This window comes from Octopus bimaculoides, chromosome 25 (genome assembly GCF_046866305.1).
Source record: "Octopus bimaculoides isolate indiv1 chromosome 25, ASM4686630v1, whole genome shotgun sequence".
NCBI classification, from domain to species: Eukaryota; Metazoa; Mollusca; class Cephalopoda; order Octopoda; family Octopodidae; genus Octopus; species Octopus bimaculoides.
This window is the reverse complement of record NC_142952.1, coordinates 12,916,043-12,988,131: the sequence shown is the minus strand read 5'-3', so window position 1 is coordinate 12,988,131 and position 72,089 is coordinate 12,916,043. Positions and strand designations below refer to the sequence as shown.

Sequence of the window (72,089 nt, the reverse complement as noted above, 5' to 3'; positions counted from 1 at the left end):
ATTCACTTCAACATTTAAATTTAATTTGCCAAACTATTTTCGTTGCTTTGAGACCCTGACCTGTTCACTGACAAAAGAACAGGTTGTGGTCTCAAAGCGACGAAAATATTTTGGCAAATTAAATTTAAATGTTGAAGTGAATTTAACAGTTTTTGTGTGTTTCTTAAATGGCTTATAAACACCTTCCATGCTGCAATTGTTTTCGTTCCAGCTTACAATCTCAGATCAGGTCACTTGCTATGCAAGTACGTCTTCGTAATATATATATATATATATATATATATATATATATATATATATATATGCATGTATGTCTTTGAGTGTGTTTGTGTATGTCCCCTGCCATTGCTTGACAATTGGTGTTGGTTTGTTTGCGTCCTTATAACATATCCATTCAGCAAAAGAAACCAGTAGAATAAGTTCAAGGGGTCAGTTTGTTTGACTAAAAACCCTTCAAGATGGTATCCCAGCATGACCACAGTCCAAAAAAAGTGGTCGCGATAGTGGTGGTGGTGGTGGTGGGATGGGTAACAATGATGACCTACTTGGATGATCTTGTCAACCAGTTAAACAGGAAGAGGTGAAAATAGGTTTGGGTGTCATTTTTACAACCAGCATTGTCATCATCAATATTACGCACATTCTCACACGCACACACGCTCTCTCTCTCTCTCTCTCCTTCCTTTGTGCTAAAATAAAGCTATTGGTCATATAGGAAAAACCTCCACTTACCTACCACAAACTATAACCATTGTCCTACCATTCACTACAACCACTGTCCTACCATTCACTACAACCACTGTCCTACCATTCACTACAACCACTGTCCTACCATTCACTACAACCACTGTCCTACCATTCACTACAACCACTGTCCTACCATTCACTACAACCACTGTCCTACCATTCACTACAACCACTGTCCTACCACTAACTACAAACACTGTTCTAGCATTACATCCTCACTGGCAACCTGTAACCTCTCACCTCCCACCTTGTTCTGATTCTTTATATTCTGACTTCAAATACTGGTCAGGTCAACTTTACCTTTCAAGTTAATAAAATACAATATTTTTATACTTGGGGATGGTCATCTTTTGCCAGTTAAATACACTCACTATTTATTTGATCTTCACTTTGTCTTTGTTATTATTATTATTATTATTAGATTCTTTATCAAAGTTCTTTCATCACACATCCTGTGACCTCTTCAGTGACTTTCTATCCCATATGTCTCCCCTTGTCCTGCCTATTCCATTTTGACCTTCTGGGATATAAGTCATTGAAGAGGTCACAGGATGTGTGACGAAAGAACTTTAATAAACTAAAAAAAAAAATTTTTTAATTAAAATAATAATAATAATAATAATAAAACTAAAGTGAAGAGCAAATAAATAATGCATGTGTCTAATTGGCAAAAGATGACCATCCCCAAATATAACAATATCTGTTTCAATACACGATTTCATATCAAGAATCTTGCAAAACAAATGCATAGAAATAAAGTACCTTCTCTTCAAAATTGCTGGCCTTGTGTTTCAATTGGAAACAATTATAATAATTAGTATTATCTATCCAGCCATTTTTGGTACCCACCATTCCTGGAAGGGTCATGGAATAGTCCTCTGGTACCTCCTTGACTGGGTCCTATCAGCAACATCCATCATTACACTTTCCTGCTGGATTCTCAGATGTGACCAACTGCTGTGTGGTATTTTCTCTGACCCTTTACAATCTAAGTTCAGATCGACTTTGCCTAAATCAGAAATCATTCTTGTTATTGGTAATAGTGGCGAGCTGGCAGAATCGTTAGCATGCCGGGCAAAATGCTTAGTGGTATTTCGTCTGCCGTTACATTCTGAGTTCAAATTCCACAGAGGTCGGCTTTGCCTTTTATCCTTTCAGGGTCGATAAATTAAGTACCAGTTACACACTGGGGTCGATGTAATCGACTTAATCCCTTTGTCTGTTCTTGTTTGTCCCCTCTATGTTTAGCCCCGTGTGGGCAATAAAGAAATCAGAATCGTTAGCACACCAGGCAAAATGCTTAGTGCATTTCGTCCATCTTTGCATTCTGAGTTCAGTAAGTACCAGTTGAATGCTGGGGTCAATGTAATTGACTTATCCTCCTCCTTGAATTTGCTTGCCTTGTGCCAAAATCTGAAAACATTATTGGTGGTGGTGGTAGTGGTGGTGGTGGTGGTGGTGGTGGTGGCGGTGGCGGTGGTGGCAGTGGTGGAATAGTTTCTTTAGATTAAATTCTCCAGTAGCTGTCACACCCCAGTAAACAGCCAGACATGGAAAAGGAAGTCTGAAACAGGTGCCAGTCAGTGGAGTGGGTTGGCATTTTGTCAGATTGGCTCTGTATAGAAAATACATTGGAAGTGTAAGGTTAATGTTAACCTTGTTAATTAAATATAAGGTTCCCTCAATGTTTGCCTGTTTGCTTCTGTTACGTGTGTATGCACAACACTTTATGTGTTTCTGAATGTGCGATTGTCTGCATTTCTGTATCTTTTGTCTTGTTTCTGTTGTTGGACTGTGGCCATACTGGAGCACTATCTTGAAAGGTTTATTTCAACAGATCATCTCTAGTACTTTTCTTTTTTAAAATCTTGTACTTATTCTATAAGTCTCTTTTACCAAGGATGAAAACAAACACGCACCAATTGTCAAGCAGTGGGGACACACACACACGATGAGCTTCTTTCAGTTTCCATTTACCAGATCCACTCACGTGGCCTTGGTTGGTTCAAGGCTATAGTAGAAGACACTTGCACAAGGTGCTATGCAGTGAGACTGAACCCAGAACCATGTGGTGCCAAACAGGGGGACTGAACCTGGAACCATGTGGTTGGGAAGCAAACTTCTTACCACACAGCCTCACCTGTGCCTTTTCTTCTTTAGTAGGGTATAATTTGAGGCAGATTTGGCTGCTGTTTCTAACAGCCTTAGTGATTATGTATAGACTCACTCATTTCTTGAAGTAGTAGCAGTAACAGCAGCAGTAACAGTTGTCATCCTCATTTTAACATCCACTTTTCCCATTCTTGCATAACTCAGATGAAAGTACTGACCTGTTCCCAAACAAACTAATGTTTCCCCTACCCCTTCAAACAAGAAATGCACAGTGGTCAGAGATATTTTCCCAAAGGATTGCAAATAAATGACACCACTTAAGTGATGGTGATATTTGTTTACAACTAGTACATGATATCAGAACAAGCACACTCACACACACACACACACACAACAGGCTTCCTTCAGCTTCTGTCTACCAAACCCTCTAACAATGCTTTGGTCATGCGTTTGGTCTATAGTAGAAAACATTTACTCAAGGTGTTGTACAATGGGGCCAAGCCTGAACACACATGTTTACTCTGGGTTTTGTGCAGTGGGATTGAACCTGAAATCACATGTCTGTAAAGCAAATATTTTAACCATCCAGCCAGGACACCACCTTCACAATCATTCTATACAGCAGGGACATTTTTAAGTGTTTTGAAAGAATAGGTTTTAATTCTATAACACATCTGTTATAATAAGGACATGTGATCTTCAGTCTTTTCCTAATGGTATCATGTATATCAGATCAGATCAGATCAGATTTGGGGTTAGGAAGCATGCACTGTTGAAGTGTGTTGCTGCATTCACCATTTCTCGGTATATTCCTGGGTCCTCCCAGGTGACCCCTCGAGCAGAGTCCTAGTCAGTTCTCATCTTTGCGATATACCTCCTCATACCATGTGGTGTGTGGTCTGGTCAACCGACATGAGCCATCAACCCGGCGGGATCCTCAATGAAGAAAACACAGTAAGCAGGATCTAACTCAGAAAATCAAGCAACATGGCCAATTAGTTTGAGCTGGCGCTCCCAAATCATACTAGGATGCCTCCCAGATTCTGAGTAGAGTTGTTGGTTGGATTTCATATCTAACTAATGCTAACCCATAATCTTGTGGTATATGTGTTAAGTAAACTAGAAATAGCTACCCCTAACTGGGGTATTATTCTAACTGGTTCTAACTTCATTGCTGCTATCTCATTCATTTATTTACCTTCTATTCAGGGAGCCCCCTCCTAGTTGCTGAGAAAATAAATCCTGTAACCAGTCTTTTTCCCTTGTTTTCTTTTAAGGCAGCACAACATATTGTCTTCAAGATAAATGTCAGAAGATATTGCAAAGCATTACCAATTTTTAGCAAAACAACTTCTTGAAATTTACATGCGTGTGTGTGTGTGTGTGAGAGAGAGAGAGAGTGTGTGTGTGTGTGTGTGTGTGTGTGAGAGAGAGAGAGAGAGAGAGTGTGTGTGTGTTCTGTATTGTGTGTAATATAATTATAAAGAAATGCTTAAAAAATAATAAATTATGCTTCAAATAATGAAGTCAGTGAATACAAATAGACTATTAAAATTCTATTTTGAAAACGTTAAATAATAAATTTGTTTTATACTTTAATATTCTTTCTTGTTGCTCTTATATACATTTATATATATATCTTTTTTTAATCTGCATTTACATGTGCACATTTGGGTGTGTATGCCTCACACTTTCTCTGTGCCTTTGTATGTATGCATCTATCTATCTATTTATATATGTCGTTCTGCCATAATATTTATGAGTGTTCCTCTGTGTGCATGTGTTGTGTGTATGCATGTGTGCATCCATATATACACAAACACACACGTGCACGCACACTTATATTCTTTCTTATTGACTCCTTTGTGGGAAGCTTTTTTTAAAAAATATATAAAAGAAATTCTATTTAAAAACAATAAAACACTAATTTACGATGTAACTTTTATTTTTCTCTAAAATAATTTATGGTTGCTTCAGAAGTATATTTCTGAATTTCCTCTATCTTGTGTTTTAGAGTGAGATACAGACAGATAGAGAAAGAGAGTGTGTGTGTGTCCCCGCAAGTGCATGACTGCAGATAGAGGTATGTGTACATACATATTCTATACATGTATGAATATAAAAACTCATCAAGAGAAAGGAAAAGCTGTGTGTGGAGGCCTGTATATGCATGTAATGTTTGTATATCTATATATATATATATATGTGTCTATACATGCATATAAGTATGTGTGTATGTATTTGTATGTATGTGCAATGTCTGTGTCTCTATTTAAGTGTGTAGATATATATGCATTCTATATACGAATATATATATATGTGTGTGCACGCACACGCACATGTGTCAAATGATGGCTTAACTGGTTGAAACTTTGAAGTCATATATATATATATATATATCTGTGTGTTTGTTTTTATCTTTATTTCCCACCATCGCTTGACAACCAGTGTTGGTGTATTTATGTCCCTGTAAATAGTATTCTACCAAAAGTATTGAGTAATTGTTCAGTTTAATGTAAAATTGTTTTTATTATAACATAAAAACAAACATCATATATATATATATATATATATATATATATATATATATATATATAGAAGTGAGTTTGGAGGGATATATTACCTGAGTGGATACCATATTAGCTCTTGGTTAAGTTCTAGTTAACAGCTAACCACAACAATCAGTATCTAATGTCTATGTCTACCTTTATATATCTTTTATCTTCTACTTGCTTCAGCCATTAGACTGTGGCCATGCTAGGGCACCACCTTGAAGAATTTTTAGTTGAATAAATCAACCCCAATACGTTTTTAAGCCTGGTACTTATTCTATCAGTTTCTTTTGTCAAACTGCAAAGTTACAGGGATGTAAATATACCAACATCAGTTAGATAGATTGTAGTTGTGATTTAAAGGCCAGTCTTGTTGCATTTCAGTGTGTCTTGTTGATTTGAGCTGAGAGTTACATTAAAGATACATGCATCTCTGGAATACTCACCCAACCTAGCTCAGTTGATAGAACAACTGTATACGCCTTGTAGAAACCGACAAAGATCCATATACTTGTGTGTGTGTGTGTGTGTGTGTGTGTGTGTGTGTGCGCACGCATGATGTGTACATGTTTGTGTGTGTGTATGTGTGTTCATTTACTTATGGACTCACATATGAATAATTCACACATAAACTCAGGCATCATACGTCCTGGGACAATGGAATTGATTGACCAAGTCCACTCCTAAATTACCAGCTTTTGCAGCTCCATTACTGCAACAAGCATTACAACACTAACAACAACTAGATTAACATTGTCATCATCATCATCATCATAACACACACAATTACTCCTTTTGTATATTATATATTTCTGCTATGATTTTATTGATGATAATGTGCTGACAAAAAGACATAAAAGTTAAAAATCCACTAAAATTTTTCATACTGACTTTAGTTTATGTTTGTATGTATGTCTGTGTGTGTGTGTATGAATGTGTATATATAAAAGTGTGTGTATGTATGTATGTATCGTATGTATGTATGTGTGTATGCATGCACGATGTACTTACGTACAGAGTGGGTCAAAAGTCACACACAAAATAAGTTGAAAACACTCTGGAATTGTCAAAGACCTGCTTCAATTTTTCTAAAATTACATCAAATAAATAAAATAACGATGAATACTCATATACTTGTACATGATGGACAAAATGAATATTAATAATGTAATATAAATAAAATGTCAAATGGTATGGTGCATGACTTCTGGCTTACCCTGTGTATATATATATATATATATATATATATATATATATATATATATACAGGGTTGGCCAGAAGTCACTCGACAGTAAATCAAAATTCCATAAATATTATCTGTAATTCTGTATTGACTTGAATGGAAAAATGTGTTGCTCAAGAAGGACTTCAGTTTGAACAATTTTCATGATGTTTCATATGTAGATGATTTTTATTAAATTCATTCAGTTGTTAAGCATAAATACATCTTGGAATTAAATGGTTTTGATTTTCTGTCAGGTGACTTTTAGCCATCCTATCTCCCCTTCTTCTTAGCTCTCCTGTGTAATCCCTTCTGTCCAGCATTCGCCATGATAGATCGCTGACCACTACACACATTTTTTTTTCTCTCCGTGTTTCTCTCCTTGTTTATTTCTGTGTTCCTTTCTGTTAAAGAGCTTAGGCTCAAAACGTCAAAGACTTTCTCTATTCCCAAGCGTTATACTAATACATCTGTTTGTTTTCTACACTACCTGTCTTCATCTGTTGTTTTTTTGTGAATTCTCCTTATATATATATATATAGATATAGATATATGTGTGGGTGTGTGTGTGTGTGTGGGTGGGTGTAAAGGACAAGAAAAAGGGGAAAATAATGTGTGTGTGTGTAAATGTTTGTTTTTATGTTATAATAAAAACAATTTTACATTAAATTGCAGGATTACTTAATACATTTGGTACAGTACAAATTTATTATTCTCTAACAAGAATAATATTGACAGTGACTTTGAAGTTTTGGCTTGCTAAGTCATCATCAGACTGTAATTAATGTAAGTTCATTTTGCCTTTATGTAGTCTCTGTTAAGTTAAAAATCTTCTAGAGTTACCTGAGTTCTGTTGAATGATAATTACGTTGTATCATAAGTTGTGGTGGCCATGATATTCTTTTATCCTTTTACTTGTTTCAGTCATTTGACTGTGGCCATGCTGGAGCATTGCTTTAAATGGTTTTAGTCGAATAAATCGACCCCAGGACTTATTCTTTGTAAGCCTAGTACTTATTCTATTGGTCTCTTTGCCAAACTGCTAAGTTACAGGGACATAAGCACACCAGTATCAATTGTCAAGCAGTGGTGGTGAGGGAAACACAAAGACACGCATGAATATATACATGGCGGTGCCCCAGCATGGCCACAGCCTCATGGCTGAATCATATAAAAGAATATATATGACAGGCTTCTTTCAGTTTCCATCTACCAAATCCGCTCACAAGGCTTTGGTCAGCCCAAGGCTATAGTAGAAGACACTTGTCCAAGGTTCTATGTAGTGGGACTGAACCCAGAGCCATGTGGTTGGGCAGCAAGCTTCTTACCACTCAACTACACATGCACCTATGGAGAATTTTTATTGATTAAATTTGGGGAAGTGCTAATTGCTAGAATTTATTCCTACATGTAGTGTGTATTTAAGTGTGTATTTTTATGTGCATCATCTTCGGGTCATAGGTGTTCACAATAGAATGTAGTTAGATTCTCAGACAGAAGATTCCTCACTTGGTGTGGTTGTTGTTGGTTTTATTTATATATTAATGGGATATTTACCTTTTGTTTTGAGAATTTAAAAGTTAAATTTTAGAATTCAGTCTAGTGTTTTGATCTTTGTATTTAGGTGTTACTTGATATGTCAGCTTTTAGGGGTCAACAAAAGAATGTAAGTATGTGGTAAGGATTAGTTAGTCGGCAGGTTGGTATTATTTACAGGTTTTTCACCTGTTTATATTGGGAGGGTGTTGGTCATCCCTTAAATATGTTTTGAAATGCTTTTAACTGAGAAAGGTTTATGTAATGGATGCATTTCCTATTATATATTAGATAATACACAAACCTGAAACATGCATATTAAATGATCTCAAAATATTGCTATTTGGTTTGATTTCATTATTACAACTTATACAACTCAATGCCAGTACAAACTAACCAATCTAGACTCCACTTATGCAGATTCTCCAACAATAATTTGGAGTAGTTTGTTATATTTGACTTGAATAAAAAGATTCTGGTTGTGTGCACCATTTCATAGCATAACATGAAATATTCGTGTGTGTGTATGTGTTATTTCTTTACTGCCCACAAGGGACTAAACATAGTTTACGGGATATAGCCAAAAAAGTTAAAATTCCCTACACTGCTGTCCACTCCACCATTGTAAGGTATCATGAAACAGGAAAAAATAACGACAGAGCTCACTCAAGTCATCCAAAAGTAAGTTCTAAATCACAGGATAAGTTCAAAAGAGTCACCAGTCTTCGAAACAGATGCCAGACAGCAAATGAAATTGTTGCACAACTAAGTGAAGCCAATGAAGCTAACATGTCTCCTACAACATGTTGACTGTAATGAAATCGCCAGCCCAATCCCCTGATTGCAATCCAATCAAAATTGTGTGGAATGACTTGGATCGCAGAGGGAAAAAGTGACAATCAAGGAGTGCAGAAACCCTCTGGACACTCTTACAAGAGGAGAGGCAAAATATTACCACTGAATATTTGCTTTCATTGGTTGAAAGAATGCCCAGAGCATGCTCTGGGCATACATATACGTATATATGCATATATGTATATATATATGTATATGTATATATGTGTGTATATGTATATATGTGTGTATATGTATATATGTGTGTATGTGTATATATGTATGTATATATATATATATGTATGTATATATGTATGTATATATATATATATGTATGTATATATGTATGTATATATATATATATATGTATGTATATATATATGTATGTATATATATATATATGTATGTATATATGTATGTATGTATATATGTATGTATGTATATATGTATGTATATATATGTATGTATATATATGTATGTATATTTATATATATGTATATGTATATATATATGTATGTATATTTATATATATGTATATGTATATATATATGTATGTATATTTATATATATGTATATGTATATATATATGTATGTATATTTATATATATATGTATATGTATGCATATATATATGTATTTATATGTATGTATATGTATGTATGTATATAGGACAAGGAAAAAAGGTAAACATGTATGAACATGAAGTTCAGTCTTATACACACACACACACACACACACACACACACACACACACATTTCTTTATGTTTGCAACAAGTGCAACACACAACTTGTCTTTTAATGTTTTTGAAGGGTAATGTCTTTTATATAATCTTTTTTTTTTCTTCTTCCCTCTCACACATGAAAGAGTGGTGTGTTAGAATTATTTCTTAATTGATTTCTCAGCATATGTACGCATGATGGTTTATGGGTGAAAAACATTTCCTCTCAGTAAAATTAGATAAAGCTGTCTACTCCATCCTGACCGAATGGACAAACAACCTTCTCATTCAAAGAAGAAAGAAAGGATAAAGACAGAGAAGAAGAAAAAGGCACCACTCCTACCACCATCACCAAGCATAAAAGTAAAACATTTCAAGCTATAGATTAGTACAAAATGTTACATAGTGATAACAATATTAAACAGTGTTTTGGTGTGTAGTTACTACAATGGTGGTTGTTAATGGAGGGCCTGTATTCTATTTGTTAGGATTTAGTCTGGGGTTAATGTTCTATATTACATTGGAGATTGTCCTGTATGTAATGCATTGGGCAATGTTGTGGTTGTAGCAATATTTGCCCTATGTTCTCTTGGCTTGTGGGATCACCATTTGAAATGTATTTTGTGTGTGTGTCTGTGTGTGTCTAGAGAGAGTAAGCTTGAGAGAACCCTTCTAACTCTAAGCTATACCCATGATAATGGATGAACTTACTTATTTTATCAACCTTGGATGGATTAAAAGATAAACTGCACTCAAAATATAAAGGTTATTTGACATTGGTAGCATCGTTAGGGCATCCGGCAAAATGACTTGCAGTATTTATTTCAAATTCTAGCATTTCATGTTCAAATCTCACCCTGAATGACTTTGCTTGTTTACTTCCAGATTCAACAGAAAGTGTTCAGGTTAAATTTGACAGTTTGCATAAAATGAAAGGAAAACACAATATGCCATCCAAAAATAAAAGTATTTTTAAAAATTAAAATATATCAACTAGATTATGGCTGGGAGATAACGGTTTACTCAAAGTAGCCACCCTCAGATTCCACAATGGCTTTAAAATGACTCCTGAATCTGGCACATGCATCCTTCCCTGTGTCCCTGGGAAGATCTATAAACACCTTTTTGATCTTGGCCTCCAACTCAGCCTTGGCGTTGCAGGCAGAATAATTACTATGCCCCATGCATAGCAATCCATAGGATTACAATTGGAGGAATTAGAAGGCCAGAAATTGGGGCGGGTGAAGTTGTAGAAATCCTCCAAAAACTATTTCTGGCTCTTTCCAGCAGTATGGCATGGAGCCAAATCCTGCTGCCACACATATGGCCTTTCAGTTCAAATGCACTGCAGCCAGGGTTTGACCACAGTCTCCAGTAGCTTCACATAGCCGTCTCAATTGAGCCTTAGGCTCTCTTCAAAGATGTAGGGTAGCATGACGTCACCTTCACTGGAGAGGCACCCAAAAACCATCACAATTTGGGAGGACTTAGTTTTTATAATAATTGAAATACCACATGGATTGTTGTTCTGAGCAATGCTCATCTAGTCTAGGCAGAAGTTCTTTTCATCTGAGAAGAAACAGATTATCCTCAGCTCAACAGGACGCCTCAGCTTCTTTGCGTTTGTCAAGCGAGTTTCCTTGGCCTTGGTTGTCATTCAGGACTAGCTTCATCATGGTGACTTCAATAATCGTCTCTCTTGCCAAGCAATGGATTCCATTGCTTGGATCTTCCATCCACTTGTCCTGCAATTTCGGATGAATCCAAGTGTTTGGACCCAGTCAGATCACCTGCTGTGTCCCTTCCTGCTAGCTACAGTTCCATAGTCTCCATTGCAGCTGTTCATGTCATGTCTTACAGCCTTTACGGTATTCACAGAGCTTAGAGCAGCAGTCATGGTGTTTGTATTTTGATACCTGGCACAAATCATCTTGATACAGATAACTCTTTTCCAGTATTCAAATGGCTTCCAGTTTTCCATATCAGCTAACTTTTTCTCAACTACAACTTTAATCCTTATGCTCTCCAACACCATTGACTATTTACCAATACTTCAAGGTATTTCAGAAAAATGGAGACATAACAAATCATCAAATGTACCCCAAATACCCAGTACATAAATTACTTGTGTAGAATGAACTGGCAGAGTCATTTGAGCATCAAACAGGTTGCCTTGCAGTAATACATTCTAGATTTTTGCATTCTAAGTTCAAATCCCACTTCAGCCTATTTGGTGGTAAATTTAATCTGTTGCCCAGTCTAACACCACCACTTGATCCTTGGGTGGCTTTTGTGGAATCTGCTCTGTTGAAAGCATGTGGGCCAGATCTCTTGTTTAAGGGTACCTTTCTCATGACAAAAAAACAAACAAACATAAAAATCCATCTTGGCTATCTAAGTTTCCTTCCCAACTACATGGTTTCAGGTTCAATCTCACTGTGTCTTCTACTATAGCCTCAGGCTGACGAAAGCCTTGTGAGTGAATTTGGTAGACAGAAACTGAAAGCCCATTACTAATAATAATAACTACTGGGGGTGGTCAACAAGTTCAATTAAAATTCTTCAAGGCAATGCTCCAGCATGGCTGCAGTCCATTGACTGAAATAAGTAAAAGATAAAAAATAAAAGATGCACAACTCTACTGCAATGTCCAATTGCTAAACGAACTAAAAATCTTAAAGCTACACATGACTGACTTACAAACTTAGGAACTCCACCATCATATCTATCCTGTATCTTTAAACTTTCCATCACCATTTTTCTAATGGAATATTCTCTCTTTTATGTATTGCAAATAATTTTGTAAGTAATCAAGGATTTAGAAAATATTTAGTGAATTAACCAACTTCCTCATTATTAAGCTGGTTTTGGGAACGTAACTTAATGAGTTCTTACCTAAAATTATGATCTTTTGTTGTTTATCTTTCACTTGTTTCAGTTATTTGGCTGCAGCCATGCTGGGGCTCTGCTTTGAAGGGTTTTACTCGAACAAATCAACTCCAGGACCCTTTTTTTTAAACCCTAGTACTTATTCTATCAGTCTCTTTTGCTGAACTATTAAGTTATGGAGATATAAACACACCAGCACTGATTGTCAAGTGCAAGTGATGGTGGTGGGGAACAAGCACTAAGACACATTTGCATAGATATATATATATATATATAATTAAGGGATCAGCAACAGTTGCTTCACCACATACCGAAATTTAGAAATAGCAGCTAAAGTGCTAATTCTACTACTACAATAAGTCTCCAACAGATAGCAATAGTATTGCTATCTTTTGGAGACTTATTTTAGTAGTAGAATTAGCACTTTAACTGCTATTTCTAAATTTCGGTATGTGGTGAAGCAACTGTTGCTGATCCCTTAATTATGTTTATAATTTTAAAAGAACTTTTTTATATAAGTTCTTTACCGATAATGGTTTTTTACATACCAAACTACTTGGTAAAAATTATTAATTATTAATTTATTAATTATTAATTTATTAATAAATTAATAATCCTTTACCCTATATCTGTAATGATATTTATATATATATATATATACATGATGGGCTGCTTTCAGTTTCCATCTACCAAATCCACTCACAGGGCCTTGATCAGCCTGAGGCTATAGTAGAAGACACTTGCACAAGGCACCATGCAGTGGGACTGAACCTGGAGCCATGTGTTTGGGAAGCAAGTTTCTTTTTTTGTTTTGTTTAAAAATAAACATTTTTCAAGCAAGTTTTGTATCACAAAACCAGTGGCAGTGTGAAGCTGGTTAGTATTAACGCGTTGAAAAATATCTGGCCCACAATGAGCCATAGATTGAACAAATAGCTTCTTTCTTATTGTAAACCAAATTTCTTGAAAAGCAATATATTCATATCATTTCATTTCTTTCCTTATCGTTCATCCTTGCATCATTCTCCCCTCCATCACTCACCTCCTCCACCACCCACCCCTCCATCATTCATCTCTCTATCAATCATCTCTCCATCACTCATCTCTCCATCACTCATCTCTTGGAATGTTTGCACAAACTTACTGACTTTAGGAAGTAACCTTACTCAGTCGTGAATTGATTTCCACCATATATATATTTGTATATATATATAATCTTTTACTCTTTTACTTGTTTCAGTCATTTGACTGTGGCCATGCTGGAGCACCGCCTTTAGTCGAGCAAATCGACCCCAGGACTTATTCTTTGCAAGCCTAGTACTTATTGTATCTGTTTCTTTAGCCAAACCACTAAGTTACGGGGATGTAAACACACCAGCATCGGTTGTCAAGCAATGGTGGGGGGACAAACACAGACACACTAACACACACACACACACACACACACACATATATGTATATATACATATATACAACGGACTTCTTTCAGTTTCCGTCTACCAAATCCGCTCACAAGGCTTTGGTCGGCCCAAGTCTATAGTAGAAGACACTTGCCCAAGGTGTCACGCAGTGGGACTGAACCCGGAGCCATGTGGCTGGTAAGCAAGCTACTATGCATATACATATCCATACGACGTCTGATCATTAAGTATCCGGACTGTTGCCATAGTAACGAAGCTAAAGAATGCAGAGTGAAGCCACTTGGTAAAGATTGACCTCAACTTCTGCTGTGCATGTGCACTAAGTTTTAATGTTCTAACTCACTTCCGCTTTTTACTGCAGTGCTTGGAAGAAAGGTGTGTAGCGTGTGATCATCGCATTGATCATGATAGAGAAAGTCGTCATGGTGATACCTGCTCAGAGTCGTATGCAAGGTTGCAGAAAGTGTAGGGAGAGGAGTGTATGAGCCACACACAAGTGTACAAGTGGTTCACACATTTCCAAGATGGCTGCAAAAATGTCGATATTGATGAACGTTCTGGGAGACCCACAACCAGCAGAACTGAGAAAAACATCACAGATGCATGTGCAGCTGTGAGGGGAAATCTTTGCATCACCATCTGTTAGTTATCAGAGGGTGTGCAGATTATTTATGGTTCAGTTCAGTCCATTACCATTAAAGATTTAGGTGAGACACATGTCTGCTAAGTTTGTGTCAAAACTGCTTTCAGCTGACCAAAAAGATACTCTGGTTTCTGTTGCACAGGATCTCCTTGATTGTGTCAAGAATGATAAAAACTTTGCATAGGCCACTGAGCAGGTATCACCAAGCTTTTGGCAAAATTTGTTGCAGATTCTCTGCTCAACTTTCTCTGTCATGGTCAATGTGACGATCACAGGCTACACACCTTCCTTCCAAGTACTGCTGTAAACAGTGGAAGTGAAGTAGAATGATGAAGCTTAGTGTGCATATACAGCAGAGATCAAGGTCAATCTGTGCCAAGCGACTTCACTCTGCGTGCTTTTCCTTTGCTACTATGGCAACAGTCCGGATACTTATTGATCAGAACACACACACACATATACACACACACACACATATACACACACACACACGTGTGTGTGTGTGTGTGCAGGAGTGGCTGTGAGTTAAGTAGCTTGCTTACCAACCACATGGTTCTGGGTTCAGTCCCACTGTGTGGCACCTTGGGCAAGTGTCTTCTACTATAGCCTTGGGCCGACCAAAGCCTTGTGAGTGGCGTTGATAGACGGAAACTGAAAAGAAGCTCATTGTATATACATATATATATGTATATGTTGGTTTGTGCGTCTGTGTTTTCCTATGTATTCATTCCGTTGTCTGTAGTTCATTGTTCTAACGTCCTGTACCCTGATATGCATCTATATACACATGTAGATGTATGTACATATATGTGTGTATACATGCATATATATTCTTTGTATTATTACATCATTGAACGCACACGTCCTTTTTGCAAGTTTGTACTTTATTATTCTGACGTGACTCTATCTTTCTTTCTATCTATCTATCTATCTATCTATCTGTCTGTCTTCCTCTATCTTTCTATCTATCCCTCTATCTATCTAACTATCTTTCTTCTTATTCATCTCCCCCTCTCGCTCCGCTTCCTTCTGTTGTCCTGGCTTCTACTTCACTGCTACACACACATCTCTCTCTTCCTCCTCATTCCACTTCCTCCCTCTACCATCCTCTCTGCTCACGCGTGACCTGTGGTCAACTCTCTTTTCACTCCAGCCACTATGAAGGCGAGACGAACTGTTAGCGTTCTACATCAGATTCACGTTTGGCCATACGGCATTTTAATGTTGTTTTCACTGTCCAATTTTTCCTGTCTTGGTTTGTGTTTGCCACCTTGGAGTCCTCTGTTTAGTAGGTCAATCCACTACTCAGGAAGAGACTATTCTAGAGTATGTTCTGCCTTATCTTTGAAACATCTAGTTAGAATAGAGGCAGCTGACGAAGGAATTATTCGAAGTGGCTATCTATTTTCCTATGTGTTCATTCCGTTGTCTGTAGTTCATTGTTCTAACATCCTGTACCCTGATATGCATCTATATACACATGTAGATGTAAGTATGTACATATATGTGTGTATACATGCATATATATTCTTTGTATTATATATATATACATATGAACATGTATATATGAATAAATATGAATGTATATGTAACATTATCCATCATCATTTTAATGTCCACTTTTCCATGCTGGAATATGAGGTAGATTTTTTTATGGCTGGATGCCCTTCCTGTCACAAACCCTCACCTGTTTCCAAGCAAGGTCATATTTTCCCATGGCTACACTTGTTTTTCACAGAAGACAAGTAACAAAACAACCTCATTTGTTTCTAGACAAGGGCACACACAAACACAGGCATGAACATATATTATATATACACATATTTACAGAGTCCACCAAAACAAATGTATACACACTTAAGGAAAGGAAGAAATCTGTATATTTTTATTCAGTGTTATCACAATTTGATAAAACATCGAAAGAGGTACTTATACATGTTAAATATTTATACAGATTTTTCCTTTCCTGAAGTTAGGAGGTACAAACACTTACACACACATGTGCGCACATGACAGTAACTTCTGCCCACCAAATTCAATCACCAGGCTTCTGTCAGCCTGAAGCTATAGCAGAAAGCACATGCCCAAGGTGCCATGCAGTGGGCCTGAACCTGAAATCATGTGGCTGGGAAGCAAGCTTCCTGTGTATACATTTTTTTGGCAGACTCTGTATGTACACATAGCAGTGTACATAGCAGTTATATTTTATGCTTCTGATTGGTAGATTTTTGGTAGAGAATAATTTGTAAAGGATGTTTCTATATCTACATTTTAATTCTGCAGCAGATGTTTGTTTTTCAGTTTCTGTCTAGCAAATCCACCCACAAGGCTTTGATTAGCTTGGAGTTATATTAAAAAACACACTTCCCAGTGGGATTGAACCCAAGCAAATTTCTTAACCAACACAGCACCTGTACCCAGATTTTGAAAATAATCTTGATCTAAGTTATGTTTAATAAGGTCTTTTTTTTACAAATGTATGCTGCCACTTTTTTTTGTTATTTTGTTGTCTTTTTTTTCCCAATAAAGATCAGAATTTTACTTTGTTTGATTTGTTTGAATTCTTGAATTCTGTTTTATTTGCTCATTAATTTTCCTTTTTTTTTTTCTTTCTTCTTCAGAAATCTATTACTATCTGAAGCAGTTCAACATCCATAACTACCAATTTCTTATAAGCGCTACCTTCAAGACTATTACAGTTGTCAACCAGGAGTATTCCATCTTTCTATGTATCAGGAATTTTCATGAGGATGCTGATTTCTTTGCCACGGTTGTTTCCTAATCTTTCAGTATTCTTTTAATTATACTGCCCAATTCTCACTCACTGAAGAATATGCTCAGTATATTGATATATGAGGCAGAATACCGGCATTATGCATTAAAAAGGTTGTTTTCTAATTTGAAAGACATTCACCGATAACATTGGCACATGTTGTACGCTACAGAAGCGACAACATGGAAACTATTTTGCAGATATCTCTTTCCTGGTTAATTCTTGCTTGCATATTACAATCTTTACTATTGTACATACCCACAGTTGCTGGTTATTCCAACGATACAATATTATTAAAATATGTCCCTGCCTCTAAGACATTCATTCAGTCTCATGGCTTAATGCATATTCCAGTCAAGAGAACTCGGACCAATTTAGAGATATCACCTTTAGGCTCCAACAGAAAAATTGGACGGCTTAAAAAACAAGAGTTAAAAATCTCACAAACATCTGCTGCAGAATTAAAATGTAGATATAGAAACATCCTTTACAAATTATTCTCTACCAAAAATCTACCAATCAGAAGCATAAAATATAACTGCTTTGATACAGTTTCCAACACACGACAACCAATTGATGGTTATTCTCTGCAGTTGCATTTGGGACGTTTTAAGCGGTCTGCTAACAGTTTACGAACTCAAGCCAATAAGAGGGCAAAAAGGAAATCTGCTAAAGAAAAAAATGTTTCCTCTAACAATACTCTATCCACTAACAACAGTCTCCCCAACCCAACTCTTAAAATTACTAAACCAACAAAAACTGCTGCTTCCTCCAGCCATAATCCACGCCGTAAGACAAAAAAACAAACAGAAGCTGCTACTTCCTCAGGCCGTAATCGGCGGCGTAAGACTACAAGACCAACAATAGCTGCTGCTTCTTATGTTCGTAAGCCCCGTTCTAAGATTATACAGCCAACAGCAGCTGCTTCATTAATCTATAATCCACGATCCAAGGTTATAAAGCCAACAACAGCCACCTCGTTAATCCATAATTCTCGATCTAAGAATATAAAGCCAACTGCAGCTGCATCCTTCGTCCATAATCCTCCTGATAAGATAACACCAACATCAGCCACCAGTTTTATTAAAACTACAATGATTACAGATGTTGACACTAAAAGTATTCCTTACAAAACACACCAGCCAACATCTTTCTCTTCATTGCCAAAGATTGTTTCTTCATCAGTTCCATTACCCCAGAGTTCCATCACAGCTTCAAAATCAGAAGCTATTCTTTTGTCTTCCAGTCACAAAACAGCTTCAACTTCTTTGTTTGTTCAACCAACATCATCAGCTTCTCAAAGTAAACCTTCAATGGCAATGGTGACTCCCATTTATAATTCCTTACCATTAAATACATTCACCACTTCCACAAATATTCACCCTGTAACTAGTTCCAAGTTTGAACCTATTGGATTGACTTCACATCTTTTGCATTCTGGTAGCGAAGGGCCTCTTATGACCAAAATGCCAACGCCATTTATAACCTTACAACTGAAGAATGACTCAACTGATACCAACACTCAACCCAAAATTGAAAACTCCCTTTACTTGACCCCAACTGATGCCTCGTCAAATCGATGGTCAAAGAAGAATGTATCACTTCTAAGTAATCAGCTACGCACTGCATCTCTGTCAACTTCAAACATTGTTCTACTGTTGAACAATTCTTTATTGGCTACCTTAGACACCAAACAGAGTTCCTTGGCAGTTCAGACAACCACAGTCCCCAATCCAAATTTATCCTCAAAGACCCTCAAACTTGATTCAACAACAAAAACACTTTCCAGCAATAATTCAAGACCACTGACAAAACCTGTCATTGAAGAAACTACGGTTATGTCTAAATCTCCTCTTTCTCCCACTAACAGTCTATACAAATCTTTTACTCTTCACCCAAATACAGTTTCCAGCAGTCAGTTATACACACTGCTGCAACCAACACCAAATACTGGTTCTAATTCAACTAATTTCAGTCAGACATTTCCAAGTTCTAAATACAAGTTTGTTGTCAGCACAAACGGGGCCTCTGTTGAAAGTAAGGCAACAGCTTCACCCACTGCTGACTGGACTAAAAGCACATTAGAAACCAAATCCAATACCTTTACAACAACAATCGCAACAATATTCAAGCCACTGATTACTTCAACGTCTGACCCTTCTCCTACAAACGTCAGTGTAAAAGAAAGTAAGGGCCCTCAAAACTCTTACATAATTGTCCCAGATTGGAAAGTAGCCAAGCAGGAGTGGAAAGCAGCTTGGCATGTTCACATTTATACTTTTGGTTCTCTGTTTGCTCTTCTTGCCATTTATCTGTTGATCTGTTTACTGCGACTGCGACATACTATACACTTACTAAACAACTATTACTTTGTTGCAGTAAATCTGCTCCTCTTTACATTTTGTCTGCTAAGAGCTCTTTTCTTGCTGGTTGATGGTTACAACTCTGACCACACATACCATTATCTCATAGGATTCCTCTTATTTTACTTGGCATTTCCTTGCCTTACATCAGCATTTGCATTAATCTTTTATGCCTTCCTTAAAACTGCCAAAGTTTATTATTTGTCATCCAAATTCCAGTGTTTGCCCTTATTAATTACTATTATAGTCGTTCATTATCTCCTGCCCATCACTGCTGCAATACTCATCGGACTCTTCCTTACTGTCAAAACTTTTTTGTTTGTCTGCCAAATTTTCTTTGTGCTCTGGGGTCTTTTTCTTTTCTTGGGTTACATATATGTTTACAAAAAATTGCATTTTGCTGCTGAGAAAAGACAAAAACTCCTGCTTCAACTCCGTGAAGCCAAAATCCACATGGACAACTACACAATATACAAGGAACGACTCACCCTCTGCCTTGGTGTAACTGTTGCTCTTTTTAGTTCCATTATTGGTACATTTTGTACATGTCTACAAGTATATTCAGCTCTGTACTTCTTGGGCATTTTCCCAAATGAACTTCCAAGACCATGGCCCTGGTGGGGTTATCAAACTGCTGTTCGCTTCTTTGAATTCTTGTTTTGTATAATAACTACTTATATAAGCACGCTTCCCTTTAAGCATCGTAGCAAATATGGCTGCGACCCTTGGTTTTACTGTTCGTCTTACACATGGTTGTGTCGCAAGGAAAACATGTGGAATTCTCATAAAGACATCAGCTGGACCAACATGGACGAAAACATAAGTAGCATTGGAATTTCAAAAGATACACGGCGCAAAGAAATCAAAGCTGCTGGTTATGAAATAATTCCATTAACAATTTCTCTGAGTCAAGAAGGTGAAAACTTAGCATTGGATGAGCCTGATTCAATGCTTATTGTTCAAAATGGTTTTGTCCGTTTCCGTACTGATGAAGAACTGGAAGAGTTGCGTCAAAGTCCAAGAGTACCAAGAATGCATGCTGTAGCACCAATACCTGTCTCAATTCCCAAAGTTCCCAAAACTCTTCAGTGGAGCAACAGTAACAGCAGTAAGTGCCACCAAAACAATGGCTTTCAGTCAAAGGATGCCCTTCTTGGTAGTGGCTCATCTCCAGAGTGTTTGTCATCATCAACCTCTCCGTCATCATCCCAATTCAATCGCGTGAGTACTGCCGGAAGTGAACTTACATTTAAGGCGCCATCACTGAGTTTGGCCAGCAGCATTGACAAGGAACTGGAGCATTTTTTTCGCCACTCAAGTCACAGGTCTCTTTCTAGCGTCACATCTGCTGATGTGCTAGCAATTAACGAGGACACGTCTAGTGAGAATTCTGTCTTTCAGGCTGATGACAATGCTGACGGCATAGAAACCGGTGACGACCACTCCAAGCGGATACCTTCCTTCTTTCTGACGGAGGAACCTGATGACAGTTTAAACACGACATCCTGTAGTAGGAAGGATAATCTAAATTTAACCAGCTACTCCTTTCATAATTCAAATCCCCAAATCACCAACATTTAAACTTTTTTTCTTTTCATAAAACAACAATAATAATAATAATAAAGCAATGATGATGATGATGGTGATGCACAAATGAAACAAGGTAAAAATAGATCGTTTGAGAAAGAGGAAGGTAATGTTTGTGGTATAGTGACTGAAAAAGAGAGAGTGGTGGTCAGGGGTGGGGAGAAGGAGTTAATGAGAGAAACAAGAAAGAAAGTGGAAAGAAAAGATAAACTATGATGGCTGTGAATAATTTTTTTTTTTTTAAATTCAATGAAAAAGACAGATTACATTATGAAGTTTCATGTATGGTTGAGATTTTCCAATAACTGTTTTTTTTTAAAAATATAATTACATGTGCATGTGTGCGCACACACACACACACTCACTCACTCTTTCATATGTAGATATATATATATATATATATATATATATATATATACATATATGTAATATAAGTAAATGGATTCCCATTGATTTCTATGGGGTTATTCCAGTTGTTTTATCAGTGAAACTACTTATTCACTGAATTATGGTGTTAGTGGCTGAATATTCCACATACATTTGTCCCGTTAATTTAATCCTCAGACAAGATCAGGGTTGCATGACATGTGGCATGACTGACCCCTTTTCAGTTACCAGTCCATTCAGTTCATTTACCAAAGTTTCACACATACAGTCTCCATTATACCCAGTCATCTTATTCACAAGACTAGGGTTGACTTGAGGCCCTGGTAGAAACTTGTGCTGCACAGTGGTATTGAACCTGAAACTTCATGATTGAAAAACAAATTTTTTAATCATTGAACTATGTACACATAAAGAAATCACACATGTGTGTGACCACAGAAGTGCATGTATAGACATGCACTTCCATGTACACATACAGACCTGCATACACTTGCAAACATGCCCACAAATTTATATTGAGGTTATAATTCCCATTTACAAAGCCTTCTATAAACAATGCTTTTTCATTCATCTTGGCATTTATTCTATGTGATGTTATATAGGGTCGCATCCATATATGGTCAGCATCTAAGTATTTTTAGAATTGATGGTCTTAGCCTCTAATTACACAAATGTGTAGGTACATAATGTATGGGTGCCTCTGTGTATGTGTGTGTAGTCAAATCAAATAAACAAACAATAAAATTAACAATAACAAACAACAAGAGGACAAGCATAAGAAATGTAATAGTTTGACGCTTGGTAAAAAGAGAGAGTTTTTGACGTTTTGAGCATAGATCTTCGTCAGAAAGGAAAAAGGGAAATGTCCAAAGAAGGAAAAGAAATCATCAACAGCATGTATATGTGTGTGGGTGGATCTCTATGTGTGTGTATATATATATATATATATATATCCACACACACACACACACACACAGAGGATGTTTGGGCTAAATTTGACAGTTGAACAAAAGGAAGAAAAAAATCAATATTCCATCCAAAAATAAAAGTACTTTTAAGAAATCAAAAAATATCAACTAGATTATGGCTGGGAAATAAGTTTCCTCAAAGTAGCCATCCTCACCTTCAACCATGGCCCTCAAGACGGCTCTGGAAGCTAGTACATGCATTCCTCACTGTGCCCTTGGGAAGATCTTCAAACACCACCTTGATCTTGGCCACCAGCTCAGCCTTGGTGTTGCAGACTGAGCGGATTGGTGTCCCACACAATATTTCATGGGATTACAAATGGAGGAATTAGGTGGTTAGAAATTGGGGCTGGCAAAGTCATAGAAATACTCTAGCAACCACTTCTCACTCTTTCTGGCAGTATGACAAAGAACCAAATCCTGCTGCCACACATATGGTTTTCCAGCAGCAACCTTCACCAGCCAGAGTTTGACCACAGTCTCCAGTAGCTTCATGTAGCTGTCTGAATTGAGCCTTAGACTCTGTTCAAAGATGTAGGGTAGCATGGCATCATCCTCACTGGAAACAGCCAATGACCACCACAGTCTGGGGGAACTTGGTTTTCATGATTGGTACGTCACCTGTTGTTCTGGATGTTGTGCAAATGTTCCAGACAAAAGTTCTTTTCATCTGAGAAGAACTAGATCATCTCTGACTCAACAGGATGGCTCAGCTTGTTCAGGAACTTCTTTGTATCTGTCAAGTGGGTCTCCTTGATCTTGATCGTCAGAATTTTTCCCTTGTACCTCTTGTACAAGTGGTAGTAAAAGTCCTCGTTCAGGGCCATCTTCATGGTAGCGACTCCAGCACTCATCTCCCTCACCAAAGCCCAGAATCCCTTGCTCAGATCTTCCATCACCTTATCCTGTGGTTGTTGGATGAATCCAGGCATGCAAGACACAGAGTCAAAATCCCTGCTATATCCCTACCTGCAGGCCATGGTTTCCATAGTCTTCATTGCAGCTGTTCATGTCATGTTTTACAGCCTTGACAATGTTCACGAGCATGGAGTAGCCTTAATGATGTCAGCATTTAGACACCCAGCATGAATCATCTTGATACAGGCAAACCTTTTTCAATATTCATATGGCTTCCAGTCCTCCATATCAGCCAACTTTTTCTCATGCCCCCCCCCCAACACCATTGACTGCTCACCAATGTATCAAGCTGTTCCAGAAAAAAAGGAGACATTTAAAAAATCATCAAATTTAACCCAAACAGCCTGCTATGTCTGCTTGTATTGTATAAGACACCCAAGTGCTCAATATTCTACTGCAGACAATCTCATAGAACTTAGTGTATACATTTAGTACCTGTAATTACTTCTGTATCTTGCACTGACAATGATGCCCAAACATTTTCTGCAGACTTGCTGTCGAAGCAGTTGAAAAGTAAAAGACATTTTATATATGTATATCTTTTATTTTTTTACCTGTTTCAGTCATTAGACTGTGACCATGCCGGGGCACTGCCTTGAAAGGTTTTTAGCTAAATAAATCACCCTTAGTACTTTTGTTTTTTTAAGCCTTGTACTTTATTCTATTGGTCTCTTTTCCCAAACCGCTAATGTTACAGGGACATGAACACACCATCACTAGTTGCCAAGCAGTGGTGGGACACACACACACACATACACACGATAGACTTCTTTTCAGTTTCTGTCTAGTCTGTCAAATCCACTTACAAGGCATCAATCAGCCTGAGAAAACACATGCCCAAAGTGTCACACAGTGTGTCTGAACTCGGAACCATGTGGTTGGAAAGGAAGCTTCTTACCACACAGCCACACCTGCACCTATATATTATATATATATATATATATATATATATATATATATATATATATATATATATATGATATATACATTAAGTACAGGCATGAGATGTTGGGTTCAGTCCTACTGTATAGCACCTTGGGTAAGTGTCTTCTACTATAGTCCTTGCCAACCAAAGTCTTGTGAGTAAATTTGGTTGACAGAAACTGAATTGAACCCACCATATTTGTGTGTGTGTGTGTGTGTGTGTGTGTGTGTGTGTCCTTGTCTTGATATCAAATGATAGTTGTAAATGATTGTCACTGTCTTACAAACTGGTGTCATTCATTTCCGATATTCTGCAAGAACATACTTTGCCATGAGGAAATATTGCTTTGCTTGGGAATAGGTGAGGGCTTATAACAGGTAGGATGTCCAACCATAGAAAATCTGCTTCAGTAAACTCTGTCCAACCTATGCAAACATGGAAAAGTGGACTTCAAAAGGATGATGCAGTCGTTATATATATATATATATATATATATATAAATTTAGATAATAAGGGTGATAAATTGGATATTAATTTAATTAATACCAATTTAAAACCAGTGGTTTGACCGTAGATGGTCTATCTCTAGCATAAAGGATGTCCACTTTGTGGTCATCCCTTCTCATATGTATTGTATATATATATATATATATATATCATAATGATAATAATAATAATAGTAATAATAATAATAATAAAGGTCGTTTCCAAGTTATATAGACTCAGGACCAGTTTCCTGGTTTCTTTGGTGCATATATCTCCTCCCTCACCCCCCCCCCCCCCGCCAGTCCATCACAGGATTACTCATTTTAATGAGCAGAGTGGACTGGAGCAACATGAAATGAAGTGTTTGGCATTAGGAAGGGCATCCAAGAACCAAGCCAAAACAGGCAAATAGAGCCTGGGCAGTTCTTCAGCTGGCTGGCTCCTCTCAAACCGTTCAACCCATGCCAGCATGGAAAACAGATATTTATTGATGATGATGATGATCATCATCATCATTTAACATCCGTTGTTCATGCTGGCATGGGTTAGATGGTTTGACCAAGGTTGGCAAGCTGGAAGGCTGCACCAGACTCCAGTCTGATTTGACATGGATTCTACGGTTGGATGCCCTTCCTAACGCCAACCACTCCAAGAGTGTAATGGGTACTTTTACATGCCACCAGCACAGGTGCCATTTGTATGACACCGGTATCTGTCACAATTGTGATTGTGTGTGTACTTGGCTTGAAGGGTCTTCTCAAACATGGCATAATGCCAAAGGTCTCGATCATTTGTCATTGTCTCTGTGAGGCCCAACACTCAAAAGGTACTTTTCAAGTGCCACTGGCATTGGCCACTTTGCCTCCATGAGGCTCAAAGCTCAAAAGGTGCTTTTTACATGCCACCATTATATATATATATATATATATATATATATATATATATATATCCTGCAATTATATGATAAGAATTCCACAAAGGGATGTTTAAGCTTTAAGATAGGTGAGGAAAATAACTCGGATGATATCAGTTAATACAAATTTCTTTAAAATAAACACAATACCTTTATGACTGGATCTTGTGTTTGTTAAGGCCAACTGAAGAATGTTACAGACATGTTTTGATCTTGTTAAGTCTCATCTATATATTTATATATTATATAATGAAGTTTTTGAAATCTCAATAATTTATTTTCTGTGATTATTACAATTTTTTTCAGGCTGTTCTCCTCTTTTATAACCTAAATCTAAATATTCACTACTTTGTACATTAAGTAAACAAATTGGAATGTGAGGGTCTAATGTGCTTTGGGTATTGAGCCCTAATTTCTATGGTAAAGCACATCATATAGTATGTGAGTGTGTGTGAGTGCACACACACACAAACATACATATATATAGATAGAGATACATACATACATATACATGTGTGTATGTGTATGCATACACACACACATGCACATGTATAGCTAAGTATGGCTATGCAGTAAGAAGTTTGCTTCCCAACTACATGGTTCCAGGTTCAGTCCCACTGCTTGCCATCTTGGGCAAGTATCTTCTATAGTTCTGCTATAACCTCAGGCCAACCAAAGCTTTGTGAGTTGATTTGGTAGGCAGAAACTGAAAGAAGCCCATCATATATATATATATATTATATGTTTGTTTGTGTCTGTTTATATCCCTATAACTTAGTGGTTCAGCAAAATAGACTGATAGAATAAGTACTGGGGTTGATTCAACCAACTAAAAATTCCTCATGGTAGTGCCCCAGTATGGCTGCAGTCAAATGACTGAAACAAGTAAAAGATAAAAGATATATACAGAATGTTTGTCTGCACAAGATGTTTTCCTTCAACCCTGTTGTATATTTGTTGATGAGTGTATATATGTATGCGTATGTATACCTAGTTGTGTATGTTTATACACACACAAATGTTCAGTGCAATTTTAATATCACCTCCACTCTATTACTTCAAAAGCTGAACCAAACTTTGGTTTATACCTTCACCTTCAGTGGTTCCTAATCTAATCTGTGATAGTTATGGTGGGGTGGTAGTTGTGGTGTGTGTAATGGTGTTGGGGTAGTATGTTAGTGTATATTGATACATATGGGGTAGTGTTGGGCAGCCCTGATCCATTTCCAAAAGTCTCCTTTGAACAACATCATTGACTAATGTAGTCTTAGGTAGACTGTACTCATAACTGGAATTTACTTAATTATAGGTCTATTGATCAGAGCTGTTCCAGAATAAAGGACGCTCCATCTATGACCATTCTGTCTTATTTTCAGACATGGTATAGTATTATTCAATGTGTGCAGCTTTGTTTTATGATGGTGGGGTGTGACTTGAGGGAGATTTGGCTGCTATTTCTAGTAGCTTAAACGACCATTTAGAGGCCTCGCCCATGTTGATGATAGTGGTTGATAAACATTGTCCATGACAGTTCTGCAGAACCTGGAGCTTTAATATGATTGCAATGTTTCTAGGCAGCAAGCTGGCAGAAGCGTTACCACTCCAGGCAAAATGCTTAGAGGAATTTCATCCGTCTTTTCATTCTGAATTCTAATACCATTGAGGTCTACTTTGCCTTTCATCGCTTTCAGGGTTGATAAAATAAATACCAGTTGAACACTGGGGGTCGATGTAATCAACTTACCCTCTCCCCCGAACTTGCTGGCTTTATGCCAAAATTTGGAACTAATACAATTGCAATATTTGACTTTAAAATAAAAATGTGAGAATAGAAATACGCTAATGTCCTAATGTCTGAGATGGAGAAATGGTAAATTCTCTCAGTAATGAAGGGAATTATAAGATTTGTATGGGTTGGCAGTTTTGTTAGCCTTCGTTTACTTCCTTATTCATACGTCTGTATGTGGGTGTGCACACACACTTGTGTGTATGTGTGTGTGTGCACTTGTGTCTGCATATGTGTCTAGAGATATATATATGTATATATATATATATATATATATATATATATATATATATATACACACACACACACACACACACACACACACACACACACATTCATGCTTTTGTTTGTGGGTTAACAAGACAACCAATGGTTTCATGTGAAGAGATCTTCACAATTGTTCAAGCATACCATATGGAAGTATAGATACTCATCTCCATTTTGGATGAGAATATATATATATATATATATATATATATATATATATATATATATATATATATATATGTGTGTGTATGTATATATGTGTGTGTATATATATATATATATATATATTTCTTTTTTGTAATAGTAAATCTCAAAAAACACATATAAAGATATAAATAATGAAATTTAAATGTGGGGTTGAAATTCCCTTTTGGATAGAAACATTGAAGGCTGCCCATTGAATGTGAACCTACATCTTTGACTTTTTCAGTCCAAAAGTGTTTTACAGCCCAGTATTTCCATGCTATTTTTCATAGCGTTATGTGTGTGTTTCAAGATACCTATTCCAAAAAAGAAATATTTCACATTCTCTTGAAAGTTTATAAAATTACTATGACATCAAAAATATACACACATGGAAAATGCACATGCACGCACACATGCACACACCTGTATTTGCTTTATCAAGTAATATATTTATTTGAATGGTACTTTTATTGTAAATATTTAAACACATTCATTTTTGGATTTTGGATGGCTGTTAAGACCACGGAGAAGATGTATCTTACCCCCAAAAATATTGACCATGTTTGCCTGTACTATCATCATCATCATTGTTATTATTATTATTATTATTATTATTAAGGCAATGAATTGGCAGAATTGTTACCATGCCAGGAAAAATGCTTGACAGCATTTCGTCTGTTTGTACGTTCTGAGTTCAAATTCTGCCATGGTTGACTTTACCTTTCACCTTTCAGGGTCAATAAAATATCAGTTGAACTCTGGGGTCAATGTAATCAACTTATCCCCTCTCCTTAACTTGCTGGCCTTGTGCCAAAATTTGAAATCATCATTATTATTATTATTATTATTATTATTATTATTCAAGGTGGTGAGCTGGCAGAATCATTAACATGCTGTACAAAATGCTTAGCAGTATTTCGTTTATCGCTATGTTCTGAGTTCAAATTCCACCGAGGTTGACTTTGCCTTTCATCCTTTCAGGGTCGATAAATTAAGTACCAGTGAAAACACTGGGGGGGGGGGGGGGTTCGATGTTATTGACTAGTCCCCTCCCCACCAAGTTTCAGGCCTTGTGCCTTCAGTAGAAAGGATTATTATTATCATTATTATTGATTTTGATGTGGGAGAAATAGTCAAGGATGCCCTGCATAATTTAGTTCTGTTGTTTTATGTTCTGACGTCAAACCTCACCAGGTTTGACTTTGCTCTGTCTTCTTCTGGAGAAGATAGTCAATAAATAAATAAAAAAAATAACCTAGGGTTAGATTTTGACTCTCCCTTCCCTACAAACCTGAGTGTTGGTATGACAGAAGCAATGTTGAGCAGAACTGTGTGAAACTTATGGTCTCTGGTCTGACATGTCTCTTTTTGTTCCCCCTCAGATCACTGAAGTATTGTACTTGTAATTTACTGACCATGGAACAACCCATCATCATCATCATCATCATCATCATCATCATCATCATCATCGTTTAACGTCCGCTTTCCATGCTAGCATGGGTTGGACGATTCGACTGAGGACTGGTGAAACCGGATGGCAACACCAGGCTCCAATCTGATTTGGCAGAGTTTCTACAGCTGGATGCCCTTCCTAACGCCAACCACTCAGAGAGTGTAGTGGGTGCTTTTACGTGTCACCCGCACGAAAACGGCCACGCTCGAAATGGTGTCTTTTATGTGCCACCCGCACAGGCCAGTCCAGGGGCACTGGCAACGATCTCACTCGAAAATCCTACGGGAGCCAGTCAGGCGGTACTGGCAATGGCCACGCTCAAAATGGTGCATCTCATGTGCCACCTGCACAAGAGCCAGTCCAGGGGCACTGGCAACGATCTTACTTGGCTTGCCGGGTCTTCTCACGCACAGCACATTTCCAAAGGTCTCGGTCATGCATCTCACAAATGGCCAGCATGGACAGGTAGGCATACAACCAGTATGTCAGTACATGCTATGGCCTGATCCAGAGTCGGATCAAAACCAGTTGAATGAAAATGAATTTATTTAAATATTTACATTCTCCACCCCCAATCCCCACCCCCATTAAAAAAAAATCAGCCTTGTGTTTAATCAAAATAAATTGTTGTTATTGAAAGGGTAGTGGATCGAGAGAATTGGTAGAGCAACAGAGAAAATACCTTGCGATATTTAGTTGCATCTCTAAGGCTGCAAGCTGGCAGAATTGTTAGCTAGCACGCCGGACAAAATGCTTAGCAGCATTTCAGTCATCTTTACGTTCTGAGTTCAAATTCCACCGAGGTCAACTTTACTTTTCATCGTTTCAAGGTTGATAGAATAAATACCAGTTGAATACTGGGGTCAATGTTATCAACTAGCTTGCTACCCTGAAACTACTGGCTTTTTGCCAAAATTTGAAACCAACATTAAGTTGCATTTCTTTATGTTTTGAGTTCAAATCCTGGATGTCATCTTTGCCTTTTTTTTTCTCATTTCTTTTTTCATTGTTTTTTTTTCCCCATTTTTCCTTTGCCTTTTTTTTTTCTCATTTCTTTTTTCATTGTTTTTTTTTTCCCATTTTTCCGTTGCCTTTTTTTTTTTCTCATTTCTTTTTTCATTGTTTTTTTTTTCCCATTTTTCCGTTGCCTTTTTTTTTTTCTCATTTCTTTTTTCATTGTTTTTTTTTCCCATTTTTCCTTTGCCTTTTTTTTTTTCTTCATTCCAGGATTAATAAAATAAAGGCACCAGTTAAGTATAGGGGGATTCAATCCAATCAATTATATTCTTCTTCCAAAATGTATGGGCCTTGTGCTTCTGGTTAAAATTATTACTATGGAGACGAACACGAACATCACACAATCTCCATGACATTCTCTTTTCATATTTGGACTTTTTTTTTTGTAAATCCAAGAAGAATATTGGCTAGCAATATAAGAAGGAAATTCTCATGAATGAAAAGTGTAACACGTTTTAGATTTTACTCTCGATTGAGGCCATCTTCAGCTCGTTTCATTTTGATGTTGTGAAAGGCATGAACATCAACACATCCTCTTTTTTTATAATACAAAAACTTCTCCTTTATAGTCATTATTACTACTACTACTACTACTACTATTATAAATACTGATCATATTATTAGTAGTTGTAGTAGTAGTTGCATGTAGCTGTTTTTCACCTGTATCTATTGCATACAGTATGTTACTAGCAACAGGACATTTCTTTTGGAACATCATCCCTCAACCAACCACCCACCTTTCAACTCAACCCACCTAATCCAACCTCCGGAAGAACGGACCTTTTAAACTGATAAAATTATCAAACCTGACAATACATAGACATGAACTGCTAAGATTCCTAATCTCTGAATCTTGCTCATTGTATGACCCCCCACCCCCACCCCACCTCCATTGAAGTGATACATAGTCCAAATACACACAGAAACACACACACACATTTGCATGACTAACAGCGGCTTGCCGTTCATCATAGAGATTTGATATATATATTGAAAAAGAAGGAAGCTTGTAGTCATGTTTTACAGTTATATTTGAATGCTGAAAAATAAATTAAATATTGAAAAAAAAAAAAACTTTTTTAATCAAAAATTTTTGAAACTTAACATATTGATAAAGAAATATATGAAATTAAATAATAAATAAAAATTAATGACACCACTTTTCGGTTTGGTTTGGTTTCTTTTTAAATTATATAGTTTATGTTGTTATCATTATTTATTTGTGTGTTTGTTTTATCTTTCATCGTATGTTATTGTTCACCTTTCCATGTGCTTGCATGGGTTAAATGAAATTTCATGAAGCAGATTTACTCCAGCCAAGATACTCTTCCTGTCACCAATCCTCACCTGTTTCCAAATAAGGTAATCATTTTCCTAGTCTTCCCAACAAAACAGGACAATAGCCAGACATGTTTTAGTGGAAGATTGCAAATTAAAGAATTGACACTGTTTGTATGAGGGTAACATTTATTTACAATTTACACATGATGACAAGGCAATGTGATACTTACATCTCTCTCTCACACACACACGTAATGAGCTTCTTTCAGTTTTCATCTACTAAATCCACACTCAAGGCTTTAGTCAGCCTAAGGCTATAGTGGAGGGCACCTTCTCAAGGTACCATGCACTGAAACTGTGATTAAGAAGCAAACTTCTTACCACACAATATATATATATATATATATATATATATATATATTTGTGACATACTTCTAAAGACAAATTCACTGCAGTTACTGTGGAGAAAAAAAATGTTCTCTTATGGTAAAAAAGGTGTAAAAACATCATATCTGTCCAGTGCTGCCCCCCTGTTAGATTCCCAGACATGTTTCTAGCTCTTTAGGCATTATCAGCTTAAACAAAAACACAGTCAACAACAAATGTGTGTGTGTGTGTGTGTGTACCCCCACACACAGACACATAGATATAGAGGTGCTACTTTGGCGTGTAATCTACAACTTAAAGGGCGATTATATTAGGTTACTTTTTAGTTTAATTTACGTTGTAAAACTCGCGACTGCCAAACTTACCAGTCTTTCCACACCAGAAATTTTTTTTTTTTTCTATTATACTGATTTAAATAACAAAATCCATTGCAATCTTTCTCTGTGTCAAATTTTAGAATTACCTTTTCATTTTATTCAAGATGTCTTCTATGATAAGGTGCATCAGTTAACGGGTAGCGGTACCGAATCAATATGTGATTAGTTCAACATGTGTCGTGAAGTTTGTTCACAAATTGTTTCTACGATTTTTTACAATTGCTCAGAAAACAGTAGAAAAGGAAGAACTTATGCAAATCTTTGACGCTCGGCCTGCAGGACGCTGAAAATACAACAGAGGCAGAATGCTGCAAGGAGACCATGTCCTTGATTCAACTGACGGTGAAGGTAAAGTAGAAAACAACAGAAACCATGTAAGATGCATTGATGGACCCTGGGTCTTTGGATTGAAGAAAGATGTAGATTGCCGACATTTTTATGTAGAAAAAAGAAATCATGAAACACTTGAACCCATAATTCAGAGAGAAGTTGCAGAAAATTTGATTATTCATTCCGACGAATGGCCAGCATATTCCAGTCTAAATCGTCCAAACTTCTACCATTCTACTGTCAACCACCAAAGACATTATGTGATCCAAACACTGGAACCAATACTCAAGCAATTGAAAGAACCTGGTTGGATTCGAAAATTTGTATTTTGAAAAAGATGAGAGAAACCTTCCCAATCTTGCTTTGATTATTTCTGTTGACTACAGGTGAGGAAGGGTGCTGAAAACCTTTTTCTTGCGTTTCTAGCGGATGTTTGTTCAATTCATCGATAAAATTATTCAAATTTGTATTTCATCTTCATCAAATTGCGATTCAATTTATTAATAAATTCTTTTGCACATGCTTAGCATTGTTAACTTTATTTTTTTTTCAAAATACTTACTATGTGAAGTTGGCAAAATTTTACCGTTTTTCCCTTTTTCTTCGGGCTTCCTTCATTTCTCCACCACAACGATGACATGGTGCAAGATTTTTTTCATCATCTAAAAGGCTATTTTTTCGTAAAAATGCAACTGCCTTCGTCTCGTCGCTAATCACATTGTAAAAATCTTTAACCAACATCTTAAGCGCTTCAGAAATTGAAAAGTCAACTAAAAAGTAACTAAAAGTAATCGCCCTTTAAGTTATCGGTCACACACCAAGTTGCAATTTCTATGAAGTTGTTACGAAGATTATAAGGGAGATAAACACAGTTAGGCTTCAGGCATATTTACACGGAGTTTTGTATTGCATGTAAATATCTCTCAATATGTTTATCTACCTATACATATATATATATTTATATATATATATATATATATATATATATATAAGGGCATTACTATAATATAATAACGCCTCACGCTAAGAGGGACTCTAGAAGTCAAACTACTAGAGTCCTTCTTAGCGTGAGGCGTTATTATATTATAGTAATGCCCTTATATAAATTAAATATATTTATAGGCGTGAATTAGCCAAATTTTATCTGCTAGAAATAGCAACCCAAATGCTTTTAAAACAGATACCAATGTTGGATGTTCAAGAACTAAAGGAAGGACAGATTTTAAATACTGGAATCGTCCTGACTCCAGAAAGGTATGATATATCTGTTATGCAAGAGTTGTTTCCCCTTATATTAGATTTTTCAATAGTATTTTGTTTGTGATGAGCGACCAATTCAGACACTTGGTGTTGAATTGATATTTATTTTTATTTTTCTTTCTTTCTTCCCATTAATGTTTGTTTTCTTCGTTTTGGGATTTGAATTTTAGTGTTGTTTTGTATTATATATATCATGTAGGCGTGATTGTGTGGTAAGAAGCTTGTTTCTCAACCACATGGTTTTCGGGTTCAGTCTTACTGCGTGACACCTTAGGCACGTGACTTCTACTATATCTTCGGACCGACCAAAGCCTTGTGAACGGATCTGGTAGACGGAAACGGAAAGAAGCCCATCGTGTGTGTATATATAGTTAGAAGGATAAGTGTCCACATCACGTCGGGTCACCACTTTAGATGGATAGGTTGTATTTTCGGCGTCGGGGTCAACACTTTAGTCCATCTTATGTGACTCCGCTCAGAAGGCTGTAATGTTATTGTGGTAAGAACCCGGTAACGAAACACACGGAATAAAGGTGATAACTTTAAATACGTTTATTGTGGTCACACACACACACACACATACATACATACATACATACAAACCGTGGCACGCAATATCTGCATACCACGGTTTCTGGGTTACTTTGTCTTCATCAGCACAGAATAACTCTGCTATAAACTCTTGTTGAAAATATATAATTTTCAAAGTGACACACAGTCACTGATCTAATAGAAAAATTATTATTTCTGAATCTCTGAATGAGAGACATTCAATAACAGTACCCTTCTAAAGATTATTCGCCAACATAATGTGGTAGTCCTGGTTAGGATGATTATATATATAGTTTTATTACATATATGACACGTATGTATATGATACATCATTATCATCTTCATCCTCACTTTACATCCATTTTCCATGCTGGAATGAATTGAACAGTTTAACCAGAGTTAGTAAAGCTGGGGGAAGCACCAGGTTTCATTGTCTCTTCAGGCATGGTTTCTACAAATGGATGCCTTTCCTACTGCCAACAACTCCACAGAATGTATTGGATGTTTTTAGTGTGGCACCAGCACCAGTATCAAGTCTGCTGTGGTGGACAGGTCTTCTTGTGTACAGCAGTGTGTCACACATTCTGGTCCTTTGTCATCTCCTTTGTAAGGCTCAGCGTTTTGAGATCAGTCCTCAATACATCATCTCTTCCTGGGTCTTCCTGGGTCTTCCTCTCCCACAAGCTCCATCCACTTTAAGTGATTGGCACTTTTGTATGCAACTCTCTTACAAAACCGCATTAAAATACGAGTCCAAGACTGAAGAAAACGCAAACATGAATGAAGAAAAATAAAAGGAGAAAAAGAAAGGAAAAAGAGGAAGAAAAAAAGAAACCATCAATTCAAAACCAAGTGCCTCAATTGGTTCCAGACCAGCACACTTGTGGCATTACCACAGGCAATCATCATCATCATCATCATCATCATCATCATCATCGTTAAACACCTGCTTTCCAGGTTGGCATGGGTTAGACTGTTTGACTGGAACTTGTAATCTGGAGAGCTGCACCAGGCTCCAATCGGATTCGACCAAATTTCTATGGCTGGATGTCCTTCCTAACATCAACCACTCCAATGAGTGTACAGGGTGCCTTTAACATGTCACTAGCATGGGTGCCCATAATGGTCACCAGCACAGGTGCCTTAAATATGTCACCAGCATGGGTGCCTTTGAGGTGTCACCAGCATGGGTTCATTCAACGTGTCTCCATCACAGGTGCCTCTAATGTGTCACCAGCACAGGTGTGCCTTTAACATGGCACTGGCACAGGTGCCTTTTACATGTCACTGACAATGACAAGGCTATTTTATTTCTGAATATTTTTGTTTTTGTTTTAATTTACTCACCCATTCTGATTTTGCTCTTCAAGTCACAGAAGTGGAGTTTGAAAAATTTATGGAAAGATGAAATAAATTCAAATATCTCTAGGTACACCATATAGAATACAAAACCTCTACATGACCATATAACCAGTTAATGATAGCCAAATCTTCCTCAAAAACCAACTTCATCATCCTATTGTACTAAATAAGGGATGTCCCATTGAATATCCAAGTTCTAAATCCCACTAAAGGTTTGAGAATGCCATGGGTGGAAAGCTTTCACTGTGAAAGTTGACCTGGATTCAAGAGCCACTACATACAATTAAAATTTGAAACCATTGTTTTTTGTTGACCTATTGTTGCTGCTGTTATTGTTGTTGTTGTTGTTGTTGTTGTTGTTGTTGCTGTTGCTGTTGCTGCTGTTGCTGTTGCTGCTGCTGCTGCTGCTGCTGCTTGGCTCCAAAAGTACTCAGTACGTAACCATACCATTTCTTTTCCTTTTCTCATCTTTTTTCTAAACATAGTGTATATAGGATTACATTCTCTAATGCGCCAGTATTAGAGTATGATTTGGGGGAGATTTAGTTGTTATTTCTAGCAGACTAAGAAACAACATAGGGACTTTCTTGTAAACTAAACCAGTGAAAGTGAAAGGTCGTAGTTGTGAACTCAGGACATCCTGGGAGATAAAGCACGAATTGTTGATTTGTCATTTAGTAGTCCAACTTCTTATGTGTGACTCACTGATATTCTCATCATAGCTTTTAATTATAAGAATATTCCTAACCTTAATTCAGTAAGATATCTTTAGCCATTATAGTACATAAGAATTTACAATGAATATAATTATGCATCAGTTGTAGGATTCTTTAGAATCAAGGTATTTTAACAATCAGGATGCCAGGAAAGGACCGAAATATTTACACAGATGTATCATATACACACCTCACATATACTTATACATATGTAAACACACATATATATATAGATACACACACATGCACACACTCACAAATGGGTTCATGATCCCATGCTAGTTATAGATCCAACATCAGGATGGTTCCTGGAATTATGTTTACATAAAAGAAGAACACAAAAGGACTGTTTCTGCAGTTTTTCTTTATTGAGGAATAATTTGATTATTGTAATTACATCATTAAAGAAAATCGCTTTCATCGGGTGAATTTCTTGATTTGAATTTACCCGACATAAAGCCTATATAGATACATATATTTGTATCAGCTATTCTCATGCCACTTGATCAGTTATGATGACAAGACTTCCAGTTGATCTGATCAACAGAACAACCTGCTCGTGAAATTAACATGTAAGTGGCTGAGCACTCCACAGACACGTGTACCCTTACCATAGTTCTCGGAGAGATTCAGCGTGACACAGAGTGTGACAAGGCTGACCCTTTGAAATACAGGCACAACAGAAACAGGAAGAAAGATTGAGAGAAAATTATGGTGAAAGAATACAGCAGGGTTCACCACCACCTCCTGCCAGAGCCTCGTGGAGCTTTTAGGTGTTATCATTCAATAAACACTCACAACACCTGGTCTAGGAATCGAAACTGCGATCCTATGACCACGAGTCCACTGCCCTAACCACTGGGCCATTGCGCCTCCACATCAGCTATTACATTACACTTGTAAACTATATTTCTAGTCAAGCAGGCATTTTTAAGCAGACAGACATTTCTATTACAACAGTTATACAATCTAGAAGTTGCCATAATTGACCCTGGGTTAGGTAGAGTATGAGATTCTTATTCTTTGTTTGTTAAATATATGGTGATACTTGTAAAATGGGGTAAGTACTTCTCTGATAAACTGAAGGTACGCATAAGTGGGCTGACAACACCCCTGGCAGAGGCCTCGGATTATGGTCTCACTTGGCTTGCCGGGTCTTCTCACGCACTGCATATTTCCAAAGGTCTCGGTCACAAGTCATTGCCTCGGTGAGGCCTAATGTTTGAAGGCCGTGCTTCACCACCTCATCCCAGGTCTTCCTGGGTCTACCTCTTCCACAGGTTCCCTCAACCGCTAGGGTGTGGCACTTTTTCACACAGCTATCCTCGTCCATTCTCACCACATGACCATACCAGTGCAGTTGTCTCTCTTGCACACCACAACTGATGCTTCTTAGGTTCAACTTTTCTCTCAAGGTACTTACACTCTGTCGAATATGCACACTGATATTACACATCCATCGGAGCATACTAGCTTCGTTTCTTGCGAGCTTACGCATGTCCTCAGCAGTCATGGCCCATGGCCTTTTAATCTGAGTGAGAGGCCCTTTGTCACCTATGTATAAGGAATAGTGTCACCAACAGAGGTGGTAACACTATTCCTTATACAAAAGGATTATATACCAGAGTGACCTTCTAGAACAGTGTGACTCATGATGTGTATATGTGGGTTCTGAAAACTAGAAAGTTGGGGGAAGCAAATTACCATGATTAATATAAAATAATTAATGAAGATGCAAGTTTTTTCTTTCTCATGAATAAAGAATATGAAGGGCAAAATTTTTCACTAGCTTTTTTTGTATGTGACAGAATCAGGGTTCTAGTATTTGTCAGCTTGAGATCAGCTGCCCAAGAAACAAGCTTTAAAGAAAAGTAAGGACACTTCACTTCTAGTGGTGTTACAGTGCATCAGACTCCGGCCCAGAATTTCTAAGTACTCATGCTATACTCGCATATGTACGTGCAGGTATATAGATACATATGCTGGCTGTCCAGTCACAAGCATAGAAGACTATCATTGGTCATTGTTCATGTACAATGCAAGCAATGCCCATGCATGAGGTTATTGCACTAGCAGTCAGCTTCACCCAGGTTTGAGTCTGCAATTTCCACAGTCGCTGTGGCACTGGATAGTTGCTGACTCAACCAGGCATCTGATAGTTGTCTCAGTGGTGATTGCACAACCTACAATTTTAGGTCCAATAAGACTTGCACTGCACTTCACAGACCCTCCTCACACTACCGACATGATACAGAGACAGGCAGGACAAAACATCCGGTGCTAATATGGATTACAGGCTCAAGATTGTGGGAGTGAATTTAAGTGCAAGCAAAAAATCCCAAAAATGTTCAACACCATTCCCTACATATCTGGTTTTATATCAGAGTGACTTATCCAAGAGACATGCTTTAGCAAAAGCTAAGAGGTGCCTCACTCTCAAAGGTCTTTCAACATGTCAGACACCAACCTGGAATTCCTGAGTGTCCGTCTATTGCTAGATACTTGGTGAACCTACACAGAATTCATCCGTCCCTTTGACAGGTTTTGTTTTTAATCCTGCTGGGTTTTTAGGAACCTTCCTCACCAGGCAAGCTTTGTGTTGGGGGTGGATCTAGATTAGTCACCGACGACGGACCTGCAACAGGTTCTGCTGGATTCCATGTTACCAGTAACACTCATGAGAGTAACCTGACACAAGTACCTATGTACTTATACACGTCCGCAGGTACATACCTACACAAGTGCGTGAGTACTTGTGTACGTACATAATACATGCATAATACATACATAACGACAGACAGAGTTTAAATGTGCATTGTAATTGTAGATAAGCTGATAATGTAAACAGTTCTGTCTCATTCCATGTATGATTACATTTATATTAAATGAATGAAAAATAAGAAAAACGGGTCAAAGGACAAATTTTAGACGGTGAATTAGCAGAATCGGTAGAGAATTGGGTAATATGTCTTGCGGTATTTACTTAAGACCTTTTATTTTTTTATTTTAAATCCCACTGTGGTCAACTTAGTATTTCGTCTTTTGTGGAATTGACAGAAGAAGAAGAGAGTATCAGTCAAATTATTAGTGTTGGTTGCGCTAGTTCATCCAAGTGGATCATGAAATTATAATGAAAAATGATACAGAACAGCTTTATGAAAAGGAAAAAAAAACTGAGAAAAGGGAGAGAGGATCCAGATAAGAGTTGGCGGTGAAATGATAAAGTGGAGAAAGACTAAGCAAAATGAGATATTTACAAATGTACTCTATTTATTCAAGGGAGATAAATCTAAATGTCAATTTGTGACGAAGGTATATAAGTCACTGGAACAACAAACACTGTCGGTCTTCTCTCTTTTAATCTGAGCTGTTAGCGCAAACCATTGTAAATTAAAAGCAGTTTCTCTAACAATGTCAGACTCCAGTGAAGAAGATGAAAGCCAGCTTCCCAGTGGAGCTGAATGTAAAGAGAGATGTGATGAATTTGTCAAATTAACGGGGACTGACTCTGCTCTGGCTATGTTCTATTTGCAGAACTGTTCTTGGGATTTGCAGGTAAGTGGGGGGGTATATTATTATTATTATTATTATTATTATTATTGTTGTTGTTGTTGTTACTATGAGATATTTAAAACCACTTGTTTATTGCTGTGCTTTTGTCTTTAGAAGGAAATGTTAAGACGAACACTTTCTCTTTTGCTATTGTTGTTTAAAAAATACAACGGAAACCTCTAGCCATCTAACGAAGTTTGTTGTTCTGAACGCGCTACAAAGCACGTGCGTTATTTAAATGACCTGTCAGATAAAATGAAAATATAAAAAAGTACTTTGACTTGGGACTAAATTGGCAACCCCAAAATTAGCTATTTCTTAAATAATTGCACTGTTTAGAGAACTTTTTTTAGAGACTTGCAAGTGCATATCCTATCATAGTGAGATATTTAAACCCACTTGTTTGTTATTCCGCTGTTAGCTTAACCCATTAGTGCCCAATATGTCATACGGAAAACTTTACCAAAGAAAAATAATTCTAAAAATCTAACCGCTCTACCTTTCATTTCAAAACCTACACCAATAGGTTAATATCTAACAATTTCTCTAGCGATATTTGGCAACTTTGACCTTATAATTTCATTCAACATTTTGCTGCGAACTTTTCCTTCAGTAGTCATTCTTATCTGGTCGAGTGAATTTTATAGACCGTAAGTTTATGTTCTATATTTTTAGTGATATAGAATCCCAAATTTTAATTAAATTTTTAATTCAGCGACTTACGTCTTTTAATTTTAAATGATATTTCAACCAAAATTATTTTGGAAGTTTTAATTTATCAAGTGTTTTTCCCTTGAATATGATAAATCATACACTGGAAATCGGAGTGTTCATTTCGGAATATAGAATTCATATTTCACTTACAGTTGCATTTATTTATTTATTTTTTTGCTCTTTTTTTACTTTATTGTTTTACTGTTAAATATATTCAAGGGTCTATTACTTAACTGCAAAATGAATATATTTTTACATTTAGCTCTAAAAAGTTTATAATTGCATCGTTTCATTTTCAAAACAATTATGCTGAAGAGAAATCTTGATGTCGGGAGGGAAGCAGAAGAAATACTGAACATTATCGAAACAAGTGAGCATTCCGAATTATTCGTAGCTGAAATTCACGATGCACAAGAACTTGAATTTGTTTTGCATGCTCCAAATGATGGTCAAGATTCAGATAAAGATGATGCAGGCAGTGATTGCGAAGAGGCGTCAGCAAATCTTAGAGGTATTGGTCGTGGTATGCTTTCACAAAGCACAGAAATTCGATTGCGAAATCAAGATTATAAAGAGATCTTGGATATAGATAATGAGTTAATTGAACTTTCTGATAGTTTTCACGTTGAAAAAAAGTATAGAAGTGCTCCGAAAATTTCGCGTACATGGGCTCTTAAAGCATTAAAAAAAAGTTCCCAAACATTTCAGTACCAGGTAAACGAATTAGAACCTTCAGTTGTAAAGAACAAGAAAAAAATGAAGGTAAGCCTTGAGGAAATAATGGGACACATATGCAAAGAAACAGTTGAGTATGCATCTCAAAAAGAGATACACAATTTACTTTGTTGAAGATCTTTACAAATATCTTGGAATCCTTTTATTGTCAGAAGTATGTGTTGGGGAGTAGAAATAAATTTGAAAAGATTCACCAATAAATACACTTTAATAACGGCCTGACAATCGATCCTTGTGACACTGAAAAGTTAACAATGGATTGAGACATCTTGTGATTTCCTTGTTTTGAGAAGATTCGCCCAGCTAAATCAGACTATACACAGGCTTGTTCTTTACGTCTATACCCCCTACACACCTCCACACATACAATCTGTCCCTTCCCATCATCCCCCTCAACAACCCATCTTCCAATGCCCTCTTCCCTAACCCATGGGGAAAATGGCTGGCTGCATGCCATCCCTCCACTTTACCTCACATTCCTAACCACACACAATAAGCCTCAGTGCCCTCACATATCAACCATAGACCCCCAACCCCTTGAGCCACTCCTATCACTTGCTACAGTTACCTGTGCCCCCATCTCTAACCATCACACCCTTATGAAACATCACCCCTTCTATCCTCCCAACCCAATCTTCTGTACCACTTATACTCACCCACACCACCTTGTCTTACATCTCCACCATCAGCCCTCTCTCTCTCTCACTCACTTTGTCTGTCTATCTTCCTTTCTGGTTTTGTCTTTTTCTCTCCTTTCTTTTCCAACTGAGGTAGCCAAGTATCTCCTATAGCAAGACACTTATTTCTATCCCTCTATTGTACTTTTTCTTGACCAATACAAATCCACCTCCCTTAGTCAGGAGTTTTGTCTTAGTTTCTACGGTTGGATGCCCTTCCTAATGTCAACCACTTTACAGAGTGTTATGGGTGCTTTTTTTTTTTGTTGTTTTTTTTTTGCACCAGCACCAGTGTGGTCACTAAATAACTTCCTAGAAAAAGACAAAGTCCCTCCGACTAGGGAGGAGTCCTATTGAAGGAAGTGCCAATTGATGACAGATTAAAAGAATATGTAAAGGGTAGAGATTAATGTGTTGCTGTTGAAAACATACTCTCCTCCAGTTGGAGGAGAATGAGAGAGATGATGGTGGGGATGTCATACCCTCAAAGTAGAGTAAGGGGTGGGTGAATAGAGGATTGGACTGGGTAAATGGGTAGAAAAGACAGGGAAAGTTTTATAATGTGAGGAGAGATGGTTATCTGTGAATCCCAGCCCCTCACTGGTTTTCTCCCCATGTTCTTTTTCTCTCTTCCATTCATCGATGACACAGCAAAATTTTTTCACTCAGCATTTGCTATTCATTTACATTACATACCCCTACCAACACAGTTGCATGGCTCAGTGATTTAGAACGTCACTCTTACAATTGTGAGGTTGTGTTGTGTTCTTGAGCAAGACACTTTATTTCACATTGCTCCAGTTCACTCAGCTGTATCAACCTTTGCCTTTCCCTTGGATAACCTTGGTAACTTGGAGTGGGGAGGCTGATATGCATGGGTGACTGCTGGTCTTCCATAAACAACCTTGCTCGGACTTGTCCCTTGGAGGGGAACTTTCTAGATGCAATCCATTTGTCATTCATGACTAAAGGGGGTCTTTTACTAACACAGACTCCTCTTCTGCATAAATTTGTAGCATGTGACTTTGGGGTAAGAAGTTTGCTTCCCAAACACAGGGTTCAGTCCTACAGTGAGTCGATTTCAAAACTGAAAGAATCCTGTTGTGTGTGTGTGGGGGGGGGGGGTATATATACAAAAGAACACCAAATGGGGTTTGCTACATGTTGATTTGCCTAGATTCCATTGAATCCTATATATCTTATCTATCTATCAATCAATTGATCATAAAGACCCTCTTTGGTCATGAATGATCTAGAAAGTTCTCCTCTGAGACACAAGTCTGGGCAAGGTTGTTTACGAAAGACCAGCAGTTGCCCATGCATACCAGTATGGAAGCCAGTCAAGGCGGTGCTGGCATCGGCCATGTTCAGATGGTGCTTTTTATGTGCCACCGGCATGGGGATCACAGCTGCAATTTCCATTTGATTTTGAGGTTGATGTACTTAACTCAATAGGTCTCCCCAAGCATAGCATGTCGCCCTACAATCCAAGGTACTTTTGAGTGGGCTGTTTATGTGACACTGGTATAGGTTACAGCTGTGGACTCACTTTATTTGCCGGGTCTTCTCAGTCACAGCATACCTCCAGAGGTCTCAGTCTTTCATCATTGCCTCTGTGAGGCCCAACATTCAAAGGTCATGCTTTACCACCTCATCCCATGTCTTCCTGGGTCTCCCTCTATCCCGGATTCCTTCAACTGTTTGGGAGTGGCACTTCTTCACACAGCTCTCCTCATCCATCCGTAGTACATGACCATATCAATGCAAACGTCTCTCTTGCACGCCACATCTGATACTTCTTATGTCCAACATTTCTCTCGGGCGCATTTATATATATATATATATATATATATATATATATATATATATATATATATATATATATATATATATATATATATATATGTATATATATATATATGTGTGTGTGTGCAAGTGAGTGGAGAAATGAAAGAAAGTGTCACTCAACACATTGGTTGGAGTTATATTCTTTAATAACATTTTGGTTCGGCTTCACATAACTTCAAGCTTTGTGGGTTCACCAAATGAACCCAACTAGGTTCCACAGACTGTGCATCAAACTGTTATTAAATAAAATGTGTGTGTCTTTGATTTTGTCCCCTGCATCTGCTTCATGATTTGTGCTGGTTTGTTTACATCCAGTGACTCAGTAGTTCAGCAATAACCATCCAACAGAATAAGTATCCAGGCTTAAAAAAAAGAAAAAGGAAAAAAATGAATCTGAGTTTGGCCTCAAGGCAGTGCCCCACCATAGGGACTTTCCAGGGACTGAAACAAGTTAAAGATAGATAAATACCGTTATTGCTCCATCTACTAATTTGGCTCAGTTGTGCCCCAGATGTCACGTAGGCTCACATAATAAGTCATTTCAGTATGAACAGTCTTAACAGATCTTTTTTTACCCTGTCCATTTCTGTTTGGCTGCTTTGCATTTCTTTCAGCCATTTTACAGTCTACAATTTTTTTCTTTGTATTTTTTTAATGAAGAATCAGTTTTCACCTTTTACTTGTTTCAGTCATTGGATGTAGCCATGCCGGGGCACTGCCTTGAAGGGTTTAGTCAAATGAATATCAACCCTAGTACGTAGTTTGTTTGTTGTTGTTTTTTTTAAAAATCTGATCTGTTTTTTTGTATCAGTCTCGTTTACTGACTTGTTAAATTAGGAGGACATGAACAAACCAATTGTCAAGTAGTGGGGCTGCCAGACACAAATACACACACACATACATAAATACACACATACACAAATACACACACATACACAATTACACACACATACACAAATGCACACACATACACAAATGCACACACATATACAAATATGTGTGTATGTATATATAGGCACAGATGTGGCTGTGTGGTAAGAAGCTTGCTTCCCGACCATATGGTTTTAGGTTCAGTCCTGCTGCATGGCACCTTCAGCAAGTGTCTTCTATGATAGCCTCTGAACATAAAGTTGGACAAGATGCCACTAAGCATTTTGCTGGGCATGTTAATGATTCTGCCAGCTCACTGATTTTCATTTCAGAAATATTATAATTAGATATTATAACAGTGCATCTATATGTCTGGACAACAGCTGATGGTACTACTACTACTACTATGACTAAGTGTTGCTACTGTTTGTTTAACAGTTAAACGGCAGAGGGTAGTAATACAAAACTACAGCAGTTGTTGCTCAAATACCTAATAAACCAGGTGTCTTGTATGTAAAGCAATGTTTAAATATGTAGTCTGTTCTCTTAAATATAAACATCTGGTATTAATATTTATGTATCAATATTTACCAATTTTGAGGCAGCGAGCTGGCAGAACAGTTAGCGCATTGGGAAAAATGCTTAGCAGCATTTTGTTGGTCCTTGTGTTTTGAGTTCAAATGCCGCCAGGTTAGACTTTGCCTTTCATCCTTTCAAGGTTGATAAAATAAGTACTAGTTGAGCACTGGAGTCGATCTAATTGACTTAGCCTCTCTCTCAAAATTGCTGGCGTTGTGCCAGAATTTGAAATCAGCTTTTACCAATCTTAAAGCAGCAAGCTGGCAAAATCATTAGCACACCGGGCAAAATGCTTAGCGGCATTTTGTCTGTCTTTATGCTCTGAGTTCAAATTCCTCCAAGATCAACTTTGCTTTTCAGATTCAATAAAATAAGTTGCAATTGAGCACTGGGATTGATCTGATCAGCTTACCCCCTTCCTCCAATTTGCTGGCCTTGTGCTGAAATTTGAAATCAATATTTATTAATTATTTTTACATATATATTATAGTTGCATATGGATGAAGTCCTGGGAACTAAGTGGACTGCTTATTAGGGAAGAGAGTCTCACTGAAACTAAAAGGAAGGGTGCATATTGCGTGTGTGAATATTGTTAGGGTTTGGGGGATGGATAATGAACGTGGAACAGCAGAGGAGACTAGAAAGGGGAGATGAGAAAAGTTCATTGTATGAGCAGCAATATCACTAAGAGAGGAAAACAATGAATCCACAAGAAAGTAATAATAACAGAGCTAGAGATAGATATAAAGAGAACGTGGATGAATTGGCTGAGTCATGTTCTGAGGACGGCATTGGAGGTGGTGGGGCTGATAAAGACACAGTTCATGATGTTCTAGAACTAATCTTTGAAATTTCAGTCACAAGATATTTGCATGATTAATTCAAAACAATGTGAATAGACAAGCATGGCATTTGATAAAGTAATCTCAATCTGTTAAACCAGTGGTTCTTAACCTTTTTACTTCCATGCTTCCTCCTAGCTGAGAATACTGAGTGATGTGAGTTGTTTCGTCACACTGGATGACAAAAAACAGGAGAATCTCTTGATTGAGAATTTGATCTTTGGTGTCTTGAGACAAGTCATCAATCCTTTCCTTGACTGTATTGTTTGATAGTGAAATCTGGGAAAGCTTGTTTGCACTATCTTTCCCCAGAATGAGTTCTGCTGCACGGAGTAGACTTGGTTTTATGAGAGACTTTCCGATGTTATGACTCTTCTTACTCTTTGTAATCATCATGGCAATCTCATAGGAATCCTCAACAACCATTGAAGTTTGTTGCCTAAATGCCCCACTACCGTCCAACTTAGCTTGCTTCAAGGAATGTCTTTTTCTTTCAAAGAATGCCTTGGGCTTGTCTGCAAGAGCAGGATGTGTTGTCCTCAAGTGGAGTTCCAAACATGAGGGTTGCATTCTATTATTGCTCAAAGTTTTGTAACTTATCACACTGGGAGACTTCTGTGTCACCCTTTTAGAGGGACACAAATCTAAATCAAACATATTTGTCAAGATACTTCTGTTTCTTTATACTCATGGATTATTTGATGTGCAGTTGACAACACAAATATGCTAACAAAAGATAAGGCACGTGTCAAGGCCCAAGTTAAAATGCTTGGAGTAAAAAGTTCTGAAAAAATTAAAACAAAAAAATTTGGAATTAAAATTATACGAAAAATTTGTACAATAGAATATTGTATTTATTTGTATGAAAAAATTTTTAAAATCTTTTCTTCACAAAAGAAAAGATTTTGCATAGCTTTCAGTTTTACCTAGTACTTTCTGTAATATTTAAATCTGAATTTTAGTTTAACATTTGGTTTTATATTATAATTTTTTTCCTTAGAAAAAATTTACTATATTTTTAACAAACATTTAACATTAAAAATTTGGGTTTTATTGTTAAAGTTTTTTATTTTTCCAATCTGTGTTTTAATTTTTTTTGAGACTTTATTAAATTGAGCAATAGTAGAACTCACTACATACTTTTTGTTTTATTTCCTATTTTTAAATATATCATACTTTTCATTTTCCTAAAATTTTAAAATTGTTTTCAATTTTTAAAATTAAGTTAATATTTCTTAGTATGTTACTATAATGATTTGATAATGTTTCAGCACGTCTCTTAATTTTTACGAATCACATTATTTGATGTATATGAAAACTGGATCAAACTGGTTTGTAATTTCTTAACTGCAAAAGGTGTTTGTCTTTACAAGATAATGATATCTAAGCTTTATACCAGTGATTCTTAACCCGAGTCTTGTTGTAATGAAGAAAATTACAAAATAAAGACAAATGTTAAAGCTACAATTCAGAATTAGTGAGGGTTTTAAGGTATATGGGGGGTGGGGGTCAATAAGTACAGAAAATGGTAAGCGGTGCTAAGATAGTGGAATAAAAAAAACTAAAGGTATAAGGCAATACTTTTGCATTTTTTCATAAACTTCTCATTATTTGCCAATGCTCTCATCTAGAGAATAACAAATATGATTAGAGAAATTCCTGCTTTTTCTCAAGGGCTTGCACCCCACTTGGAAATTACTGACACCCACTTCCAGGTTAAGAACCAGTGTGCTAAAGTGTAAAGAATTATCTAGTTGTTTTATATTAATTTGCTTGGTTTGTATATTCGAGTGTTGGTTGAAAAGTTCATAGGCTGACTATGAAAGAGTGATGCTAGAGCTGTGATATCTTCCATGCAATAATTTCAACACTTTTTATTAATAAATGCATTGTTTCTTTTTGGGTAAACTGACATTTCACTGTTCAAAGAAGGCTTCAAATGTAACTATGAAAATGGACAAATGTAACTCTTGGACGGATCGGCGGGGAAAGAAGACCCTGTTGAGCTTGTAACTAATGTAACTATGAAAATGGACAAAATTTGGCATTGTGGTGTATTCAAGTTCCTGCAGAAAAAAGGTTTAGCCCTCCAATGACATTCATGTTGACATGGTTGCTACATTAGGGGATGACGCTCCTGCTTAATCAACTGTGCAGAAGTAGGCAGCTGAATTTAAGAGAAGAAGGGAGAGTTTTGAAAATGACCCGTTGTTTGGGTGTCCTTCATCTGCCAGCACACAGGAAAACATCGATTGTGTTCTCCACATGGTGATGGATGACGAGCAAGTGGCTATAAATCAAATAGCCAATGCTATTAGCACATCTCATAAGAGAGTTGAGAATATTCTGCACAATGAACTTGGCATGACAAAAGTTACTGCTCAGTCAGTGTCGTGTCTTCTGACACCTGATCACATCATGGGAAAATCTGACATAGTTTGAGGCAGATCCAGCTGGTATCCTTCAATGTTTCCTATACCAAGATGAGTGTTGGGTGTATCACTTTGAGCCAGCGACAAAGAGACAATCCATGCAGTGGAAACACCCCTCCTCACCTGCTCCAAAGAAAGTCAAGGTTGTTTCATCTACTGGGAAGGTGATGGCCTCAGTTTTTTGGCACACAAAAGGAAATGTGTTAACTATTTTCAAAAGGACCACATTATCAATGGAGAGTACTATACCAGCTTGCCGAAGCAGTTACGAAGGACTATCAAGACAAAAATGCTCGAGACAACTTATGAAAGGGGGTTTTGCTTCATTAACACAATGCTCCAGATTACAAATCCATTGGTTTCAATGGCTGCTGTGCATGACTGTGGTTTTTAAACTGGTTGATCACTCTCCTTACTCTCCAGGTTTTGTCCCATCTGTCTATCATTGTGTTCTCCAACATGAGAAAACACTTGGCTGGGAACCAGTATTACAGTGGTGATAACGTTGTATCTGCTGTTGATGACTTTATTGACCAACAAGATGAAAGCTTCTTCCACCAATGGGATCTAAATGTTGCAACACCGATAGAAGAAGTGTGTGAACTGCAAAGGGGACTGTTTTGAAAATTAAACTTCGTTTGGTCACATTCCATGAGAGAATCTTGGGCAGCCTATGAACTTTTCAGCCGACCTTTGTGTGTGTGTGTGTGTGTGTGTGTGTGTGTCAGCATCATCACTCTTGTCATTTTGCATCCATCTTACATGTTGCAGTGAGTTGGATAATTTAACATGGATCCAATAACTCAGAGGGCTTTGTCATGCTCCAGTGCCTCAGTTTTGGCATTTCTTTCATGGCATCAGCACTAATGAGGTGCTGTTATAACTTGCAAGACTAAAGGGATGGAAGAAAGGTCTGATGCTCCCAAATGAGGACAAGAGGCCAAAGTATGATGAGAGTAACAGTATATATACACTGCAGGGCGCATAGCTCAGTGGTTAGGGTGTCAAGCTCACAATCATGTAGTGAGTTCAATTCCCAGACCAAGCTGTGTTGTGCTCTTGTGGTGATATCCTGACACCCCTGTGAGATAGCAAGTCAACTGTCCTAAACCATATAAAGGTGCATGCGCACTGTCAGTGAAGACAGTTTTTGATTTATATTTGTATTGTTATAACCTTGTTATAAGTCCATGTTATTAAGTGGCATATCCAGTGAGTTTAAAGGACATAAGTGTCGACGAGACACAACAGTTCTTGAGCAAGACACTTTATTTCACGTTGCTCCAGTTCACTCAGCTGTAGAAATGAGTTGCGCAATCACTGGTGCCAAGCTGTATTGGCCCCTTTACCTTTCCCTTGGATAACACTGGTGGCATGAAGAGGGGAGGCTGGTATGGGTGACTGCCAGTCTTCCATAAACAACCTTGCCCGGATTTGTGCCTCAAAGGGTTACTTTCTAGGTGCAATCCCATAGTCATTCATGACCGAAGAGGGTCTTTACCCTTACCCTTTATAAACTGCAGGGACAAATGAATGGAGAAAGGGATTGAGGTCAGCTGTAAAGGATAAAAGGTGTGAGAGAGAGTGGTAAGAGTAATGAGCATCCAGTGCTATGCCCTATAAGGGTGAATATGGGTGGAAGGTGTGAAGGAAGGGAACATGCAAGAGAGAAATAGGTGAGGAATGCAAAACAGAATAATTTTAGAGGCGGGTTTGTGAAGATAGATCAGAGGGGGGGGGGGGGGGATTAGAGAGTGTGAGGAGGTGGAGAAGCTTTAGTAAGAGTATAATGAGAGAAGAGAGAGGTGGATGAAGGGGGGGCTGGATAAATGCATCAAGAGCAGTAAGCAGAAGAGGAGATTTGTGGGATAAAGAATATTTCTTGAAAAGTAGGTAAAAGTTGGCAACGGGAAGAGCACCTGGCTGTAAAATTCTACCTCAAATATATCCTTATCGAATCCATGCTAGCTTGGCAAAGTGAATGTTAAACTAACATGAATGATAGGTGCAGGTGTAGCTAGGTGGTAAGAAGTTTGCTTTCCAACCACATTGTTCTGGGTTCAGTTCCATTATGTGGCACCTTGGGCAAGTGTCTTCTGCTATAGCACCAGGCCAGCCAAAGCCTTGTGAGTGGATTTGGTAGACGGAAACTGAAAGAAGCCCATTGTGTACTTGCAGGCGTTTGTGTCATGTTTGTCCCTCACTACTGCTTGACAACCAATGTTGGTTTACTTGCATCCCCATAACTTTGTGATTTGGCAAAAGAGACCAATAGAAGAAATACCAGGCTTTAAAAAATAAGGAATTGGATCAGTTCGTTTGACTAAACCCTTTGAGGTGGTGCCACAACATGACCACAGTGCAAAAACTGAAACAAGTAAAAGCTATGTGGTAAGAAGCTTGCTTCCTAACCACATGGTTCCTGGTTCAGTCCCATTGCATGGCCAAGTAAAAAAGCAAAAAATGACATGTACATACACAACCACATATACATTATGCATTTTACTTATTTAAAAATGTTTTCAAATGTTCAAATAATTTAATGGAGGTGGTTCCTGTTGTAAATAAAATGAAATTTCAAGATAATCCTATACACCATTCTATCAACTTTAAAATTTCTAATTCTAAATGTTTCATTACACTGTACAACTTTTTTTTTCTTTATCTTTCATCAGTAAGTGCTATTTCTTATTTGCTTCTATCCAGAAATCAAAGGAAATCACTACTATATCCTTCAAACTTTGCTTTTGTGACCTGGACATCAGTATTTTGAAGCTGACCTATTTCCCATTACATTTCAGACAGATTCAGTGCTGAGTTGCTGAAGCAGAAATATCATTATAGCAAATATTCTGCTCAATATCACAGATTTGCTTGTCAGGTGCTTGACCTTAACCACTTAAACATGTCCCTTGGTGGCTGACAATATGTGTGTCTCTGATCACGAGCAGGGGTAGTAGGGAAGTAACATAGCCATGTGTTGAGAGGAATTCTTTGGGGTTAAAATAAATGTAACAGAAGCAAAGTTTGATGGAAATATTAACTATTTTTCATGCTTTCTGGGAGTTAGCAGATAGGAAACAGTTGCTATCCAACAACAAAAATCATGTTACAATTTATAATTATTAATGCTTTCATCTTTCTCCGTAGTGTGCAGTAAACTTTTACTTTGAAAAAAATGGAGGTGAGAATACAAATAAGAACAGCACCAGTGATAGTAAAGAAACACCCAAAAATACACCAAAACACCCTCAAGAAAACAATGCAATTAATTCTTCTAAAAAGAAAAGGAAACGAGTTTCATTAGAGCCTCAAGGTTTGCTGTAAGTGTTAACAATTTGAATAACTTGCTGTTGAAAAAAATTCCATTTTGTTTTCACTTTCATCATCATTTAATGCCTGCTTTTCGTGCCGGCATGAGTTGGACAATTTTGACATGGGGCTTGGCTTCACATCTTGCCCTGCTATTTGACATCATCATATCTTGACGCAAAATGAAACTGTGACCTGTTCACTGACAAAACTTCACAAAAGTGATGCAGCACAAAGTTTTGTCAGTGAACAGGTTGCAGCTTCAAAGTGACGGTGGGGGTAAAAATTTAGATTACAATTTATTTTGTTGTTTTTCATCTACCAATGGACCACGTGGGTGTTACTTCAGCATCATCATTCCATGAAATGTGTTTAATTTGAGAAAAATATTGGAAAAACATCAATACATGTGATAGTGAAAAGGGAAAATGTAACGCTTATATTTACAATGCTTACCTTACTCTCACCCCTAGTGGAGGCAAAAATTTTAACATGTTTGAATGATGATTGGTTAAAAGCAAGAACAACTGTTGTGACATATTTGTTATCAAACGATCATGGAAACCTTCCTTTCAGGTGTTGAATAACATCTCTCCTTCCCATGTTCCCTCCCACGTCCCTTTCCCAGTTTTCAGAGTTGGGACTGTAAATGTAGGCACATTGAAATATAGGTTTAACGAGATTGCAGAGATGCTTGAATGGAGGTGTGTTGCTGTATGTTGCATCCAAGAGGCAAGGTGGAGAGGAGCTTCAGCCAGATTCCTCACACGCAAGACACATGGGTATAAAATCTTCTGGGAAGGTAACAGTGACGGAGTAGGTGGTGTGGGCATACTTCTTGCAGATAAATGGGTGGATAAAGTCATAGAGGTAGTCAGAGTGTGTGATAGTGCTTAAAATCAGGCTAGTCTTGCAGAATAGTATAGCTACAATTATATCTGCCTACCAAATGAACAGAAGGACCACTTTTCTGTGATGCAAATAACCTTTCGATCTACAAGACCAACTTCAGCACACCAGCCAGCCACCTGATAAGCTATCATCAGGTGACTATTCTAGCCAAATGGATTTCATTCTCACCAGTCAGTGGGATGCATGGTTGCTCTTAAATACAAAGACCCTCCCTGGTGAAGAATGTACCCCCCCCCCCCCCCCCAGCATAGACTAGTCATTAGTGACTTCAGTCTCCTGGCCAGAAGGATGCCAAGAAGCAGACCAATCTGGAAAAGAAGGATTTGGAAGCTTAAGGACCCTTTATGTGGTCAGAGATTTAGGGACATCCTAATAGAGAAATTCAATGAGAGGGAGGAGGAGCTACAAACTTTTGACATAGAGGGCAACTGGGAATTCCTGCGAGACAGTTTGCTGAGTGCCACAGACCAAATCTGTTGCTGGTGCCAAGTCCCTTCCAGACCTGGGGTAATGATAGAGTGGAACAATACTGTAGACAGGACTATTAGAGCAAAGAAACCGGCCTGGAAGAGTGGGGGCAACGGTAAACTACCAGATATCCAGAAAGGAAGCTAGGAGTCGGGTATAACTAGCCAGGGGGGAAGCAGAAAAGAAGTAGTTTGCCAATGTTCAGTGACATAAGGATCAAAGACTTGAAGTATTTCAGATTGCTAGACAGTGTTTGAAAGAAAATTGTGATGTCATAAAAGAGAAATGTGTCTACATGGATGATGGTACACTTGTATTTAATGATTCTACAAAGAAAGAGGCTTAGAAATGCCATTATGAAAGACCGCTGAACATGGAGAATGAATGGGAGAAGGAGAGTGCCAAATGTTGACCCAGTTGAGGGACCAGCTATCTGGATTGACAGTATCTTGGTAGATAAAGTAATTAAGAATATGAAGACAGGGAAAGCACCAGGCCCATCAGGAATTACTGCTGAGATGCTTAAAATACCTGGTGGTTTGGATTATGGTCTAGTCACCCATATTGTAAATCAGGTGATTCATGAAGGAGTCATACATAATGACTGGTGTAGCAGCACCATAATCAACTGCTACAAAGGTAAAGGTGATGCCTTAGATAGAAATAATTACAGAGGTATCAAACTGTTGGATCAAACCCGGGTGAAAGTTATGGAGAGGGTCATAGACCAACTAATTAGGGTGAGAGTTAGTCTAGGTGAGATGCAGCTGGATTTTGTGCCAGGTAGAAACACCACTAATGCTATATTTCTGGTAAGGCAGCTGCAGGAGAAATGCCTAGCCAACGATAAACCTCTGAACTTGGCTTTTGTTTACTTGGAGGAAGCTTTTGACAGGGTCCCCAATCCCTTATCTGGTGGTCGGTGCAGAAACTTGGGATAGACAAGTGGTTAGTGAGAGCCATACAAGCCTTGTACAAGGACACTACCAGTAAAGTGAGGGTGGGCAACAAGTACAGCGAAGAATTCAGGATACAAGTAGGGGTTCACCAAGGATTGGTGCTCAGCCCCCTCTTGTTCATGGTCCTCCAGGTAATAACAGAGGAATTGAAGACAGGCTGCCCCTGGGAGCTCCTCTGTGCTAATGACTTTGCTCACATAGCTGAATCACTGCCTAAACTAGAGAAGTTTCAAGTATGGAAGAATGGTCTAGAATCAAAGGGCCTTAGAGATAACCTAGCAAAAACTAAAGTCTTAGTAAGTAGGAAGGAAGACAAATCACAAATCCCTTCAGGTAGATGCCCCTGCTCAATCTGTAGAAAAGGTGTAGGTAGAATCTCCATAAGATTCACCCAGTGTTAGCTTTGGACACATAAAAGGTGCAGCAACATCAGAGGAAGGTTAACAGGGAAGCTAGCTTTTGTATGTGGAAGATGCACTGGTACAATAAATGCTGAAAATGTGCAGAAAATAGACTCCATCAATTGTTATGGATGCAAGCTATAGGTAGTAGATAGCTTTTGTTATCTAGGTGACCAAGTTAGTAGTGGAGGTTGATGCTCCAAGAGCATAGCTATGAGAATAAGATTAGGCTGGGTAAAGTTCAGAGAGCTCCTATCCCTGCTGGCAACAAGGGGCCTCTCTCTCTCTCTCTCTCTCTCTCTCTCTCGGTGAAAGGTAGATTGTTTGATGCCTGTGTTTGATCAGCTGTGCTGCATGGCAGTGAAACATGGGCTATGACTGGTGACATGCTGTGCTTGAGAGGACCCGTCAAGCCAAGTACACTTGGCCATGCTGTGGTATGAAGTTCAAGTAGGTATTATTTCACTTGTTTCGGTCATTTGACTGCAGCCATGCTGGAGCACCGCATTCAGTCAAACAAATCAACCCCAGCAATAATTATTCTTTGTAAGCCTATTACTTATTCCATCAGTCTCTTTGCTGAACTGCCAAGTTACTTTGTTTGCAATTCATTGATTGCTGCACAGCATCAACTTATGCAAGTTTGGTGCATAGTTTATTTTCCAGTAAAGTGCTAATGTGCACCAAACCTGCATATACTGGAGATATGCAGCATTGAATTATTGACAGAAATTCAACTAGAAATAATAGCTTGCTTTATTTATATTTGAGTTACCTCCCTTTATGCCAGTGGCAACTTGGGCGTTTTTCCCCATCATATTGACGAAATTATATTCTTATTTCAGTCATTTGACTGTGGCAATGCTGTAGCACCACTTGAACGGTTTTAGTCGAACAAATCGACCCCAGGACTTTTTAAGCCTAGTGCTTATTCCATGTGTCTTTAGCCAAACTGCTAAGTTACAGGGATCACAACACACCTATACTGGGTGTCAAACGATGATGGTGGAGACAAAAACACACACACACACATACATCTACAACAGGCTTCTTTCGGTTTCTGTCTACCAAATCCATTCACGAGGTTTTGGTCAGCCTAAGGCTATAGTTTAAGACACTTGCCCAAGGTGCCATGCAGTGGGACTGAACCCAGAACCATGTAGTTGGGAAGTGAGCTTCTTACCTCATAGCCACCTGACAAATTACCAGGATTGATGTTCTTTTATTCTGAGTTGTTGACAGTAACATCACTGTTTGTGGTTAAGCTGCAACTGATGATGTTTGTTGACATTTCCTGTCAGTAAACGGTGCACTACTTCTGTGCTTTCGAATTCTTCTGGAATAAAAACCCTTTACTTAAAGAAAGAAAACAGATAATGGTTCGTAACAGGAAGTGCATTTGATCATCAAAATCCTTCCTCAATTTCCTGACAGCTGAGCCATTGCTGACTTAAAAAACCAGATGGATTAAATGAAAGAACAAACATATGTATATAATATGTATGTGTATCTATCTATTTAGCTAGCTATCTATATAACATTATCATCATTTAAAGTCCATTGTCCATGCTGGCGTGGAGGTGGAGTTTCGTCTCTGAAAACCTTCTACTATTCGGCTCCCTACTTTCTTATCACTGTTTCAACATTATCATAATTCCTTTTTTTTTTTTTTTTTTTTTTTTTTTTTTGATGTATCCTCAATCCAGACAAAATGCTGCAATTAGTGAAGATAAACGTATTCGTCTCCTGTCTTGGAACATTGATGGTTTAGACACCAATAATCTGAAGAGAAGAACCAAAGCTGTATGTCAAGTCATTGCCAAGTAATTTTCTTTTTTTAATCATTTTTTTGATGGGTTGGCAGAATGTGTTTCAGATAGGTTTTTCTGTGTTAAACTTTTCAAAAGCCACATTTTTGTTGAAATGCATTGCCTTTATTTCGATTAATTTTTCAAAATAATGAATGTAATGACATAACTTTATTTTCTTTTTTAGCTTGTTTCAGTCATTTGACTGCGGTCATGCTTGGGCACCGCCTTGAAGAATTTTAGTCAAACAAATCAACCCGAGATCTTTTTTAAGCCTAACACTTATTGTATCAGTCTATTTTGCTGAACTACTAAGTTACAGGGACATGAACACACCAACAGTTGTCAAGTGGTAGTGGGAGAGACATACATGGATATGTGGGTGTGTGTATATATATTACAACAAGCTTCTTTCAGTTTCCATCTACCAAATCCACTCACAAGGCTTTAGTCAGCCTGAGGCTATAGTTGCCCAAGGTGCCACACAGTGGGACTGAATCCAGAACCATGTGGTTGGGAAGCAAGCTTCTTACCACACAACCACACTTGCGTCTGTCATTATTAAGCTGAAATTAACATGAAATTTTGATGGGAGGTTATAATTTAGACCACTTTAAGATAGGAAGTTTGTATCTCAGACCCAGAGGCAGACTCAGGTGAGTTGGTATCAAAATGGTTTACATAAATTGAGGGTTTCTGTAAATAGTAAATGCTGTCGCCTTCCTGGCACTTGTGCCGCAGCTTCGCGTCCCTGGTACTTGTGCCAATGACACGTGAAAAGTCAGTCGAGCGAGATCGTTGCCAGTGTCCCTGGACTGGCTCCTGTGTAGGTGGCACGTAAAAGCACCCACTACACTCTCGGAGTGGTTGGCGTTGTGAAGGGCATCCAGCTGTAGAAACTCTGCCAAATCAGATTGGAGCCTGGTGTAGCCATCTGGTTCGCCAGTCCTCAGTCAAATAGTTCAACCCATGCTAGCATGGAAAGCGGACGTTAAACGATGATGATGATGTATATGAATTGTTTGAATAAGATGGTTTTACAATTGGTTGTCTTAAGCACCATGTCTACTCCTCGGTCTTGCATTGAATAGAATTCTTCTAACACATGTGCCTGTGTTAAACTGAACAGACTGTACTCTTTTAATATAGAAATACTATAGGCTGTGAGCTGGCAGAATCGTTAGCATGCCAGGCAAAATGCTTAGCAGCATTTCATCTGTCTCTATGTTCTGAGCTCAAATTCCAAGGTCGGCTTTGTTTTCATCCTTTCGGGGTCAGTAAAATAAGTACTAGTTGGATACTGGGGTTGATGTAATCAACTACTACCCTCTCCTCAAAATTGCTGGCCTTGTTCCAAATTAAAGGATTATAGTGTTTTCTATAAGATATTTAAAACCTTCAGAGCAAAACTAATGGGGTTTTTTTTTTCTTTTTGTAAATGACCAAAAAGTCATGGCTTGGGTCTGTCTTTATTTTGGTAATTCTTTTACTTGCTTCAATCATTTGACTGCGGCCATGCTGCAGCTGTGCCTAAGAGTTTTTAGTTGAAGAAATCAACCCCCAAGACTTATTCTTTGTAAGCCTAGTACTTATTCTGTCAGTCTCTTTTGCTGGACCGCTAAGTTATGGGGACGTAAACACACCAACACCGGTTGTCAAGCAATGGCAGGGGAACAAACACAAATACACATAGATACACACGACGGGCTTCTTTCTGTTTCCATGGTGCCACACAGTGGGACTGAACCTGGAACCATGTGGTTGAGAAGCAAGCATCTTACCATACCGCCATTGCTTGTGTAAGGAATCTATTTGGTGATTTTTTAATTATATTTGTTTTGCATAATTCATAAGATTCAGGTATTTATAATATAAAATTTATAATGGTTGCTGTCATATTTTTTTCAGTGAGAACCCACATGTCATTTTCCTACAGGAAGTTGTGCCAGAATCTCTTGTAGTTTTGAAGAAATATTGTCCTGATTACCGAGTTTCTGCTTCCAGTGATGTTGGCTATTTCACTGTCACGTTATTGAAGGAGTCTGAAGTAAGAACCGAAACTGAAGAAGTCTTCCCATTTTTCTCCAGTGTCATGAGTCGGTGTCTATTATTGACAGAGGTAAGCTAATTAGTGTCTCGTATCTTTTACTTGTTTCAGTTATTAGACTGTAGCCATGCCTTGAAGAATCTTTAGTTGGACAAATTGACCCCAGTACTTTTTTCTGAAGTCTGGTACTTATCTCATTGGTCTCTTTTGCCAAACCACTAAGTTACAGGGATATAAACACACCAACACCACTTGTCAAGTGGTGGTGGGACACACACATATATATGACAGGCTTCTTTCAGTTTCTATCTCTATCTATCCAATCCATTCACAAGGCTTCGGTTGACCTAGTGCTATAGTAGAAGACATTTGTCCAAGGTGCCATGCAGTGAGACTGAACCTGGAGCCATGTGGTTGGGAAGCAAGCTTCTTACCACACAGTGATCATTGCTCCTTTTCTCTTTTTCCTTCCTCTCTAAATAGCATCCTCATTGTGGTGGTTCGAAATTTAAATGTAACAGTCAAAATATTGTCCCACTTTACCAAAATGTATTCTAACAGACTTCTCTGTTGTCCGTTATCTTTGTTCAGTGCATAATTAAAGATGTTCCTGTCTTGTTAATCAACACTCACCTGGAGAGTATGGCTGGCCATGCCAACGAGAGACAACGTCAGCTAAACATTGGTTTCAAGAAAGTTCTGGAAACTGACAAGAAAAGGACAGTGATATTTGGCGGGGATCTGAACCTACGAGAGAAAGAGGTATTTGTTTGCTTTTTAATTCTATTTTATTTCGTCAATAAAATATATATACCGTAAATCCTCGAGTATAGTCCACCCTTAAGTATAATATGCAGGGGATTTTTAGGGGGCTTTACCTCTGAAAAACCTAAACCTTGTGTATAATACGCACCCTTTCTCGAACTTGAGTCAAGGAGGTCTATATAACGTCCTTGGTTTGTAAACATATCTCATTCCAGGGAGAAAAACTAGAGGTAGTCGATAGCTTCCGCTATCTGGGCGACCAAGTTAGTAGTGGGGGTGGGTGCGCTGAAAGTGTAGCTGCTAGAATAAGAATAGCCTGGGCAAAGTTTAGAGAGCTCTTACCCCTGCTGGCGACAAAGGGACTCTCACTCAGAGTAAAAGGCAGACTGTATGACGCATGCGTACGAACAGCCATGCTACATGGCAGTGAAACATGGGCTGTAACTGCTGCGGACATACGTAAGCTCGCAAGGAATGAAGCCAGTATGCTCCGTTGGATGTGTAATGTCAATGTGAATACCCGTCAGAGTGTAAGTATCTTGAGAGAAAAGCTGAACATTAGAAGCATCAGTTGTGGTGTGCAAGAGAGACGATTGCGCTGGTATGGACATGTGGTGAGAATGGATGAGGATAGCTGCGTGAAAAAGTGCCACACCCTAACAGTTGAGGGAACCCGTGGAAGAGGTAGGCCCAGGAAGACCTGGGCTGAGGTGGTGAGGCAAGACCTTCGTACATTGGGCCTCACCGAGGCGATGACTACTGACCGAGACCTTTGGAAATGTGCTGTGCATGAGAAGACCCGGCAAGCCAAGTAAGATCGTTGCCAGTGCCCCTGGACTGGCTCTTGTGCGGGTGGCACATGAAATGCACCATTTTGAGCGTGGCCGTTGCCAGTACCGCCTGACTGGCTCCCGTAGGATTTTCGAGCGAGATCGTTGCCAGTGCCCCTGGACTGGCTTGTGCGGGTGGCACATAAAAGACACCATTTCGAGCGTGGCCGTTTTCGTGCGGGTGACACGTAAAAGCACCCACTACACTCTCTGAGTGGTTGGCGTTAGGAAGGGCATCCAGCTGTAGAAACTCTGCCAAATTAGACTGGAGCCTGGTGTTGCCATCCGGTTTCACCAGTCCTCAGTCAAATCGTCCAACCCATGCTAGCATGGAAAGCGGACGTTAAACGATGATGATGATGATGATGATATGCAAGTTTCATTCAAAAAATTTTTAATTGACATAATGGTAATATGTACTGGTCAGTACAAGTCCAGTATTGGTCAGGAAACCCTATAATATTTCATTTAGGCATAGCGATATTAATAACCTGGTGTTAAAACTCAATGTACATATGCTTTCAGAACAAAGCATCAGTCAAATACAGAACAGCACTAAGAAATTAGAATAACAAAAGAATAAACAGTTAGGTTATGAACTTCATTAGCTTACAGCTGTTTCTGCTACAAGATGAATGCACTGCATCTTTTATATTTTTATATATACATATATATATATATATATATATATATATAGGGGTTGGACAAAATAATGGAAACACATAGCATCATAATTTTGGAATAGCTATAAAATCGTCAAAAGCTTGTTTATTTTGATGTTTTTTTATTATTAGTGTTGCTAAAATTGCTGTTTCTTTTCAGATATCATCAGAAAAAAGGTAATTAAAATTCATTAAAATGACAAATCTAATGGACTTTCAAAGAGGTCAAATTGTTGGTGCTCATATGGCAGGCGCTAGCATAACAAAAACAGCTGAAATGTTTGGTGTATCAAGAAGTACTGTCTTGAAAGTAATGACAGCCTTTGAGAAAGAGGGGAATACCTCCTCATTGAAACAAAACTCTGGAAAAAAACCAAAACTTTCAGATAGGGACCGTCAGACTCTTACGCGAATTGTTAGAAAGGATCACAAAAGTACAGCTCCCATAATTACTGCAGAGCTTACTGACCACCTTGAGAACCCAGTTTCCACAAAAGCTATTTGCTGGGAGCTGCACAAAGCCAGGTTTCCCGGGTGGGCTGCAATCAGAAAACCACTACTTTCAAAAACAGACAAGAATGGAGTAAAAACCTACAGAATTGGTCCCTAGAGCAATGGAAGAATGTTATTTTCTCAAACAAGTTCCTTTACTTTATTTCTGACTATCAGCTGAGTATACATGTAGAGGCAGCCAAAAGAAGCATTTGATCTAGACTGCCTTCTTCCAAATGTTAAACATGGAGGAGGATCTGTGATTATCTGGGGGGCTATATCTTGGAAATCTGCCGGCCCAATGTTTTCCCTTCATGGCAGAATTAATAGTCAAGTCTATCTAAATGTTTTATCTGATCAAATTCATTCTGTGGTTGCAGAACTGTTTCCAGAGGGAAATGCAATCTTTCAGGATGAGAATGCACCAATTCACACAGCTAAAGTTGTTACTGAATGGCACGAGGAACATTCTAGTGGAGTTGAACATCTTATCTGGCCACCAAAGTCCCCAGATCTCAATATTACTGAACATTTATGGTGCATTTTAGAAAAGCAAGTAAGGAGTCGATATCCTCCACCATCATCACTACAAGAACTGGAGACTGTTTTAGCTGAAGAATGGACAAAACTTCCTTTGGAAACAATTCAAACTTTGTACAAGTCCATACCTCATAGGATTCAAGCTGTAATTACTGCCAAAGGCAGTCCTACCCCGTATTAAAATAAATTTGTTTGAAATTTTAAGGTGTTTCCATTATTTTGTCCAACCCCTGTATATATATATATATATATATATATATAATTATTACAAATTAAAAGGGTAAAGGATTATCAATTTATTAATTAATAAATCAATTAACAATTAATAATTTTTACCAAGCCCATCGGTATGAAAGCACCATTATTGGTGGAAAACTTATTTAAAAGCTCATATATATTTATAAACATAATTAACGGATCAGCAAATATTTGCTTCACCATATACCGAAGTTCAGAAATAGCAGCTAAAAAAGCTGAGAATCCCACAGATAGCATCACTTGTAACTCACAAAGGCAAAAACAAGAAGAAAAAAACAATGAAAAACTAACCATTCCGAAAGTTAACAGTAGATGCGTTTCTGGATTATGATTGATACTCAATTTCCGTCATCAATACTGTATTCCAGCAGTAAATTTGACTATGCTAGCAAACTGTGCAAGCATGAACGAGTAACATTCTACACCGACACAGATCTGAAAGCATAACCGAATCCACCTCGGTCAGCCAGTCTAACTGTCCTTAGCTGCTATTTCTGAACTTCGGTATATGGTGAAGCAAATATTTGCTGATCCCTTAATTATGTTTATATATATATATATATATATATATATATATACACACACACATACACCTTTATGTATTTGTTTTGCATGTTTCTTGATGTAAAATCATGTGTTGAAACAAATATTGTTATGCTTGTGGGTGGTCATATTTTGCCAATTAAACACACACACTATATAGTTGGTCTTCACTTCAGCTTTATTATTGTTGTTATTAAGGCGGTGAGCTGACAGAATCGTAAGCATGCTGGGTGAAATGTTTAGCAGTATTTCGCTTGTCTTTACGTTCTGAGTTCAAATTGTGCTGAGGTCGACTTTACCTTTCATCCTTTCAGGGTTGATAAATTAAGTATCAGTGAAACACTGGGGTTGATATAATAAACTTATCTCCTCCCCACAAAATTTCAGGACTTGTGCCTATTGTAGAAAGGATTATTATTATTATTTTAGTTTCTTTGTCAAAGTTCTTTCATCGTACATTTAGTGATCTCTTCAACACTCTCATGTCTCACATGTCTTCTCTTGTTCTGCTTATTCTATTTCATATATATTATTCTTCTCTAAATTTATATAATTTATTTCTCTTTCTATGCAGTTGGTGAATGTGGGAGGAATTCCAAACCAAGTGACTGATGTTTGGGAGGCAACAGGGAAACGTCCAGAGGCAAAGTTCACGTGGGATACTCAGCGGAATGATAACAAAGGCTTTGAGGGCAAATTTAAGCCGAGGTGCCGGTTTGATCGCATCTATATGCGTAATTCTCAGCCAAAGGGTTTGAAGCCTGTATACTTTGAACTTGTTGGTCTTGAACGCATTCCAAAATGTCATCGGTTTGCTAGTGATCACTGGGGATTATTGGTACATATAAACATTGAGGCCTGAATGCAGTGAGGGATAGGTGGGGTGGTGGTGGTGGTAAATGTGAGTGAAGATAAGTGGCCTTGAATAGTAAGTGAATGGGTGCTGAGTGAGAGCTATGATGTGGAGTAGTGGTGAGTGGAAACTTAGATGATTGTTCTTGAGTTGAAGGGTCAGGATAGTAGAGATGGGTTGTGGTAGTGAGTAGGAGGTGTTAGGATGAGTGGAAGTTGAAACGAGTGGCAAATGAGTAGGAGCTAGAATGATAGTTTTGAGTATGAGCTATGATGAGTGGAAGCTGGGGTGAGTATTCTGTAGTGATGGAGAGTGGTGTGAGAGAACTGAGGTGATGGTGCTGCATGAGAACTAGGTTGAAAAATGGGAAAGACCACACTTGAAATAATTTCTGTTGCATTATCTTCATTAAATGATTTTCTTTTTTTCTACTTTTTTAGTCATTTGTATTTAATCCTTTTCAGATTGTTAGATCATTTGTTTTAATTGTTTCTTGAAAACAGTACTTCTGAAAGTGAGTAGTAACTGCCTTCTGGAGAACACTGGAAAATTTTACATGATTACTGAGGATAAAGGAGTGATAGGTGTTGGGAGCAGGGCGACTACACATGCACCTGTATAGGTTTTGTCTTCCATTTGAACTCTTTTACTCTTTTACTTGTTTCAGTCATTTGACTGCGGCCATGCTGGAGCACCGCCTTTAGTTGAGCAAATCAACCCCAGGACTTATTCTTTGTAAGCCTAGTACTTATTCTATCGGTCTCTTTTGCCAAACCGCTAAGTTACAGGGACGTAAACACACCAGCATCAGTTGTCAAGCGATGTTGGGGGGACAAACACAGACACACAAACACACATATATACATATACATATATACGACGGGCTTCTTTCAGTTTCCGTCTACCAAATCCAGTCTCAAGGCTTTGGTCGGCCCGAGGCTATAGTAGAAGACACCTGCCCAAGGTGCCACACAGTGGCACTGAACCCAGAACCATGTGGTTGGTAAGCAAGCTACTTACCACACAGCCACTCCTATTAACTTTAAAATGAATTAAAATGTAATATTATGATATTACACTTAAATGGAGAATGGCTGTTAAATGATGATGAAATCCTCTTGCAAAACTTCAATTGGCCCGGGGGCTTTAGTAGAAGACATTTGCCTTAGGTGCCATGCAGTGGGATTGAACCCAAAATGATGTGGTTGGGAAGCAATCTTCTTACCACACATCCATGCCTTTGCCTACAATGCTTTGCAGCATTCATTCCAGTTTTTATCACTCTGCATTCAAATCCTGTCATGGTCAGTTTTACCTTTCATCTCTTTGGGGTTGATAAATACTAGGGCCAATTCTTTTTCTCCGGATAGAAATCAGCTGTGGAGAGGAATGGGCTCTGCCGCCCTTTAACATCTCAATCAGCTATGCAAGGCCTGAATATTCTACCTGTTTTATGTTCAGCCAGCCAGATCCGGCTTCTCATCATTTAAGGTAGAGGGAAGTTATGGAAGAGGAAAACCCTAGAAGACATGGGACAAAGTATTGAAGGCCAAGCCCAAAACACTGAGCATTATGAAGACCCACCTATCCTGACAGAATTAAGATCCTAAATTTAAGGTGGCAAGCTGGCAGAAATGTTAGCATGCCGGGCGAAATGCTTAGTGGTATTTCGTCTGCCTCTACGTTCTGAGTTCAAATTCCGCCGAGGTCGACTTTGCCTTTCATCCTTTCGGGGTCAATTAAATAAGTACCCGTTACGCACTGGGGTTGATATAGACTTAATCCGTTTGTCTGTCCTTGTTTGTCCCCTCTGTGTGTAGCCCCTTGTAGGCAGTAAAGAAATAAAAATTAAGATCCTAAAACCAAGGTGCCACATGAAAAGCATTGATATCAGTGCTGGTTCCATGTAAAAAGTACCCAGTACACTCTGTGAAGTGGTTGGTGTTAGGAAGGACATCCAGCTGTAGAAACTAAGCCAAAACAGACTATGGAACTTGGTGCAAACCCTGGCTTTGCCAGTTCCCATCATCAAGCCATTCAACCCATGCTAGCATGGAAAATGGGTGTTAAATGTTGATGATAACATCATCAAAATTGTTGCAGCTATGATATCATGCATGATTAATTCAAAACAGTGTGAATAAATAAGCTCTGCATTTGACTGTGATCTGAATGCTAAAGGTTTAAAATGATCAAGTCATACTATGATCATAACGGTACCCTTACTAGTTCATCAGAAGTTGAAGGGGCCAAGGCAAGTGGAGTTGTTTTGATGAGGAAAGAAACTAACATCTAAAGCGCTTACCCTTTGTATGAAAGTGAGAAAGAGATGTTAAGAAGTGAAATGTTGTAACTTGGGTTGCTGACAAAATGATAATAGTCAAAACAATATCATTTCCTCTCTCGCTTTTCTTCCTACTCACAGTAATTGGATGTATCGAATTTTATAGATTCTCAGACAAAATAAAGCAACAACACCATTTCTTTTCTTCATCCTCAAAGAATGTCAAGGACCTTGAATGTTAGGTAATTCACTGAACACAGTAATGTTGTGGTCATTTCCCTTGCCAACAAATCTTCCGTTGGATTTGTGCCTTTGAAGATATCTGGAATAGTAGAACACTATCTTGGAGATGAGCTTAAGGTTAGTGACAGGAAAAGCATCTGACTATAAGACAATGCTTTGATATATTTATTTAATCCATGCTAGCAGGTAAAATGGACATCAAAAGAATGATAAATGAAATATTCAATATATTCAAACTGGCCACATCCAATCTCTCACACCAAACCTACAATGTCATTCTAAAAATAGACAAACACTTCATTAAAATTTTGAAGCTACAAGATAATGTGTGATTAATTCAAAACAATGAAAATAAATAAGCATTACATTGGACAGAATAAATAATTTGAATACTAAAGAGTTAAACTTATTTGATATTCCATACATTCTCTTTTTCATTAATTGCTGCTGACGCAAACCTTCGTTAGTTTCCTTGAATTCCAAATTTTGCTGTATTTTCATAGCTAAGTAGTTTGCACTCCAGAAAACCATCCCATCCATACAAACGCAAAAATAATTGATGTAAAATTAGTTGTTTAAAAAAGTTTTCTAACAGTTGTTGTGACTGTTAGACTTCATCAAACAGAAATGCCTATAATCAAAAACGTTTGTGTGTGGTTATTTTGTCTTTCTGAGATATCTTACATGTCCTTCCATTTTTTTTTTTTAATGGTAAAATGTGATTTGAGGGTAGTTTAACTGCTGTTTCTAGTAGGTTGGGCAACCATTTAGAGGCTCCCTTGTTATTTATTCTAGCACAGATCACTCCAGGTTGAGCAGATGTAGAAGCAAGAGTGACAATCATATCTTTTAGTATAGACTAAGTCTTTACACTATGCTGCTGGTAAAAATATTTGCTAATCATGCATCTACCTTCTTTTGATAGACTGTTATATAGTAAAAGTAATATTAGTTACTATGGTGACAACACTACCTATCTACCTTTCTTTCACACACTCTATATCTCACTGTATTTCTCTTTCAACAACTTTTTCTCTTTCCCTTCATATATATCTTGTGACAGACAGAAATCAGCTTCTTTCACATAGTATAAGATATAGAACTACATTATCTAATGTGTTCAATCTTTTTTTGGAGACAAGATGTAATTTGGTTGCCATTTCTAGCAGGTCAAGTGTCAGCTTTCTTGTTACTAACAGTCATCAGCAGCATCTATCAATATTTGCTTGTATAGCTCTGTGTTAATACTGAGGCAAATAAATCAAATTGCTTGTGGTTCCAAGACACTGAATCTACCTTATTTATTTGTGTGTAGTACAGAGTTTATGTTAGATTTTTTACACCTAAATATTCATCATCATCATTTAACATATGTTTTCCATGCTGGAATGGATTGGATGGTTTGACTGAAAGCTGAGTAACTGCACCAGGTTCCAATCTAATTTGAGATGGTTTCTACGGCTTGCCCTTCCTAACACCATCTTCTCTGAGAGTGTAGTAGATGCTTTTACGTCCCAGTTGCATGACACCAATATCTGCCACGACTACAATTTCACTTGTTTTGATGGGTCTTCTCAAGCATGACATATTGCCAAAGGTCTCAGTTACTTTTCACTGCCTCCATGAGGCCCAACATTCAAAGGGTGCTTTTTACTAAATAGTTGGTGCATATAATATATGATACAGTTCTGTATTCAAGAGATGAGTAATTATGTACATTATTTACATTCGACGGATATTTGTCCTCATCTTGTTTGTTGTTAACACAATGTTTCGGCTGATATACCCTCTAGCCTTCATCAGGTGTCTTGGGGAAATTTTGAACCTGGGTTCTCATTCCTAAGGTATTTTTCAATGTTGTTGTTATTATTATTCAGGTCACTGCCTGAAATCGAACCTGAATAATAATAATAACATCGAAAAATACCTTAGGAATGAGAACCCAGGTTCGAAATTTCCCCAAGACACCCGATGAAGGCTGGAGGGTATATCAGTCGAAACGTTATGTTAACAACAAACAAGATGAGGACAAATATCTGTCAAATGCAAGCTTAGTAAATACTTTGTTCTCCTTGGGTAACACAACTGTGTGTGCATCATTAAAAAAAAAACTGAATTGTAAAATTGAGTAAAAACTTAAATCATTATCAAAATGAAACTAACTCTCTACAAGAAACATTATTTTTTTCAATGCTGATTTTACAGCAGACGCACATTTTTGGCCTGCATCAAGTAAAGCTTAAAGACCACTTTCAAGTTTGTTTTGTTTAGAACTCGTAAACTTTTACAATGTACTTTATGTAGCAATTACAATTAATTAGATTAAACACTTTTTCCACATAATTTACTGAAGAAAAGTTTGTGTTTTATATGTAAGAGATATCTTTTACCAGGTTTTCAGTATCCATACTTAGTGGAGCATATACATAAATATGGTACTATATTTTATAGTGGGAGACACAAAGCCCTGCACAGTTCACTCATATTCCTCTGACTTTTTTTTTCTTTTCAAATCACACTGAGATCACTTTTGCCTTTCATCTCTCCAGAATCATTTAGATATCAGTCACACACTAGTGTTGATATAATTAAACTTTATTATTTGCCAAGAATTGTGACCTTGTAGATATGTTAAAAACACTATAACAGTAAATTGCTGTATTTAGTTACATCTGTTTACATTCTGAGTTCAAATCTTACCAAGATCAGTTTTGACTTTTATTCCCATGGGGGGAGTAGAGGATCAATAAAATCAAGTAAGAGGATGTATTTATCTAACTATCCTTGTTCCTGTTTTAGAAATCCTTATGTGATCTTAAAAACTTTTAGGGCTTATAACAGGCATTTGATGTTCCAGATATTTTGTTGTATGCGTGTACTTTGCAGCTGATGCAAACATGCATCAATATCATCATCTTTCTTTTTATGCATGTTTCCCTCTGCTGACATGGCTGGACAGGCTTCACAGTATCTTTTCATCTATTGTGATCTTTCATTATGGGGCACACACACACACCAACAAAGAAAATCAACAAACTGTTGTGTATGTTACAGCCCTCAACAATCACTTTAAAATGGATATATATATATATATATGTATACAGGGTGCGATGGGTAAATTGTTGCCATTTTATATTTTAATTTCGTCCATGCACATTCTTTGTTTTTGATTTTGTTGACTGTACAGTATAGTAGGGTCAGTTAGGCACCGTCTGTGAGAAAAACAGTACCATGACACAATTCACTCTGTCAGAAATTTGGAAACAACATGCTGTACTACTTTGCATTTGTGGCAGAAATTCCAATACAAACATGGTGAACACAGAGAACAACCATTGGCTTACCATGTCCCCAAAACATATGCTGAGAGTGATAATCAAACATCCAGTCAACATCATGGGGTTTGGAGTGATCACTAGTGATGGTGACATTATGCCTCCATTCATCTTCCTACATGGCCTCACACTCAACATGGAAGCCTACATCAAGTGCCTGGAGAAGGTAGTACTGCCCTGGGTCAACAGGGTGACTGCTGGAAGACCCTATGTCTGGCAACAGGACTGCACTATGCTACATAAGTAGGAGAACCAAGTCATGGGTGTCAGACAATTTCTGCAACCACATCACCCCTAACATCTGGCCACCTAACTCCCCAGACTGCAACCCCCTTGATTATTAAGTGTGCGGTGCAGTTGAGCGAAAGACCAACAAAACTCCTTGTAACACCAAAGTTGAACTGAAGGCAAGGATTATGGCAGCATTCACCAACTTAGAGAAGGAAACTGTCCAGAAGAGTTGCAGGAGATTCCAGGGTCATCTGCAACAGCAACCCATGCACTGAAGAAGACACGGGCAAAACAAATTTAGGAAGACCTGAAGCTTTGACCTCATGCATGCTAAGGCCAGCACCATGGATTGGAAAGGTGGAATAACATCATCACCAGAGTCTGTCATCCAGCAGCAGCCACAACAGCATATTGGTTGAGAGGACAGCCTCCTTCTCCAATCACCAGCTAGGATTTTACTTGCTTGAGTTGCAGTTTACCAATCCTGAAAAGATGAGGAACTCGCCCACATATTTTATTCAAAGATACCTTGTAATTAAAAAGTTTTGAAGAGGCTTAATCTTCAAAAGATAACAAGGATGTATTTTAGCTCTTCAAAAGCATGGCATTAATCCCAGTAATTGACTGTTACTTTTGATTTCATCAATCCCCAGTGGGGTGGATGAAAAACAAAGTTGATTTTGGTAAGATTTGAATTTCAAAATGTAGCCTCAAAAACAAATTTTAAAATGTTGCACTCAGCTGAACTGTGAACATGAATTTTGTTGAGTGTCTATAACGAAAATAACATCATTATTTGAAACAAAAACATTTAAACTTCCTCAATGTTAGGTTTCAGGGCAAGGGTGAGAACAGCTGTTGCAGGAAGTTAAGGTAAAACATACATATATATAAGGCTTGTGTGTGTATACACACAGAAACACGCAAGGCTTGTGATGCTGCTGTAGTAATTAGCTGTAATTACTAGAGCAATTTAATGGTTGGCTTGTCATGGTAAATAGCTCGAAGCAAAGCTTCTCTCGTGAAGCAAAACTACAGTGAAAGGATATTTCGAGATGAGCAGTGATGGTGGTGATAATGATTGGATTTTGTTGGTAGGGAATGACGCGATTTGTGGTTATGCTAGTGGAGTTGCCAGAATATAATGAATTGAAGAGAGCATTCTTAGTCAGCTTTTTATGGTGGAGGAGGGGCACTAATTCCTGCTCAATAAACATGTGGTGGAAATTTTGTAAAGAAATTGTTTAACATATCTTTAGATTGAAAACATGAACTTTTCTTTTGTAAATAGAAAAAAAAAAAAGCTTCCTCCAGTTTTTTCTTGTAATTAAAATGTTTCGGTGAGTTTAATCTACAAAAAATAATGAGGCTTATTTTCACAATTCAAAGGCATTTTTATACCTCAATCACCACCATCATCATCATTTTAGCGTTCACTTTTACATGGGCTGGACGGAGTTTATTGAGGCAGATTTTCCTACAGCCAGATGCCCTTCCTGTTGCAACTGTCATCTGTATCCAAGCAAGGTAATATTTACATGTGGCCAGGTGTTGAAACAGTGTATTGGAAAAGAATGACATTGCTTGCATAACAGTGACACTCATTTACAACACAAGCATTGTTGTGTGGTATATTTACTTCTGTGTGGTAAGAGGTTTGCTTCCCAACCATATGGTTTCTGGTTCAATCTCATTTGCATGGCACCTTGGGTAAGTGTCTTCTTCTATAGTAGACAGAAACTGAAAGAAGCCCATCAAATATATAAATATATGTGTATAGGCCCTGCTCAATCAAACCCAAGACTAAACAATATGGTTGTCTGCATTTTTTATTAAGGTGGTGAGGAGGAAGAATTGTTGGCCATACCAGGTCAAATGCTTAGCAGCATTTCATCTGTCTGAGTTAAAGTTATGTTGAGGTCAACCT

At 37.8% G+C, this 72,089-nt stretch overlaps 2 protein-coding genes across 3 annotated transcripts in view; both read left to right on the top strand.

Annotated features, from left to right (window-relative positions):
- Nucleotides 1-21,591, top strand: part of LOC106871669 (uncharacterized) — a 218,510-nt gene extending 196,919 nt beyond the window's left edge. The window contains exons 4-5 of one of the 2 annotated variants that reach the window (XM_089342265.1): nucleotides 7,310-7,420; nucleotides 17,298-21,591. In XM_089342265.1, the coding sequence (XP_089198391.1) occupies nucleotides 17,632-21,393 (3,762 nt within the window). In that variant the 5' untranslated portion in view covers nucleotides 7,310-7,420; nucleotides 17,298-17,631 and the 3' untranslated portion in view covers nucleotides 21,394-21,591. The remainder of the gene's footprint in view (nucleotides 1-7,309; nucleotides 7,421-17,297) is intronic. The other variant, XM_089342264.1, reaches the window with a different exon arrangement.
- Nucleotides 21,592-39,762: 18,171 nt separating this feature from the next.
- LOC106871667 (tyrosyl-DNA phosphodiesterase 2) lies at nucleotides 39,763-64,500 on the top strand. Its single transcript, XM_014918252.3, has 6 exons — nucleotides 39,763-40,525; nucleotides 52,370-52,542; nucleotides 56,978-57,094; nucleotides 58,988-59,198; nucleotides 59,718-59,888; nucleotides 63,791-64,500. Exons 1-6 carry the CDS (start codon nucleotides 40,382-40,384, stop codon nucleotides 64,076-64,078), a joined length of 1,104 nt encoding a protein of 367 aa, XP_014773738.1. The 5' UTR covers nucleotides 39,763-40,381; the 3' UTR covers nucleotides 64,079-64,500.
- The last annotated feature ends 7,589 nt before the right edge of the window (nucleotides 64,501-72,089 follow it).

Coding starts and splice junctions, on each gene's coding strand:
- LOC106871667 (XM_014918252.3), top strand. CDS start 40,382: ATGTCAGACTCCAGTGAAGAAGATGAAAGCCAGCTTCCCAGTGGAGCT. Junction 52,543..56,977: donor TTAGAGCCTCAAGGTTTGCT/GTAAGTGTTAAC, acceptor TCCTCAATCCAG/ACAAAATGCTGCAATTAGTG. Junction 59,889..63,790: donor TGAACCTACGAGAGAAAGAG/GTATTTGTTTGC, acceptor CTTTCTATGCAG/TTGGTGAATGTGGGAGGAAT.